Below are 72,089 nucleotides of genomic sequence, written 5' to 3'. Positions count from 1 at the left end.
GCCTGGACATGTCCCAAACTACAAGACTACTGGTTGCAGGTCCATCACATATTGGGTGACATTCTAGACTGCGTCCTGCGTTCCATACCTGAGATTGCACTGTTGGGATATGTTGTCGAATTTCCCCGCACCACGAGGAAACTTGCTGCCATTGGTTTTCTGCTCGCAAAAAGTAAAATTGCTATACTCTGGGGTTCTAGGCGCATTCCCACCTCAAAAACATGGCTCCGCAGTCTGGCCCAGTGTAATATAAACAATGTGGAATACTCCGCGCAGCTCCCTACTACCTCGCGCCCTGTCGACATCTGGGGCCCATACAGACAGTACATCAGCAGGGTAACGCAGGCCGTGCAGTCTCAGGCAGCGAGCTCTATTGTGCCAGAAGGGGTGGGATAGATGCTCTTCACCCGACAAGAGTGCATTGTCTGCTGTGTCGGGATTGTCTTGTTTTTTCCCGCGCTGCGGCCGGGATGTTGAAGGGTGCTGCAGCTACCACTGTTGAGGTTGCCTGGCGGAGGGCCGTGTGGTCCATTGTCTCTTCGCTCGCTGGTCCCCGTGTGCCGTACCTGTTCCGCTGACCTTCACTTCTGTGTTACACCGGTATCCCGTGGTCACCCATGCAACCGCTATTACCACCTTGTCATGATCGATGTGTTGTTGTCGCTCTCTCTCTCCTGTTGCATTTTTCTTTTTGATGTGTTTTTGCATTTTGTTTATCTCTTTGCATCATCCTTGCATATGTGCGTATCACTGACAGAACTAGAAAACGGAAAATGGAGTTTCTAGAATGTGTTGCACTGTTCATCATATCGTTGGTCACGCCTTGCTACTGTTTACTTTGTATCATTGTTAATGACATCTCTGATTTTCTCCACACGCTATGTGACTGTATGCTTATGTGTACCAATCTGATGCGAATAAAGAGATTTAAAAAAAAAAAAAGATATGCTACAGTCGGAGTCACTACTCTGGTGAACACCCTTGGTGAGGATCATAGGCCGAGCTGAACAGCTGTATTGTCAATGATGGCCTTGAACACAAAACCTCAGGAATGTCTAATGGACTCTCAGTAAGGGAACATGCAGGTATGCGTCCATTCGGTCCAATGTTGCTAAGGATAAATCCTTCTGCACCAATGGAATGATTCTCTGCAGAGTCTCCATTTTGAAAGAAATTTTCCAAACAAACCTTTCTTTCCTTAAATATTCTCTGACGCTTGTCTTTTAACTCCATCCCAAAAAGATGAGAGCCTTGGAAAAGCAATTTTAAGGCAGCAGCCACCACAGAGGCCCCACATCCAAATGCTGAAGCTCTGACTGCATCAAAAGAAATGTCTGACAGCATTTCAACTTGTTCTTCCATTTGCTGCAGCCAATCAGGACACTGAATTCCATCCTGTATGGCTTTGAATCTGGCCTTAGTTATTTGTAAGTTGTGGCTGGGTCGTATAACCCCCCTGAATTCCCAGAATGAAGGGCCAAATGGATACCAGAATGCGCTTTCTTTTTAATCTGCAACACCTTTTTCTCCTTCATATTCTCCAATGGAAATAACTTTGCCATGAATCTATGGAGATTAATCCTATTTGAATCCATCAATTCATTTAACACAACATCCAACACAAATTGATCTATTGGCACACCAACACTGTGCGATCTCTTTAAACGTGTCTTAGCACTGTCTTTAGAAGATTCTGCAGCATCCTCTGCTAGAAAGCCCACATTGCCTTCAATGTGAGCCAATAACTCAGGAAACTTTTTGTTCATGGCATGTCTAGCTGTAGATACACATGCTCTGCATACTCCTGCCATCCATTGTTGGGCTCAGACATGTACAACTTAATGTTCTTCAAAGAAGTCTTTCGAGTCAGGAGGTGTTGTGACTCCTCCAATGACTGCTATTTTAGGCATGCCCATCAGTTCTACTGTTAGATTGTTTTATTCTGCCATTGGGTTTGGCTGTGAGTCGCTGAAGCTTTGATTCAGCGCCACGTGGTTTTCGTCGCTGGGGCCTTCTGGTGCTTCCACTCCCGTTAGCATGAAATAGTCATATTTGCAGTTTTCCTTCTCTGTCCTGTCAGGTTTGTCCCGGGATATTTGTTGATTCTTCATTGGGGCTTTGGCCCATTTAGCCTTTCTCCTGAGTCACCTGCTTCGAGAATGTGCAGGCTGTGATGGAAAGGACCCCCTTTCAATATTGTTTACAGTGCCACTCCAAATACTCATGAAAAATTCACCACTCCATCTCAAACCTTTGCTCATCATCGGAGCACAACAAGATATCCTTTCCTTCCTGTCTTGCATATGTTTTTCCAGAAAAAAAACTTTGTACAAAATAATTGAAAGCCATTTTTGTATAATTATCTGTTGTTTTCCTGTGACACATTGTACTCCAGATTTGCTGAATATAACTTATGGTCATATATTTAAAAGTCTACATTTTCCAGAGTGCTGAGGTTCATGTTTGTCGTATTCTATTTCACAGTGATCTTTTAGGTCTCTCTGTGTTTCTGTACCTAAGGTAGTGGGTACAACTTACCCAGTGTGGCACAGCTAGATATTTTCTTAACGTGGGATACATTTGGATTGTTTTTCATACTTGGTAGCCCAGCTTACATGTATAATCATTGATGTGCGCCTCCTGTATACACTACTACAGCTCTTTGTACCAAGATATCCTTTTCCGCCTGCCTCGCGTACTGGTCCAAGATGGGCCTCTGGTACCAACGTGACCAGTGACTTGCTTGGAGCAAGATGGGGCAGGGCCAAGATAACGACACCCGCCATCTTCGGTACAGACATCGGAGAAGCAGATACTTCGGAGTCTGCAGTTTAACCAGTCTATTTTCAGCCCAGAGCCAAGCTCTCCTTCGGTCTCAGAGGATGACAAACAGCTGCCCCCACTAGGACAGTGCCAGAAGATGCCAACGTGAGTACTGTGTCCCATCACTCACATCAACTGGCCTACCAGCGGACGAGGTGTCGAGTTCACTACCAGCACAACAGCTTCCGGGCCACCACTGCAACCAAACCATGGCAGGCACGGAAATACCGCCTCTGAGCCGACTCTGATTTTGACACCAAGACAGCTACACAAGACTCAGCCTTTCGTCAGCGCCAGCAGCGCCCTCAATACCTTTCAGTTTTTCGTTGCAGGTGCAGACACGCCATTTAGAGCGGAAACTCCGTTCATCGGCGATACAGACTTTGGAGTCGAAACAGCTGTTGAAGTCGAGATCCGCTTCAGAGCCAAAACACCTACATGTGTTGACTTGCCCATCCAGTGGGCTCTTAGACCTCAAGGCTCCTGTATTAACCACCTCCAGGAGGTGTTGGACAGTAGTCAGAGAATACTAGTCCATTTACAGGGCAGGCCGTTTCAATAAGGTAGACTTGCATACCATCACTGAGTAGGATGACTTTTTTGTAGAGCGGCTTCCACAAACTGTGTTTAACCCAATACCTGCCCACGAGGTGTTTAAAGACCCAGTTAAGGCCAGAGTAGACTCATCTAGTGTTGATAAAAAGGGTAAGGCCTCCCTCAGATCCCCTTATGTTAGAGGGAAACTTCCCCAGGACTCTCTGGTTGTGTACACCTCCCATAAACAGGTGAATGCACAAGATACTGGGCATTGCGTGCTGCCAGATAAGGAAGTGGATGCGACTGAAAAGAGTGGCCAAACAATCAGCTACCTATTGGCGCATTGTCAACTCTCTGCTTCCTCTCGAGGTATAACAAAGCTTAGTGGAATGAGATGGGAGAACTAATACAACATCTACCAGAACAGTATAGGCAAAAAGCCGGTAGCTGAGGGCCAGACCACCTCCAATACCACCATCAGGTGTTCTCTGGATGAGAAAAAACACTGATGCAAGGGGTATTAACTGCTGTATCCTAATCTGCTGGTATGCCTGGCTCCATGTGTCTGGCTTTAAGCCAGAAGTCCAACAACATCTGATCAACATGCCCTTTGATGGGGAACACCACTTTGTGCCTCAAGTTGATCAGATGCTAGATAAAATAAAGACATGGACACTGCCAAGATGACGGGAGCCTTCCAGACCCCATCACCAGGTGGGTCCTTTCCCCACTAACAGTTTCGGGATGGCACCAAAACCACCTTTCCGAAGGCCTCTGCCTCCTACCATTAACAGCAGCAGGAGTAAACCTCAAAATGGCTATCCAGGGTTGCTTAAAGGGGGAACAACTCAAAAGGCACGGGTAGAGATGTTGCGACAAAGGGAACTGCTGCCAAGAAGCAGTAACTCCCTCTCCCATCCCCCTGATCACACCAGTCAGGATCCACATACTTGGGTTCCTCGCTCAATGGCAACAAATCATCTCTGATCAGCTGGTCCTGTCCATTGTGCAACCCTGCTATTGCCTAGAGCTCACTTCTCCACTGCTAATCACACCCAACAACGCATACACTCCCTCCTGAGCGACCACCAGGAGGCAGTAAACATGCCACTGATTAAAGGGGCTGTAGATCCTATTCACTGCCACCACCAAAATAAAAGGGTTTACTCCCTGTACTTTATACTAAAAAAAGATGGGTCCCTACTTGATCTTGGGCCCATCAATAAGTACATTCTGACTGACTACTTACACATGGTCACTCTCCAGGATGTCAACCCATTGCTGCAGCAACGTAACTTGATAACCACCCTCAACCTGAAGGACACCTATTTCCACATCCCAATCCACCCTGCCCATTGCCGCTCCTTGAGAATTGTGGTAATTGGACAACACTTGCAATTCAAAGTTCTGCCCTTCAGGGTAGCTACAGCACCCAGAGTCTTAACCAAATGCCTTGTAGTGGTAGTCGCTGAACTCCTGAGGAGCAGTGACCGTGTATTTCCATACATCGACGATTGGCTGATAAAGAGTGCATTCGGGGAACAGTGCCTCACAACATAATCATATCTCCTCCACAATTTTGTCTCCACTATCAAAGTAGGCAAATCCCACCTTTTAAGGTATGATTCTCAATCCAGTCACTGGGAAAGCTATCCCGGATACCACACAGTTATTGAAAAGAGAACAGTAACACAGGAGATCTTTTTTTATCAAAAAAGTTATTATATTCTTGTTGTGCAAAATTTATAAGGGTACATATTAATCATAACAATTGAACAAAAAATGCATTCAGATGAAAAAGGAATAAAACAATTTCTCCTATAATACATCAGAAATAGAAAGTCCAAACTGAAATATATAATTCAATGACTTCTAATTTTACTAAAAGTAAGTCACTTGTGTCATCAATCTTTAGTAGGAAAATTGGACTTAGAAGTCGACGTTTCGGTCTTTTTCGTTTACTCCACAAGACCTTCTTCAGGACAGTGTGAATATTGCATCTAACGATGACCCCTCGAGAATTGGATCCCTACAGAGATTCTACATGAAGCGCTTTTGTGACAGTCCTAGGTTACTGGACGTATGTCACAGACACTAGTCCGTATCCGAGTATATTTTCTTCCTCAGTGGCAGTGTTTCTTAGATACCTAGGTCTTTCGGTACAGGAATTTAAAAAGAATAACGAGTTAACATGCGATCCGAGCTTTTCGCCGCGGGCAGGCTCTTCAACGGCGTAGTCACGTGAGAGGCAGCTAGCGCAAAAAATCGAGGCATCATAGTTGATATCTCCCTCTCCTTGGGCCCCCAAATAAATAGAACAGTCTCTACTTGCTTCGGAATAATAATAATAATAATACAGAATTTTGTAAAGCGCGTACAGTTACCTCAACCAGAGGTATCCCGGCGCTGAGTGTGCAGTGCAAGAGAAAAACCGCGTGATGAGAAAGAAGGAGAAGGAAGCTCAATTTTTTAAAAAGCCACGTTTTCAGCAGCTTCCTAAAAATAGCTTCAGATGGTGCCCACTGTATAACCGGCGGTAGAGTGTTCAGAGCTTTGCCGTGCTGGCCGAGAAGGTCCTGCCCCCCATCCGAGCTCGCTTAACTCGTGGGACACGGAGTTGGAGCAGGGAGTTGGAACGAAGAAGTCTCGTCTGTACATATCTTGGGAGTCGAGCCTTCAAGTAGTAAGGACAAGTTCCATGTAAGGCTCTAAAAGCCAAGGTCAAGGCCTTAAATTTGATTCTACTAGCTACCGGTAGCCAGTGTAGTCTGTACAAATGCGGAGAGACACGCTGCTTAAATGGGATATGCTTTACCAGTCTCGCAGCCGCATTCTGGACGGTTTGTAACCGTTGGATTAGATATTTCGGAAGGCCTAAATAAAAACCGTTAGCATAATCCAACCTTGAGGTGACCATAGCATGGATTACCGTTTTACGGCATCCCTCTGGCAAGAGCCGGAGAAATTTTCGTAGGTTCCTCAATTTGCTTAAGCATCCTCCGACCACCTGTTGGATGTGGGACAAAAAAGATAAACTATCATCCCACTTTACCCCCAGGTTTTTAGCCTTAGTGCTGGGGATAGGCGCTGTGCCCAACTCTGTAGGCCACCAGAGCTCCGAAGAGGGGCGGGGGCCTTTCCCAAAGAAGATCACCTCTGTTTTTTCGGCGTTCAACTTCAGTTTGTTAGTATTCCTCCAACTTGCCACGTCGCAAAGACACCCCTTGAAGTTAGCAAATGCTGCCTCTGACACCTCCGAGTTAGGAAAAACTAACTGGGTGTCATAGACATATGAAATTGCCGTGACACCTCAGTTAGCAATTAAAGTAAAAAGTGGGGCTAAGTAAATGTTAAAAAGCAGCGGGCTGAGTGCCGAGCCTTGAGGTACCCCGCAGTCCAGCCGCCTAGGTTTGGACACAAAGGTGCCCAACGCTACCTTCTGGGACCTATTAGTCAGATAAGAATTAAGCCAACCGAGCGCCTGGTCCTGTAGGCCTGCCTCCGCCAATCGATGCAGAACCCTGCCATGGTCAGCCGTGTCAAAGGAATGTGAAGAACCCTCAGAAAGATATGTCAGTTTCTCTTCCTCTCTGCGCGGAATCATGCAGTGGTGGCCCTTATGTTGTCCAGATTGGACTACTGCAATCCCCTTTATGTAGGGATCAATAAGGGTCTCCTACACCAACTTGTGCAGAATGCTGCTGCAAGGCTGGTGATGGGCCTTCCTAAAGTCCACTCTGTTGCGGCTACCATCAGTAGCCTTCATTGGGTTCCTTTGGGTCAGAGAATTGTGTTTAAAGCCCTGTGTTTGGTGCACTAGGCCTTTTACAATATGGGATCCGAAGGAATTAAAAAACTGTTTCGGGGATATGTCCCTGGCAAGCAGTTAATATCTACCAGCAAGAATTTGGTGACTGTGCCTAGATTCAGGAAGTCTTGATGGGGGGGAAGGTCCTTCTCACTGGCTTCGGCCAATTTGTGGAATTCCCTTCCTCCATCAATTTCGATTCTGGAAATGCATTCCTTGTTCTGGAAGGCCTTGAAGACCTGGCTCTTCACCAATACGCATCTGTAAGCCCTCTATCTATGGACACCCCATATCAGGCCCGGTTCTAGCAGGTGGGCCGGGTGGGCCAGGCCCACCCAAACATGAGCCTGGCCCACCCAAACAGGATCCTTGGCCCTCGCACTGAGGGCCTGAAGGCAGGCGTCTTTGGGATCTGAGTGCTTCAACCCTCCCCCGTCGCGTGTGTCAGCCCGGGCCGAGGGGCACGCACACACAGACAGTTTTAGAGATGATCGCAGCAACGCCCGAGTACTTCACAAGTCTTTACAAGGCCATTTATATGTTAACAAGGCTTTGTTTATTTTGTCACCCGTCATCTCTGCATGGCGAAAGGCGACAAACCCTTTCATTGACAAGGGTAACCTTTGGTAACCTTTGCTTACTGTCCTGCTGCGTTGATATTTATTTTTATATGCAGCGCAGGAGAAAAGACGTTTTTTTATTCCTATTCACCTTTCCTGACCCCTGCAGTGGCTTATCACAAAAGACTGTGACACAAACTTTGACTAATGGAGTAGGTAAGAGAATGTGTTACTATATATTTTTCTTTTTAAAATCTGCACAGGCCCAGCAGGACACACACGTGTGTGCTTCATTTAAACAGTTTTCATCATTATCAAGGCCGATGCAGGACAACAGTAAGAATACAAAATGCCCAGATAACGCTGGTGATTAATAATCCTGCTGGAGAGCAATCGTTTGTCTCTTAGCAGTTTTCAAATGCATATAAACGGTATTTTATGTGGATAGCTCCAGGGCTTTGAGTGGGATGAAAAAACCGGGGGTCTCTCAAAGGGGCGTGGCCAATGTAATTGAGGACGTGGCTTAAAAACAGTACGTTAAAAATCTGTGTTTAACAGTGTGCGGCCCGACTTGTATTTTGCTGTTTCTGTCATTGCATCCAGGTATTTGATACAACAAGTAACATCGGGGCATATTATCAAGAGGGTTTAGCTCTGCTTTTTTGGCTTTAAAAGCCAAGAAAGCGGAGATAAATTTATCTCCCTATTACCTAGCTGTCGCTAACACCAGTTAGCGACAGCTAGTAGGAGATAGCAACCATCTTGGGCCCCACTTTGCATGTCAGTGATATTTATCACTAATGACATGCAAAGTGGGCGTGCCAAGATGTTAGCGACTGGAAATAGTCGCTAACATCGCTATCTCCTATTACCAACTTTTGGAGATATTTGCGCTAAGTGCGAATATCTCCAAAAGCTAACACCTGCCCTGAGCAGTTCTTAGCCATGTTATCCAATGGGAGGTGGATAACATGGCTAAGAGCATTAGCTCAGTAATGCATGAATATCGCGGACTTTTCAGCGATATTCATGCATTGCGGCCGATTTTTATCGCATTTGCGATAAACCTTGGTAATACCAAGGTTTATCTGCGATAAAAATCGTACATTTTTGTCTCTAACCAAGCAATAGCGATAATTATCGCTATTGCTTGGTAATATGCCCCATCATACCTACAAGTCAGGACTATTGGCTTTATCAATGGTTGTTAGTTTCATAAGATAAATAACAGCAACTATGGCTTGTATGTAATTGCAAAAGCTTCCACTTAAAGCACCAGTGATATCAAAACAATGTTGCTGCTCCTGAGTTTCATAAAGAGAAGGGAAATTCATAGAGGAAATGACTCTTTAAAGGATTTCCCTTCCCCCTACAACGCTCACCTGGCATGACGTCATGCCGTAACATTCCACTTGTGAGTAGTGTGAGCAGGGTACACCGATGTGCCTGCTGTCTCGAAACGGGTCTCTATCGGGCTCTGTTTTGTGCCCTGGCACTTTTTTCCGGACTGCAGTGACAGCAGACTGCTGTCACTGCAGTTCGGAAAAAAACGGACTACCTGTGACTAGCGCACAAAACAGAGCCAGAAAGAGACCCGTTTCGAGGCCCCTTTAAAAAAACTGCTGGTGCTCAGACCTAGTGAGACCCGGCCCATTTAAAGCCCTGGATAGCTCAGTGGGTTACAGCCTTTGTCACAGAGATCCTTGTGTTACTTGCAGTTCAGAAGTTACAATCCTAACATAGGACAGTAACCAATGAACTGTCATCAAAGAGCTGCATACAAACATGAATGATATAGTTAGAACTTCGCTTTTTTGGTTTTCTGATATAGTTAGAACTCCCCCAGTCTTTCATTATTCTAATGTTTTTAAAATGAGTATGTTTGGGCAGATATACATTTTTATCAGTAATGCTGACCCCCATGGAATACTCTTTAAATCCTAAGGTTGTGTTTCCCCAGACCAAACCCTCTTAAAATATCCCGCCCACCAGTATGGATGACATGTGATTCATACACCTTGTAATCCTCATTGGCTTATGTGACATTCCCAGTAGACTGATTTACATACTTGTATGATTCATTGTATCTGTATAATGTGTGCATTGTGTAAAGTACTGACACACACTACACTGATATGAGTAGCGCTATGCGACAAAAGAAATGCATATGAGAGAGGGTCTACGTAAAGATAGGGGCACTGTTAGAGGGTGGCAGTGAGGGAATCTGAGGAGGAGGTAGTGTGAGGGGCTATGGAGCGATGAGGGGCACGGGTGGAGGGTGGCAGTGAGGGAATCCGAGGAAGATGTCATGGGGTGGAGGGGGGAGTTAGGGAGAGATGAGAGGCACTGGTGGAGAGTGGCATTGAGGCAATCCGAGGAGGAGGTTAATTGGGGGAGGGGCTATGGGGAGATGAGGGGCACTTGTGGCATGTGGCATGGCTTTGAGGGAATCCAAGTAGGAGGTCAATAGAGGGGGGAATTGGGAGATGAGGGGCACTGTTGGAAGGTGGGAGTAAAGGTATTTACGGAGAAAGAGGTTATTGGTGCAGCGCCAAAAAAGACATCAGCGCTGAAGCCGGCCTTTCTGTTTTTGTTTATTTAATTAGCAGTCGGGTCATAAGGGCTACTGTGGAAAATACTTTAAAGTGCGTGCTAATTATTTTCACTGCTATATTCAATGTTTTAAGTTTGAAGGTGATTTTCCTAATATTTTTACCAGGAAAAATGAAAGTGTAGCCCGATGGTGCCTGATATGGGGCTGGGACTCAAGGTCATTTGTGAGATAAGGTGCACTGGAGAGGAGAAGTGGATAATCAAGCCTGTAAGGGAGTGCGTTGCAGAGTCCGTGGTCAGGTGGAGGTAGTAATAAAGAGGGATTCTCCCTGAAGGCGCGCACAGAGGGAGCCCGAAAAGTGTCACTTGCCTGGTACTCCCACCTCAGAAACCTCCTCTTCCCATCAAAGGGACATTACATGGAAAAAACACTTTTTGAGAGTGATTAAATTTAGAAAGAGATTTGGGAAAGAGTGTGTTTTACTTGGCCTTGTAAGACTAAGAAGAGATAAAGGAGCACCCTGAAGCAGGCCTGCCTAGACATATATGCAAAAAATCGAGCTCACAGTGGCACACCCAAATGCAACCTTGGCCCACCCAAATAAAAATTCCTGGAACCGGGCCTGCCCCATATCATGATCCCTATCCGCAGCGCCTTTATGCCCATGGGCTAAGTTCGCGTTTTATAAGTCCTATATTCATTCATTCTATAATGCGCCTGCGCATGCCTAGTTTTCACCGCAAACGAGATGAAGAGAGGAGGCCAGCCGGGGATGCCGCAGATAAGGTGCTTTAAACTTATTTTTTTAAACTTTAGCAATTGTTATTATACGGCGGGTGGGAGGCGGGGACAGGCCAACTCTGCTCCGCCGTGGAGTGTGCACGGTTTTGCCTTCTCCGCGAAATGCTGAGTAGGCAACACGGTTACCCAATACCACAGGTGACCATTACCACGGACGCTTCCCTCACGGGCTGGGGGCTGTATCTGCTGGATAGGACTGTCCAGGGTCAATGGAAGTCCATTTAGCAGTTCTTCCATATCAACCACCTGGAGTTGCTGGCAGTTCATTCCCTCTTCAAAGCTTTTTACTGCCATTTATATTGCAAAACAATCCTGATCAGAACAGACAACATGACTGCCATGTTTTAGCTTCTAAAACGGGGGCACACACTCCCAAGTTAGTGCATAGTATTTGGCACTGAGCGATCCACCACAGGGTTCACCTTCTAGCGGGGTACCTTCTGGGGGCAGACCACTAGTTTGGAGACCTGCTCAGCAGGATGCAGTAGCAAGTCCACAAGTGGAAATTCCACCCCTAAGTCATACTACTGTACTTCCAACATTTGGATTTCCCCGACATAGATCTCTTGACAACTGCAGAAAACGCCAAATACCCAGGCTTTGCCTCCAGGTCACCACACCTACAGTCCATAGGCTACACACTATGGATTAACTGGTCAGGGATATTTGCCTACGTTTTCCGCCTCTCACTTACGTACGTGGTCCGGAGGCTAAGAGAGACCCCTTAACATCATCCTGGTAGTTCCCACATGGACCAGGCAGTCGTGGTTCACAACCCTATTCAAGTTTTCAGTAGTCCCACACAAGAAGCTCTGCAACAGGCCAGACCTTTTAACTCCACACTAGGGCACAGTCGAGTAACCCAACCCCATGCAGCTCAACCTAGCAATCTAGCTGCGGAGGTCTTCAAGCCTGGGTATCTCAATTTGCCATATGAGTACTTGTCCATACTTGAAGAAGGTCTGCGTCCTTCCACCCGAGTCTGCAATGCGGCAAAGTGGAGATGTTCGTTCACTAATACCAACACAAGCACATTGGTCCTCTTAAGCCTGCAATGCAATTTTTGCACTACCTACCTGAAGACTGCCGCAAATCCGTAGTCCCTGCCACAGTGACATCTAGGCTGGACTACGCAAATGGCTTATATCTTGGCCTTCCTAAATATCTGATCAGACGCCTTCAGATGGTACAGAATGCGGCTGCAAGACTGATCCGACGCATACCTTTTTGACATCATGTCTCCGCATTTACTTGCGCTGCATTGGCCCCCAGTAGCCAAAAGAATTGAATTCAAGGCCATGACTCTGGCCTACCGGGCCCTGAAGAAAAAGTGCCCCGGTTACCTTAAACATAGGCTATACAGCTACAAGCAAAATCGATCTCTGAGGTCAAACTCACAAAATGTGCTCTGCAAACCCCGTTTTGTGAATGCCCATTTGGGGGCAGAGCATTTTCAGGTAGGACGGCCAAATTGTGGAACTCCCTGCCTAGGTATCTCCGCCAGGCTGATTCAGAGTCCTGCTTCAGAATAGCACTGAAGACTTGGCTCTTTAGGTCTGAATAGGCCCGGATTTTTAGTGTGTTTACCTCTATGTGTGTACTGCCTGCTGCTTGAGCGTCGGGACACCTCTGATTGAGTTAGCTGTTGCGCTTTATAAGCTTCTGTATTATTCTTATTATTGTCTGCTATCTTCTGCATTTACAACCCTCGGGTCTGGCTTACACCTTCAATCGCTTACATTTGACTGCACTGGTTGCATATCTGCAGAACAGGGGCCAGACTTCGCTATTTAGAATCCCCGTCATTGAAGCCTTTGTGGAGGGAATTAAAAGGGTTATACCTCCTAGGGTACCGCCAGCCCCATCCTGGAACCTCAGTGTAGCTCTCACGAGACTCATTGGGGTCTTCATTCGAGACACTTCACTCCTGCCCTCATCGGTTTCTATCCCAGCAGTTCTAGTCGCTATTTCTTCCCTTATGTCAGTCAATTAGATTCAAGCTCTCACCCTGGAAGAACTTTTTTAAACCTTATGCAGACCCTAAGTTTTTGCCCAAGGTGGATTACCCCTTTCACTTCAACGATACCATTGAACTGCTGGTGTTCTTTCATCAGCCAGATTCTGTAGGGGAGAGAGGTTTTCACACGCTAGATGTTGAGGGCCCTCATACCACATCTATAAGACAAACGTTTTTCGCACTACGCAGTAGCTGTCTGTCATCTACACTAAGCTGCACAAAGGTAGGGCTATTTCTAAAGCAGGAGTAGCGTGCTGTCTATTCAGGTGTAATCCAAACCTGCTGTGCCAAAACCAAATGTCAACTATCTGTTCCACCCAGGCCGCATTCTCCTTGCAAGAGAGTCGCTTTTAAGCTTTTCTGGGAAACATCCCATCAGCTGGCATCTGTAAGGGTGCTACCTGGTCCACAACACATCCGTCCACGAAACACTACTGTATGACTGTTCCAGCTCCTCAACAGCTACAAATGGGCTGTGCCATGTACAGTCTTTCAGTTTTCTGCAACATCCTCTGGCTAGCCACCGCTTTAGGGCGGGACAACTTCTTTATAGTCTATGCAGAGCATATGTATGTATAGCTACACATGTCATGAACTGAAAATGTTATGTAGCCTGCAAGCATCTGTTCGTGGCATGTAGTACTATAGATTTACAAGCGCCCACCCTCCTCTCCGAAAGCCTTGGTCTGTTGCAGATATGTGCATAAATGTTTATATGTTTAGATTGTATATCTTTCCTCTACTTTCCTTACCTTCCATGTCTTTCCTCTACTTTCCTTACCATCAATGTCTTTCCTCTACTTTCCTTACCATCAATGTCTTTCCTCTACTTTCCTTACCTTCCATGTCTTTCCTCTACTTTCCTTACCTTCCATGTCTTTCCTCTACTTTCCTTACCTTCCATGTCTTTCCTCTACTTTCCTTACCATCAATGTCTTTCCTCTACTTTCCTTACCATCAATGTCTTTCCTCTACTTTCCTTACCATCAATGTCTTTCCTCTACTTTCCTTACCTTCCATGTCTTTCCTCTACTTTCCTTACCTTCCATGTCTTTCCTCTACTTTCCTTACCTTCCATACACACTTTTGCATGGTTATCAGTATAACAGTGGAACTGATGATCATGCGCATTATTAGTCATCAAAGGAGTCACAACACCTTGGGACTTGAAAGACGTCTTCATAGAAAAAAGTTGTTGTTCATGTCGGAGCCCAGAACTAGATGGCAGGAGTATGCAGAGCATATGAATCTACAGCATTACATGCCAGTAACAGATGCTTACAGGGTAAATTAAATTTTTCTTTTTTTGTGTTCAGGGGGAGAAGTTGATTAATCATCTGATAAATCTGATCCGAGAGTTCAGAAGAAATGATTTCCTGCGTCCCGCCTTCAGAGGCATTGCAGTTTTCTTCTTCCAAGAGGCTCCAAAATTAACTTCCTCTAATATTCCTCGTCTGATGAATTCCTTCTTCTTTTTGGATGCAGGGGAGGAGTAGAACCTGATCTGCTACCTTAAGAAGTGGAGGATGGAGAACAATGCCTCTTCTTATGGGCGTGTTTACCCATTGTGTTCAACATTGCAATAAAGTAAAACAAATCCGGCTTCCCTTCAACACAAATGATACCAAAATTAGGATTAAGGCAAATCCAGTTACTGACCGTAGATTCCAATAATACTCCATTTCCACAACTCCACGCCACACCCCTGGTATGTGGCTAAAAATGTATTTCTCAAACAAATGAAGGCAGCATTTTAACGTGCTGCTACAAATAATCGCACACAATTTACTTGTATTTGACAGAGATCCCTTCCCAGTACTCCCCATGCACATTGCACCCTGCAGAGAGAGAAACCTTTCCTATGTGTAGGATGTCCATAGCCGTGTGATAACCTCATCATTCCTGCTTCTGATTCCGTGGCTAGGAAACACAATAGATGGTGCAGTTCATTTGTCTTCTCTGTCTGTCAGATTTTCTCTAACAGTGGTGTGTTTTCAACACTGGGGCTATAGCTTTATTCCATATTCATTGACATTTTTTCATGCAGCGTTTTGTTTTCTTACTGTTCTGTGACACTTTCACATGCGGAAGTTTGTTCATATGGTCAGTGCAGTGATGGCCCACAGATAGCGGTCAAAAGGATTTGCCGAAATCTCAGCAGGTTTCTTGATCAGTGGGTTTTCTCTTTTGATGGTCATTCAACATCTCAATGTCTAGCTCTCCTTGGAGGTCTGCTGTTCTTGTTAAGCAAGGCGAAGCTTGTCATTGTTGGTCGAATAATTGCTTTGATTGTGTACACCTTGCTCCGCATAATTATTGACTTAGTCCTCAGAAGCAGGTAGAGTGCAGCCAGTTTGGTTGATGCTTTCTGGCAAGTCTTCTCGATGTGATTTCTCCAACTGAGATTGGCGTCAATTGTCACCCTTAGGTAGGAGCTGCTGTTTTCCCACGTTATCTCCTCTCCGTTGTGGCTGATCTGTGGATGCTTTTTGATCTGCTTTCTGGTAAATAATGTTGCTGTGGTTTTGCTTGTGTTGAGGGTTATCTGCAATTTGCTGTACCATTCGGAGATACTGCTGAGTGATGTCTGGGTGCAGGGGCTAAGGGCAGTGCTGAGGCACCCTACCAGGGGCACATATTTAATTTTATTGAGATTTAATTGGTGTGCAGATGTGCATAATGATACTAAAGCATTTCTGGCATATTTTAACTATTCCTTTTGTCTTTATATGTACAAAAGGGTACCCTTACTATTAAAGTGGGCTTCTCATGATACAACACCGAAATCGCATATGGCTTGCACAAGCTTTTTTCCTTAACATTTTTGAAAATGTTTAACAATGGTTAACCCTCTTCTCTCATTGCCACCTAGGAGGCATCACATAGTCCCTCCTTGATGGCACATCATTGCCTCAAAGCTCCGTGCCTGCTGTAAAGTCTGATTCGTTCTTTCTGGAGGTGGGCAAGCTGCTGAAAGCTCAAGTCAAGATGCCTGGCTCTAACGCATTTCCAGGTCTTCTTGCACCCTCCAGCCCAAAATGAACTGAACTTTAATGTTTCATCTGCCTGCCAACTAAACTCTAATCACATGTGATAGAATAAAGACAAAATAGTGACCTTTGTTGTAATACAGGAGAGAAAGAAATATATTGCCATGTAGAGGCTGAATTGCACACTGTGAAAGCAGAAATTCTGGGATCAATCCCGGCTTCCCCATTTGACCAAATTGTGTGATCCTAGACATACTTTCTCACCAAACCTCCTTTTTCTTTTTTAGCCCATATGATAGTATATTCAAATGCACAATCTCAGGATGTGTGCTGTTAACTATAATGTTGCTTCATCATGAAAAGAAAATAGGCCATTTATAAAGTACACATGAAAAGTGATTTGTTGCCTAGTTCACTTATGGCATTACTCCTCAAAAACACCTCTCAATGCTGGGATATAAGCATATGCACCAAGGTTAAGTACGTCCGCATGTTAAAGAATACACTTTTATTTAAATGTTAAGGTTTTCAAGGGTCAACTTCTGCACAGGCTTTTAAGGCTTAGCCAGACTTCCTGGTTCGGTTCTGACTGGGTTCTCCTTGTTAATTTGTTGGTTCGGCCACCTCTACCCTCCCAGAGCCCCTCCATTAACCCAAGAGAAAAAGGCCTCTAAAAATCTAAATACAATGTTGTTGGAACACTACAGAAAAAGCAGTTTCGCACTGGAGAGTCGACAAGCATTTGCTATAAGCGAACCCTTTTACGTGCATGGACGTAAAAGGACAGAGTGTGGTAATGCAGGGCTTGTCGGGCTTGCAACTATATATCTGCCGTGCTGGACACTGCAGACAATGCTTACTCATGCAGGAACACGCACTGTGACATTGAATCACTCGTGCACGCAGACAGGGAATTCACGACATGAGTTTTAGAAATTCTTACATTCACTGATGTTCACATTATTAAATGTTGTGTCCTCTGTGCCCCCGTTCGCCCGTTATTTGACTCTGTTATCCCCACTGTTGTGTCCTCTGTGCCCCCGTTCGCCCATTATTTGACTCTGTTATCCCCACTGTTGTGTCCTCTGTGCCCCCGTTCGCCCGTTATTTGACTCTGTTATCCCCACTGTTGTGTCCTCTGTGCCCCCGTTCGCCCGTTATTTGATTCTGTTACCCCACTGTTGTGTCCTCTGTGCCCCCGTTCGCCCGTTTGCTTCTGTGTCCCTTCCCGCCGCTGCGTCCCTGCAGCCCCACCCCCCGCTGTCCCATTCGTCCGGCCCGCTCCCGCCTCCCAGCTGCTTCTCCCTCCCACAGCTCCTCATATGGAAGCTGCACAGCGTCCACGCCGCTGGCACGCCCGTCTGTGCCTGGACTGCGCCCAGCGCCAGAACCCCTGGCCCTCGCCGGAGCCAGGGCGCCCGACTGCTACCGAGCCACCCCGAAGCGAACCCACGGACCCTTCACCTGCCAATCCTGCAAATTCACCTGCCTCCCAACCTACACCCCGCCCATCGAACCCAGCAACAACAACAACCACCTCAAGTGCATCCTCCTCAACACCCGCTCCGTCCACAAGCACGCCATCGAACTCTGGGACCTCCTCTACACAACAGCACCGGACGTCGCCTTCCTCACAGAAACCTGGATGAACGCCTCCTCGGCCCCCGACATTGCCATAGCCATCCCGGACGGCTACAAGATCACCGGGAGGGACTGCGTCAACCAAACCGGAGGAGGAATCGCCATAGTCTACAGGAACACCATCAGCGTCACGACCAACGCCGAAGACATACTCTCTACCGCTGAACACCTACACTTCCAGATCCGCACCGACCCCAAAAACACACTCAGAGGAACCCTCGTCTACAGACCCCCGGGCCCGCGCACACAATTCAGCAAAACCATCGCCGACTTCATCAGCCCACACGCACTAACATCACCAGAATATATCCTCCTAGGGGACCTGAACTTCCACCTGGAGAACAACAACGACAGCAACACTACCAACCTCGGACTCGAGCAACTGGTGAACATCCCCACCCACTACGCCGGCCACACGCTGGACCCCATCTTCTCTGCCAGCAACCACGTCTCCTTCAGCCACTCCACCGGACTACACTGGACCGACCACAGCTGCATCCATTTTACCTACAAGAAGACTACAACACACCACCGCACGCTACAGATCCCCCCCGATGCTGGAGCAAAGTCACCACAGACCAGCTTACCACTTCACTGAGTCAGAACCCACCAGCCAACACCTCCAACACCAACAACGCAGCTCACAACCTCGCACAGTGGATCACCAACTGCGCCGACAACCTCGCTCCGCTGAAGAACCCCCCAGGCAAGACCAGCAACAGAAAAACTATATGGTTCACCGACGCCCTCAAAGACTCAAAGAAATCATGCGGCACGCTCGAAAAAATCTGGTGCCACGAACGGACGACGGAAAACAAGACCACCCTCAAGAACGCCACTCACGAATACCCCAAGTTCATCCGTACCACCAAAAGGACATTGTTCAAAGAGCGGCTGGAAAAGAACACCCACAACAGCAAGGAACTCTTCAGCATCGTAAAAGAGCTCTCCAACCCCAACGCCAGCAACAACGACAACACACCATCACAAGACCTCTGCAACTCACTCGCCACGTTCTTCTACCGCAAGATCGCAGATATACACAACAGCTTTGACGCCCAGACGCCACCTCCAGTCACCAAACCAACGACCCCCACCACCACCCTAAGCGACTGGACCCCCATCAGCACAGAGGACACCACCCACGTCATGAACACCATCCACTCCGGTTCTCCGTCTGACCCATGCCCCCACCACATCTACAACAAAGCAGACGCCATTTTCGCACCCCACAACCGGAACGTCTTAAACAACTCCTTCGCCTCAGCCACCTTCCCAGAGAGCTGGAAGCACGCAGAGATCAACACCCTTCTGAAAAAACCCACAGCTGACCCTAAAGACCTCAAAAACTTCCGCTCCATCTCTCTTCTTCCCTTCCCGGCTAAAGTTATTGAGAAGACCGTCAATAAACAGCTGACTGCATTCCTCAAGGCAAATAGCTCGCTCGACCCATCCCAATTCGGATTTCGAGCCAACCAAAGCATCGAGACAGCCCTCATTGCAGCCACTGACGACATCAGGACTCTGATGGACAACGGGGAGACAACCGCCCTCATACTCCTAGACCTCTCAGCGCCTTCGACACCGTCTGCCACCGCACCCTAATAACCCACCTCTACAACACTGGGATCTAAGGAAAAGCTCTGGACTGGATCACCTCGTTCCTCTCCAACAGAACCCAGAGAGTCCGCCTCCCGCCGTTCCGCTCCACGGCCACCAAGATCATCTGCGGGGTACCCCAAGGCTCCTCGCTCAGCCCAACCCTCTTCAATATCTACATGAGCCCCCTCGCCGCCATCGCACGCAAACACAACCTCAGCATCATCTCCTACGCCGACGACACCCAGCTGATACTCTTCCCTCACCAAAGACCCAACCACCGCCAAAACCAACCTCCAGGAAGGAATGAAGGACGTCGCGGAATGGATGAAGCTCAGTCGGCTGAAACTGAACTCAGACAAAACGGAGGCCCTCATCCTCCGTCAATCCTCATCCACCTGGGATGACTCCTGGTGGTCCACAGCGCTAGGCACTGCACCGTCACCCACGGACCACGCACGCAACCTGGGATTCATCCTGGACTCCTCCCTCACGATGACCAAACAAGTCAACGCCATCTCATCCTCATGCTTCAACACCCTGCGCATGCTCCGAAAGATCTTCTGGTGGATCCCCACAGAAACCAGAAAGACGGTCACCCATGCCCTCGACACCAGCCGACTGGACTACGGGAACGCCCTTTACGCAGGAACCACAGCGAAACTTCAGAAACGACTTCAGCACGACTCATCCTTGACATCCCTCGCCACAGCCACATATCTGCCCACCTGAGAAACCTGCACTCGCTCCCCGTCAGCAAGAGGATCACGTTCAGACTCCTCACCCACGCACACAAAGCGCTCCACGACATGGGCCCCGAATACCTCAACAACCGCCTCTCGTTCTACGCTCCTACCCGCAATCTCCGCTCCGCCAGCCTCGCCCTCGCAACAGTTCCACGGATCCACAGAGCCACCACCGGAGGAAGATCGTTTTCCTACCTGGCCGCCAAGACATGGAACTTCCTCCCTGCACACCTAGGACTGACCCAGGACCATCTCACCTTCAGGAAACTCCACAAGACCTGGCTATTGGAGCAGTTGCGCCCCCCCCTTCTCCCTTCAGTGCCTTGAGACCCCTGCGGGTGAGTAGCGCGCTCTATAAATGGACTGATTGATTGATTGATTAAACATTGATTCCCACCCGCTCCACCTTCCTCTTCAGTCGGGCTCCAAACAATTGCTGTCTGCTCTACTAAACCAGGAGACGTTCACTTAGATTGTGCACAAGTCACAAGAATTAGCTGTTGGAAGGGCCTGCTCACACACCTACAGTGCTATTGCCTCTACAGAGCCTGCATGGACACTGTCAATAATCACCAGTGTGACTCAGGTCCCTCCCAAACTCCCTGCCAGCTCTGAAATAATGCATACAGGCTGCAGCTCAATTAGCACATTCTAAGAATTGATAAGCACTCGATCATCTGAGTGATTCATGAAAATGGACGGACTCGTCGTTAGCTGTGTTGCGCTTCTTTCTGTACATACCCGTTTCACTGAGCTTGCCTTGTTTCCCTATGAGTACTGGTACTCTCTTTGGACAATGAGAAGTTCCAGTACTCAAGCGCAGAACATTTAGAAGTGCTGGTACTATATGCCCGTGAATACCGGCCTATTTAAAGGACTGGCTTTGAAAGGCCAGATAGCAGCCTTGAAGGGCGGTAGTTTGCAGGCTTTCTTAGTGGTTTCCCCACCCTAGGGAATACAATGACTCTTGCTTCTGTCCAGGCTTAAGGGAAGTACTGCTGCTGGATAAACGCATCGAAGATCTCAGCAGGACAATCCACTACTGCATTTGGGAACATATTGATGGCGTGGTTGGTTATTCCATCTTTTCCTGGAACCTTGCCCTTTTTTCAGTTTCTTTACCAGGCACTTCATCACTTGAGCGTTCCTCAATGGTCACAGCTTCTGTTTCTGGTGGATGCTTAGTGTCTTCTTTCTCTACTTCTGCTGTAAATTTGCTGGCCTGCTTAGGCATGAAGGATGCCTCTAGTGTGTCAGCAAGGACTCTGCCTTGTCTCTGTTGCAGCGTGCTAGGTGAGTCGTTCCTCTTATTGGTGGATTTGGTTCCTTTTTTCCAATCAAATGTCATTCCAGAGAGAGTTGTCTGAGTCCATCAAGTTGCTGTAGCTGCTTCCCATTTTTCACCTCTGAGCTGGCTTATTTGTGTATTCAGCAGTTTTGTCAGCATTTTGTACTTCTTCAGCAAGTCAGGGTGTGCTTTGTTCTTGTTGGCTACTGACTGCTCAATGCCGCTCAGGAGGTCGTAGATGGAACAGCATTGTGGTTTCTATTAAGGAATGCTGCATTCGATAGCAGTGTGGACTGCAGCTGTGAAGAAGTTAATCACTTGGTCAATGTCTTCGATTCAGTGGGGGGGGGGGAACAGTATTTCGACTAAGTTTCTCTTGTAGAGGTTTCAGTCTGCCTTCTTGAAATTGTACCTGGTGCCCTGTTGTTGGCTTTCGATTGTGTCTCTAGTGGTGATTAATATTGGGTTGTGGTCAGACGTCAGTGCTGTTAATGCCTCCAGGTTCATAGGCTGGGAAAGGTACTTCATGACGACGATATCCAGGACATCGGATTTATGCTGTGCAGCGCCTGGATAGTGTGTTGGATGAGTTGGACCAGCAACTACAAAGTGGGCTAGAAGACCATGTCCTTTGCTATTTACAGTCCGAGAGTTCCCGCACTGGTGCATTGCATTAAGGTTGCCTCCAATTAATGTTGGGATGCTGGAGTCCAATAAAGTGTCTTTGTCGCTTGGGCACAGTTGGCTTGGAAGTGAGTAGGCAGCAATCAAAAGAAGTGGACCTGCAGATGTCTGGATCTGTATTCTTGTTGCTTGTCTACTCCCCAGCGGTGGTAGTGCAATCTCATGATGCTTCGCTTTTGTACGGAGGATCACTGCTGTTCCTCCCCCTTGGTTCCAGTCGAGGAGTCTGTGCAGTATACTCTATAATTTGCAAGGCTGAGCTTCTGGCTTCTTTGGAGATAGGTGTCAGAGATGAGCGCTACACTCACGTCCTTCGATACCATCAGATGCAGGAGTTTGTTAGTTTTCTTTTGAATGCTGCTGGCATTCCACATCAAGAAGACAGGGTTTTTCTGAGTCTTGGTTGCAATGAACGTTGATTTCTTCACCATGGAAAAGTCTGGTGATGGGGCTCGCCACTGTGTTCACCACAGGGTGGATCTTCATATCTAAGACTACTTTTACGATTTTCACAAGAAGTTCCTGCCAGGGATGGAACTGCTTATTTTGAAAGATGAAACTGTGGTGGTTGGTGGATTGCCTTGCTTGGGTCTTGTTACATCCCCGTAAGTCCTTCCATCCACGTGCACATCGCTATGGTTGTTTGTTGAGGTGTGGCTTGGGAAACTGTGATGTTTGGCTTGGGATCCTGTGTGATGTTTGGCTTGGGATCCTGTGTGGTGTTCTGGGTTTATGGACATATAACTTCTGTTGGCACTGGTCTGTTGCAGGTGAGTGGCGAGATACCCTTTGTGGTTGAGGCAGTTGCTTCCATGCTTCGTCCTTCTTTGCTTTTGCAGTTAGAAACAGTCGAGATAGCTTGCAGGGTGATTTCCTGTGCAGTTTGCACATATCATTGGTTCTGTTTCTCCATTCCTGGTGCATTGATTGAAGGTATGTTCCCCTCTACAGCGTACACATCTTGGTTTCTGATGGCAAAATGCAGAGTTGCGTCCCAAGTGTTGACAATAGTAGCACATGACTGGGCCCCATCTTCCCCTAGGTGCTTCTGTGGTGATGATACAACTGCAGATTCGTGTGACTACAGAAAGATCAGCGGGTTTTCCCATCTTGGTTTTCAGACAGGGTTACAACGAACAGGGGAAACTTCTTGTTCTTGTCTAAAGGCGAGGCAATCTGTATTATGGTATTTACAGGAAGTCTAAGTTCTGATAAATTGCGAGTTATGCATCTATCAGAAGTCCCCTTATTACAAAGCGCTGGGCTTTTACTGTGGTCAGGGAGAAAGTATGGTGTTCCAGTTTCTGCTCCTTAAGCACGTTGGTCACACTCCTATAATCTTCAGGTGTTGCCAGCATGATGTTTGTGTGTCTTGCTCGTGAAAATGAAGGTGCAGTGTTACTCCAGTACTTTCAAAAGATCGTTGTGAGTGGACAAGTTCTTCATAATAATGGGTAGGATCTCGGGCTTCCCATTATTTTGAAGATCTGTGCCGCAACCCTTGGCGTTTTGTAGGGCTTGAAAGTGATTTGCAGTTTCAATGCTTCTGGGTGGTGCACAGGCGAGCCTCGGCACTTGTTCTGGTCAGGCTGGGCACGAGTAGCTTCCTCTTTGTTTTCGTGTGCCATTCTGTGTCCCCTGCAATGTCGGTAGAGTGCGCCCTGGCTTCTCCATTCATCTCCGTTATGTAGCAGTGGTGGGATAATCTGCTGAGATGCTTGGCGGGCTGAGCAATTGTTGTCAGTCTTCATTGGATCTGGATTGTGCTGAGAGCTCCTAACACAGCTCTTAAGACAGAGGCGCCAAAGGAAATACAGAACAGCCTTTAACTTCTCAGGTCGGCTGGACCGCAGCCGGCACAGACTTGACTGGTCCAGGCATGATCGCACTGAGCACTCAATGCGGGAGCATGAGCAATCCAGACATTGGCTTCGGCATGGTGGCGCTGGGGGGGTCTATTCTGTTATACGACTCAGCTGAGGGTGGGTGGGTTGGTTGGTGAAGCTTTTCCTGTTTTGTTTCCCATTTCGAGATTGGTAAACATTCCTCATAGGTAATGACGGGTCGAGGATGAAAGGAAACGTAGATGTAAGAATGTGATCTACACTGTACAAGGTGAAAGTTCTGCCTTAGGTATCGGTTTACACAACCCTCCGTTGCTCTTCCGTGGGATGCACTATTCTTAGCCTATAAGGAACTAAGTAAAAATGCAGACCAACTACCCTCACTGATGTGCAACCCTGGGCGAGTTCATCGCAGTCCAGATTAAATGATCCTGATCATCCCTGAATTGGACTCTGCTTGCAAAGGCTCGCCTGGCTCCGGAGATTGGGGAGTAGTTTAATGTTCCTTCCACTCCAGAGCTGCTCTACCTTCCTTCATCCTGGACTCCCGGGCAGTGCGATAAACAGGTTTGACATTCTGTTCTTGCACGTTTAAAAACTCAATAAAGGTTTATTTAAACATAAAAAAGTTGGACATCTTCGTTATTGTGCAACCCGTCTTCAGACCCAAAAAGCCTGTAAGCAGAGAAGATATGACAGCAAAACACAAGACACCAGACAGGCCCAGTGTGGGGGAGATACAGGGTTTTATTGGCGCCTCATGGGGGTGGAAGCATTTAATACAGTATGTTTTTCCCACACGGTCAAGCACTTTAAGCTTCATAATATAGTTTTTGGGAGAAGCAGAACATGCAAAATCTCTCATACATCAAACTTCTGTTTGTCTCTTGTTTTCTGGCTTCCTTTCATGGTGGAATCTTGCGGCTGATGTGGAAGGGCCGCTGTGAGATTTTTTTTCTTTCCAGATCGCACATGCAGTCGATTCCAACACATACACGTTTGGCATCATAGAAAGCTCCAATCGGTGCAGCTGAGTTTCTTATTGTTGACACCTAAACACAGAATGAGAACCAACCACATCAGCTAACAATGTTTCAATTAGAAAGCCAGAATTAGGATTAGTGTGTTGGTAGCTCAACGCTCATAGCCTCATATGCTTCATTTGTGTTAAGAATGTTTCAGTGTTCTTCTCTTGATACCAGGTCATGACCTTCCCACCCCACCTGACTCTTCCTGGCTGTGGTAGGAGGACCCTACCTTGCTTTTCTCCTGCAACCCTGGAGGCACATGAGCTGCAGAAGACCTCCCACCACCAGGCTCCCTACCCCTAAGTGACGGGGGGCAAGACAGTGGCGCCTAGTCCTCTTAGAAGCATTGGGGCAGTAGAGCGGAGCCACAGCGCTTGTACGCGTGGAAAGGTGTTTGTGTGGTGCAAGTTTCGCTGGAAAGTGATAGCTCACTTGCCATGTATACGGCAGCTTCGGGTGAAAAGCATGGTCATTGGAATATACTTGTTATATAGAGACCTATTTAACAGTACATCTTTTTTTTACGAATTGATGGTTATGACAGCTCCATTGCTCAAGATAGATATGAATTTGTAATTTGCGCCGAAGGAGTGTCAGAAAAATGGCGCTCTGGCGGCTCATCGGGCTCATAAATAAGCCTCTCCGTTCTTTTTCGAGCGGGCATGATCCTGGAGCTCTTGCCTTCTGCTCTTCTACCTTTCTTAACCATGCCTTTTAATTGTTTTTTATTTTGTTTTCTTTATTTGTTTCCCCATTACTGACTGTGTTCTTCATCTTTGTGAAGTGCCAATCCTGTGACACTTAAGGATAGTGACAAATGAAGAATTCCCTATTTGCCAGAAGATACCTAATGCTCACCCTGGAGAAATGCAGCAGGTTTTGACTCTGACACAAGAGGATGCAGAGAAGGAAGAGTTACTGAAGGAAGATTTTAAAGGACGGCCATGGGGAGATTCTCTCTTCACCGCAGCAAAATCTAACCTACCGCAGAACTTCTTGTGATGGAGTCGGAAAGCAGAGCAGAGACTGGTCTTCACGAACTCTCGCTTTGCCATCAATAATGAAACTTGAACATTTTACTGTCCATATGTTCGCCCTCAAGAACAACAATAATGTCAAAGATAGGTTTTGTGACGTTAAAGTGTCTTGAGAACACCCTAAGCCTCAAAACCTTTATCTCCATTGAAACTTTAGCCATCAAAGCCAGACTGTTCTTCAAAATCGAGTTTTTGGCTAAAATATCGCTCATCGGACCAGGGCAGGATTAGAGTCTGGGTTTAATATGTATCCCGCAACTTCACCTCCCTGGTTATTTTCAATGATATCTTCCAATAAGGATGTGAGACCTGTTCTGAAGATTAAGTATCCCTCTCTCAGATACATGGATTGAGTCAGCAATACACTTGAGATTTTGATAGCCCACACTCTGTTGAAACTACTGCTGGTTAGGGCTTCAAACCAAGATAGACTTTTTTTAAAACACCTACTGCTACACATCTGCTCCGTCCTGGCGGATCAAAAGTACATGGTACCAGACCTGGACCCGGTTCTAATGACCATAGGTGCTCCACCTCAGTCTGTCATACTTCTGGCTGTATGAAAAAGGCATGCGCTGTTCTCTCCCATGACCACTGGCCCTATCAAGTGAAGGCTTGATATGGAAGGGCAATGAAGTTAGGTGCTTGGCCTTATTAAACGGATTTGAGGGGAGTCTCTGGGAGCTGACCTACCCAAAGAGAACAGATGGGACTTCCAAGAAGTTACCAAGGAAGAATGCCTGATCAGAAATCAGGCTGTAAGGGCTGGCGCTGACCTACCTGACCACCATGACTCCTCGAAGGACTCCGAGTGGAACTGGCAAGAAGAGACCATCACTGATTTGGAAACGGGTTAATAAGCTGCTGGGGTTGAGATGCAGACGCCGGGTCTTCTGGGTCTTCTAGCTCAAATGGTAGACCACCAGCTAGATTAATGGAAGGCCTGTTGTCTGGCTAATATAAACATCTCAAAAGCTGAAGGCTTTAACAAGTTGCCTCACAATTACTAAGTTGTATTGTTCCCTTTCAGACTATTTGTTCCCTGCTTTCTCTCTTTTCCTCATGTTTCCCTACCTTTAGATTCATATTTCTAGAGATCTATTCCCACCTGGATCCGAATTCCTGCATAATTCGATGTAGGATTGGCTGTAGCGCTGGTGATGCCCTGTGCAACAATTTTATTGGTGTCTCCAACCCCCCAAAAACTTACTTCTACACGAATTTCCCTACTTATTTATTACCACAGAGGTTAAGGTTGGCTTCACTAATAAGAATGTATTTATACCCAAATAACCCCTTTTTAGCAACATAAGGCTAATGAAAGCCTGGGCAAAAACAGCATTCAAACCTATACTATACAGTTTGCTTGCAGCTCTTCGATGACAGTCAGAACTCACTGTGCTGTATTAGGGTTGCAACTTATGAACTGCAAGTAACAAAAGGATTTCTATGACGAAAGCAAAAACGCACTGAGCTATCCCGATAAGATGCATTTCGGTGATGGGCATGCTAAAAGTTCTTGAAGCAGGCATAATAACTTTATCATGAGTGGAAACTGCCACTAGACAAAAGATCTATCTCCAGCTAGAACATTCATCACCAGAGACATCTTGAAATTTTGTATTGTTGCCTGAAAACTGCTGGGCACAGAAGGAATTCTGAGAAGGTGCTTTTAAACTTATCATTTCAAAACATGCCCCTGCAAAATTCAGCGTCCAGCTGCACCAGTGGCATCGCCCTAGAGCGGGTCCTTATTAGGTGGGCCTGACATTCTTCAGCATCTCCTGGTGTTCCAGAACACAGGGAAGGTCTCTGGGTAGCTCCTGAATTCTTTACCCACCTTGTCTATGGAGCATCAGGAACAAAGAAGGGGATGGAGATTATATTCTGTTAAATATTACACCATTTCAAGAGTTTTACATCTGTCTCATTCATTCAGACCATTAGAAATTGTGGTGTGGTCCTGGTCCTGTTAATACACTGGTAGGGGAGAACCTTAGAACAGTTGTCTGTTCGACCCACTGAGACATGTACCATCGACCCGTTGAGACCTGTACCATCGACCTGTTGACAGATGTACCATCGACCCGCTGAGCGATGTACCATCGGCCGACTGAGAGATGTACCATCAACCCGCTGAGACATGTACCATCGACCCGCTGAGACATGTACCATCGACCCGCTGAGAGATGTACCATCGACCCGCTGAGACATGTACCATCGACCCGCTGAGAGATGTACCATTGAATCGTTGAGAGATTTACCATCTGCTCCAGGCTATTTCTCACTTCTCCTCCCTTTCCCCATTGTCCCCTATTACAAGCCAGTAGGCTCAAGATTTCCTATTCTTCCCTTGTAGTTATTATAGGGTGGAGTTTGATAGATTAGTGTCCGAGGCCTGCGCCTCCACACTGCTCTCTGCAGAGTCGTGATACTGACCTTTCAGCCTACAGTTATACGCAAAGAATCTCTCTTCATAGGACATCCCGGGTTTGATTGAACAGCATAAGTACAGATGCAAATATTTAAATTTGTATCCTGTGTCTTGCTGGGCTCCCTACTCTTTGGTACCTCTTAGACGATGAGCTGCATAAACACATGGCAGGTGTTAAAAGTTGTTGGACTAGAAAGGAAAAGAGAGTTCCCCGGGCACTACTTCAGAAAGAGAAACAAGGTACCATCAACAAAAGGTTCAATGTCCGTATCGGCAGCAATCTGGAAAGCTGCCGTCCTAATTACTATTACAATGTCAAAAAAGTTGTAATCACATGAGCCTTACTCAAGGATAGGATAATCCTGAGAGCCCAAATGTCTTTACCAGAATTGGTCTTTAATATCTATGCAATGCATATCATTTCCCTTGCATGTTTGCTTTTCATAACACTACACTAAAGCCGAAAGATCATTCCGTACACTCGTCATCTGCAGAGTGTGGCCTCACTCTCTGGAATATCCAAGTCATGTCAAATTTAAGATCTATCACAGCTGTCCTAGCCATTACCAAGCAGTCCATAAGAAGATAAATAGTTTTTATGTATAATATGCCATCAAAAGGCCAACTAACACCTTCTGACAGAGTTTAACCAGTATGGGGGAAGTGTCAAAGTAGAAACTGAGAAATGCTCTCACTTCCAATATATGTATGGCGGCCACCTGGAGATCTAGCTACATCTAGAGACTCTGCTGTCTAGAATGATACTCCAGGGCAGAGACCGCTGAGTCAGGTTTCTTTGTGACATCGCTGACTCAAATATCCGGTTTCCTTTTTTCAAATTATTTTAACATTGTTCCCGAACACTATTCAAGTGGAAGAGCTTCTGATTCTTTGAAGCGTTTATCGCTATCATTCAAGATCTCCCGATGGAATTAGTCCTAATCCTATGTCGCTGTCATGGCACTCTTCATTGCCTCCTCCGCAGCCAGCAGTGACTATGAGGTTCCACGTTCAAGAAGATCCAGGTTCCTGCTACCCAGTCAAAAGGGCGCTGAGAGGCCAGCTGTCAGTGCGGGGCATTATGGGACAGAGGAGGTACTACTTGCCTTAAAGGTGCAGTGTTGCATTTTCAGTTTAACAATACGACTATCAATTAGGCCCCGTTCACCTTCCTTTCTATTGTGCTCTCCATTTTGCTAAGTACCATCACTGTTTGGTTGCTTGGTGTTCTGATTCAATCACATTATGTTTTTGGGGCAATTGGCTTCTTAAAAGAAAGTCAAATTAAACATATTTAATCAACGCACTCTGGTAGTATGGGAGTGGATGGAAATGTGACATATAGAGTTGAAATCAGTGCTGAATATGGAAAGAAAATTCTGGGAACCGATAGATTGGATATGGGAGTGGTGGCAAATGGGGGTCGAGTCACAAGCGGCAGTCCCATAAGCGGCTGACTGAATGATAGTCTGCCCTTGCATTACTGGCACCAAGGAAATATGCATTATAAAGATATTCTAACTCGCATGGTCACAAACCGCCTGCGTGTTAAATGAGCTTAGAGGGTTAAGGCACCCGTTGCAAAGACTTACGGGAAAGTGTGTGCACTCTTTTGTGATAGAGACAGTTTATTTTCTGACTTTTATGAGGTTCTCCTTCAAGCAAAAAATAAATAAAGGCAAGTAGTTCCACAGTAAGTCTTGCGAGGGAGGGTCTTACAGACGGCTTCTAACGCTGCAGCCAGACTCATCCTCGACCTTTCCCGATGAACACATATCACACCCCACCTCATGAAACTCCACTGGCTCCCTGTACAGAAGAGATGCCGATTCAAGCTGCTGACCCATGCACACAAGGCTCTACACAACAAAGGACCCGCCCACATTAACCACTGCCTGAACTTCCACTAACCATTGAGAAGACTACGCTCCACCTCCCTTTCACTTGCCCATACTCCCCGCATCTACTGAAGCAATAGTGGAGGACGCTCCTTCTCCCACATTGCAGCAAAGACCTGGAACAGCCTCCGCAAGCACCTTCGGGCCATCACCTCACTTCCAGAATTCCGAATGGCCTACAAGACCTGGCTGTTCGAATGAGCCTCCGGGGCCTGCAAGGTGCTGGATGCCCCATCGGGTGATTAGTTGCACTTTAAAAATACTGATTCATTGATGGATGGATGGATGGATGCAGAGGCAGGCTCTTCTGAGTTTTTGAGATGTAGCTGTTTGGAAGATTGATCTGGTAGAGGAATCACGGATAAGTACTCTAGATTGTTTCTTATGTACTAGGGAATTGCTAAATGGCAGGAGTGTTCATGTAAATCTACATGGGATGCTTGAGTAAGTAAAGCCTACTCATTTTTTTGTCTACGGTACTCCTAGTTCAACATTTTTCATTGCACCCATTCCATCTTGGTGTGCTTGCGGAACCATAAGTATGTGAAGTTATTTTAATAATTTTCATTTTTATTATAACACTGTGCTAAAGATATACCCATAGAAACTTCAGGAGTGAACTACTGTTGGGATTCAGGTGATAACAGAATCACCTCGTGGGCGGTAGAAAAGGATATATAGATTAACAGGAGATGAAAAAATCAGAATAGGTATGCTTTCTACAGTGTCATGAAGGCGAGGTCAGCTTGTGTCCTGAACAAGGAAGGGAGTGACATAAAGTGGTTGCAGCACCAGTTAAGGCTTGTATCTGATAGAGACTACTAGCTGCAGATTCTTTACCATAGAATATTCCTCAGGTGTCAGACTGCATCTGGAAATTTACGCGCAGTATCTCCGTGCACCAGTTGGTGGCACTGTCCGACTCCATGTCATCTGTGTTGTCTGTGCCAGAAGTGACATGAGCGGTGCCTATATAGGCACCACCCCAGCGCACTGACGTCAATTCTTTATTTTCCACGCCATCAGCGCAGATCCAGAGAGCTTTTGTTGATATTTTGTCAACCTATTTTGAGACTTTGTCTTTCAGTGTGTGAGGAAGACACCCAAAAACCCTTTGGGGTTTAAACCTTGTGGTTCCTGTCACATGCAGTTATCTGTGACAGACCCCTTCTGGTTTGTCTCTGGTGCAGGGAGCCCCAAATAACTGTGGGATCGATCCCTAAACCTCCTGTTCACCCAGACACTTCAGGTCTCGATTGCAGGGAACCTCCCAGGCCTGTACGCAGAACTGTTCCAAGTGCTCATCATTTTGCTCGAAGTCATTGAGTAGGTGCCACAAAAAATTTAAGAAATCAAGAAGTTGAAGCGCTTTTCAACTTCACCAGTACAAGTCATCAGACGACAAGCGTGAACAACATCACCGCCCTATGCCCACACATCAACTGCAGAGCCTGCCTCTGGGTCCACTCTGCGCCTCCCTGAATTTCCCAGAGCCGAAGCAATCCCTTCCCAGCTGCTTGTGTTCTATGAGCCATGCATCTCATTTTTGGCCAGCCGACCCCTCTGGAGTGCCTTTGGGCCCGGTGGGTTCGACAGATGCCTCCAGTGGATTTCCGCCAGCAGGTATGCCCTCGGCCCAGTATGGCCCCCTGGATCCAGTGCTAAATCAGGACCAACTCCAGTCTCAAGACTTTGACCCTCCCCAAAGCCAACTCCACTGACGTTGTTCCATGAGCCGCTGATTCCTCACAGTAGTGCATGCCTCATCATCATACCAGTCTCTGATACGGGGCCCGATCGGCGTCACCCCACGTCAACTCTGGTACCAGCCAGAACAGTACCTTCTGAGTAAGAGCCAGGGCCTTCTTTTTTCGACACGCCCTTTGATGAGTATGACTGGGGACGATCTGAGGATCCTTATGGCTACTAGAACCCCTTAGAAGAGTCGGAGGACAACTAGTATGAGGAACTGGGAAATGCCGGTGGTTTGGACCCCTCCCCAGGCACTGACCTAGTCTCTCCTCCTAGTGTGGCTACGGAGGAAGGGGCTTCCTTTGCCATGGTGGTGAGGAGGGTGGCTGAGGTCCTGTGACTCACGCTGCCCTCAGGAAGTCAAGACAAATATCTTGACAGAAGTGCTTCAGCCGGGAATCGCCCATACAGAACTTTTTGTTCCTCTTAATAAAGCCCTCATAGATGTCCAGTTCAGGACATGGGCTGAGTCCTGCACATGGGTTTCAGTGCTCAGGACAATTGCCCCGCCATCACCCTGCTCCTGAGGACCCAGCTTTTTGGACCCAGCACCCCTCTCCAGGGATCTAGTTGTCCAGGCATCCACCTCCAGTAAAGCCTGGTGCGTTCCCTACTACACCACCGGACAGGGAATCTAAAAGTATGGATACCTTTGGCAAGAGGATGTTTTTTTCCGCTAGCCTTGCACTGCGGTCAGTGAACTCTGCGTGCCTTTTTGGTCGTTACATCCACACAGTTTGGAATTTGGTTGCACAACTGCTGCCCATGGTCTCGGAGGAGACCCAGGCTATTAGCGATGGCAGGGACGCAGCAGAGATCACCATTTGCTGCGGACTAGATACAACTGACTCGCTAGGCAGAGCGATTGCATTGTCAGTGGCCCTCTGACGCATGCCTCGCTTAGATCTGCTGGCTTTTCGTGGGATGTCCAGGCATCCCTTATGGATATGCCTATCAATGGCACCCACCTCTGTGGTGTAAGGCAGACTCAGCGCTGGAGATCTTTAAGGACACCGCCCAGTCCTTGGGTCTTTCATTGGCCCCACGTCAACCCCCTTCTGCGGCTACTGTAGGGGCTATCAGTGCCAATTGCTGCCCAGCCACTAAGACCCACATGCTCCTCTGCCCTTTCATGGCCGCTGATGCAGCTCCCACAAACCTCATGGGACACACAGCCAGAGGTGTACTCAGTCTGCCACACACCTGGCAGCTGCAACCTCAAAACACCTTTAGTTTGGGGGCGTGGCTCAGCAAGCCAACATGGCGGACGTGTGCTGAGTGAGCTCCGTCCAGGCCACACAATATCCTGCACTTATCCTGACACCCCAAGACCATCACAAAATCCTGGGACCGCGCTTGGAATGCTAACCTCTCTCGACAGCCCAAGGGAGTGAAATTGCAGCACCCGAGACGGTTGGGAGCCCAGGCCGCGCACGAGGAGCAGACTAGTGTCAGCAGGAGGAGCCGGGGAGTTGCGTGGGGTGCGCCTGAGGTGCGAGAAGTACCACGAGGGTCTCTGAGCCCTACCCGGGGGCGGTGTATGCTGCATGAGAGCCATCCAAGCGACTGCGGGCTGAGGTGGTGATCGAGGGGTGGATCGGCCCCTGGAGCTCTGGCAGCGCCTTTGGTGGGACGCGGCGGGGGAGAATTGTAGCAGCTGCCCCAGGCCGGACCAGTAAGAGGTAGAGCGCCGGAACGTGAGAGGCGGCTCGCGGTGGGGCCTCCGGGCGCCTGGGACGCTCCCTACCAGCGGTGGCAGTGTCGAGAGTGTGAGGGCATCCTGTAAAGCCTTCCCTCCCCAGATCTGGACATCGCCCTGGGCTCGGCGCCTGGGTCGGGCCGCAGGGGAAACGCCTGGAGGCCGTCATTTGTCCCTGCATCTGCGCTATTTCCTCCACCTCTCCTTCACTCTCCCCCCCACCCTCCCCCCCCAGATAAGGAAACCATGGGGGATGGTGGTGGAGTGGCGGCCTTGCCAGTGGATGCAGCTACGGGCCTGAGGCGGCCCAGCAGCGTGGAGTGCGGATCTCGCCGTTGGAGCGCCATAGCGGGGGAGAGGCAGTTACCTTGCGCCAAGTGTCCCGGAAAGTGGGGCGCTCCATACTAACGGAGGCAGCAGCGATTGGGTGCAGGTGTGGTGAATGCTCCGGGGGCCTCCGATGGATGCGGGCTTGAAGGAGGGGGCTGGGCGGCTGGTGCTGGGACACAGGGCTACGCACCATAGCACCAACTACCAGAGGCAAGTATCTCGAGAGCGGAGGGGCCTGGGTGGTGAGGATTGAGCGGCCTGTTGGACTGGAAAGGCAAACAACCCCCCCCTCAATACTCTGGGGCCAGACGGTGGGATCGGCGGCACAGCCGGGCCGCAGGGGGGTGTGCGGGACCGCACCGGTGTCCCTTGAGTCTCCGCCATTGGGGCATCCATGTCGCAGAGCGGTGGGACCGCTGGGCCCTGAAGATATCTCTTGCTTCCAAACTGCACAACTAGAGGCCTGCCCATAATATCACTGCAGTTGTTGGTCGGATCACGTGTGCGGCCACCCGGGGACTCTCACAGGCTGAGGGCATCTGGAGTGGCCCTGGCCCAGTGGTGAGACTCAGTCAGTACCAGTGCAGTCCGGTCTGTTTGGGTGCCAGGCCTACCCCGGTGTAACATCACAGGGTGCTTGCGGGCGGCGGAGATGAGGAGAGACAAGGGCAGTGGCGGCTCGACCAGGCATGGGCCCATTGATAAGTTCACCGGCCCGGGAGCGACGGCCGGGGCCACTGGGGGCCAACAAGATGCCGTCCCGGATAATGCAGCCCTGATGGCGACAATTACTCAATCTCTGGACATGTTGGATGCCAAAATTGGGGCGGTGAGTTCTGATGTTATGTTATTATGCCAGGATCTGCGGAATGCAGTGCCCTGCATCACGGAAGCGGAGACCCTCATATCTGGTGTGGAGGATGATGTTACAGCTCTGAAGCAAAAGTTGGTGAACATGGAGAAAATACAGAAGGGACTAGCTCTTCGGGCTGAGGATGTTGAAGGACGGGCCCGGAGAAATAATCAACGATTCGTGGGATTCCCGGAGGGATGCGAAAACGGCAACATGGAACGCTTCCTCACGCAATGGCTTGAAAGCTGGTTCATGTCCAGGTGCTTCGTTGTGTAACGGGCCCATAGGGCGCTTATTCAGAAGGCACCAGTGGGGGTCCGCCCACGGCCGGTGATAGTGAAACTGTTAACTATCTAGATCGGGATGCTATCCTGACACAGGCCCGAGCCAAAGAAGCCCTGCTCTATGAAAATGCACGTACATTGATATTTCCGGACTATACGCGGCAGGTACAGCAACAGCTCCAATCATTCATGGCCCGGCTCCGAGACCTTAAGCTTCAGTATGCACCTGCGGGTGGTGTACTGCTCCCGCACACACTTCTTTGATACTCCAGAGGTGTTCAAATAGACGGATGAATTGGTTCGCATAAGGGTGCATACGCCGCCAGGGAGAGAGTCCGATTCCTCGTCGTGCGAGGTGGTGCCGCAGGGACCCCGTTGCCAGCAATGAAGAGGTGATAGAAGATCTCGATCCCGGTGGCGCTTCATGTCCTGTGGAGCCTCTTCCCGTGAGGACCCTACTCCTGGGCAACAGACATTGAAATCTTAAACTTTTGCTGTCAAGTTCGAGTGGTGGTGTTCTTTCAGCGGATTTGTTGACTGTTGTGTCTTACATATGTACTGGGGGTGTCACGTTGTGGGCTGAATCCCCACCTGTTTGGCATCAGTGGGGGACATGCCCAGAAGATATGGGCTGTAAGTTGGGGATCCATTGGCTGGGGCGGCCCTCGTGCCCCCGTTGGGGACTGGGAGCCAACTCTGCTGCGACAGGTACTTCAGTGTTTATGAGGTATGGGGGGGGGGTTGTTTTGGGGTACGAGTTGCACATCCACAGGGGGTACACTACGCTACACGCACGCACCGCAGCGGCCCTTTGCCCCTGCTGTGGCTCTGACCGTTACCCTATGGCTGAGAGGTCTGAGTGGGATCAGTCGTGCCTGAGTTCTCTTCGTATAATCAGCTGGAATGTGCGTGGGGCTCTGGACAAAATTAAACGAGGGGCAATACTCCGATATGCAAAAAAGGCCAGGGCTGATGTCCTCTTGTTGCAGGAAGCCCACTTAATGGGTACGAAGGCCCTCTGTCTACAGCGGTATGGATTCCAACAGGTTTTTCATGCTGGTTTCACGCGGGGCTCTAGAGGGGTGGCAATTCTGGTCCACCACATGGGACCATACGTACATATTAAGCACTGAACAGATACACGGGCGTTACATGTTTATACATGGCACAGTGGGAGATGATCCTCTGATACTTGGCTGCGTGTATGCCCCCCCTCCTTTATAATGGTCTTTCGTGGAAAGGCTGCTTACCCTATGGGCCGATATGCCAGATGGGTTGTCCATGATAAGTGGGGATTGGAATGGCGTCATGGATGGGGCCAGGTACAGGAGCAGGGGGGGAGAAGGTCGGGGAGGTGGTCAGCCCACGAAATTCCAATCTCTGGTGACAAGCCTTGACTGGGCGGATACATGGAGGTATTTACATAGAGACGGGCGGGAATACACCTACCTCTCGGGGATGCAGAAGTCCTCCAGAATCGACTACATATTTGTTCCCCGAGTGATGTCTGGGAGGGTGGTGTCGGCTGAAATCGTTCCCCGTGGACTCTTGGACTATTCCCTGGTGTCCGTTGAGCTTCAAATAAGTAGGAGGTGACAGCCATTTCGGTGGCACCTCTCGGTGTGGCATCTACAGAATGATGAGTAGAGAAAGCATATGCGTGAAGCGATCGCCAACTATCTCCTTATCAATGATGGGTCTGTCGATAGTACTGGGATATTGTGGGAGGCACTGAAACCTACTCTGAGGAGGGTGGACATAGCCTGGTGCGTGGAGGCCCGTCAGAAGCGCAGAGAGGAATTGGTACGGGCAGAAGCCCGAGGTGGAGAGACTTGAGCGCTTGGGTCGGGAGGCAGGGGACGAGCAGGTGGTGCGGAGTCTGCTATTGACGCAACAATCGTGTGCTGCTCTTCTGCTAGATGAGGCCCGGCAGGTCTGGCTGGCGACGCGGAGCAGGATATGCCAATGGAGGGACAAGTCCAGAAGATGCTACATAGGCTCTGCCAGGGCGCCTTCCACTTCTAGGTCCTCCCGGGTGTGCTAGACGAGGCCGGGGTGCCGATAACAGACTCCAAGGTCATAGCGGAGAGTTTTGCATCATACTATGCGGGTCTTTATACCCCCCAGGAGTGCTTGCCGGAATCTACAGTAGATACATTTATAGAGGACTTGCCGCCAAAAGCAGTGTTGGCCGAGCTACGGGATCGCCTGATGCTCCCTCTGAGGAATGAGGAGCTTGGCGTGGCCCTGGGTGAGCTTAACTCTGGGAAGGCTCCTGGACCCAATGGGTTCCCTAGCGCATTTTTTAAACAGTATAATGTACAGCTAGCTCTGTACAACCTGGCGGCCCTCAGGGAGGCTAGGGAGGTGGGCTGTCTCCCCCCAGACTGGAGGCATGCGGAAGTGGTTGTGTTCCATAAGCCAGGGCGACGCCCGGAGCAACATGCATCCTACCGCCCTATTTTCCTCCTAAATGTGGAGGCCAAGGTTCTGGCCAAGGCATTGGCTAATCGCCTCCTGCCCCATATCTCGGCGCTTGTGCGTCCAGATCAGGCTGGGTTTATTCCCCGGAGGGCCACCAGGCATAACATAAGGCGGGCGCATGTGGCGATGGCGGCGATCCGACAAACTGGAGAGCCGGCGGCCCTCCTTTTGGCAGGCATGGACGTTTCATTCCCTGAGTTGGGTGTACCTCTTTGCGCTGTTACATAGACTTACCTTTGGCCCACGCTTCATGTCATACCTGTTGCTTCTGTACACGGATTTGAAGGCCTCTGTGCGGGTGGCGGGAGCGGTTTCTTCCAGCTTCCGCATTGAATGCGGCACCAGGCAGGGGTGCCCCCTGTCGCCGTATTTATTTGCCTTGGCTTTCGAGCCGCTGGCGGCGTGGGTGCGCATCGACCCACAGCTCCGGGGGTTTGATTGGGCACAGGGGCTGTCAGATAGGCTCACACTTTATGCGGATGATATCCTCTTCTTCCTCACGGCCCTCGACAGATCGGGACCGCAGCTTCTTGAGATAATGAAGATTTTTGGGGAAACGTCAGGGCTCTATATGAACCCACGCAAATCTATGCTGTGTAGGTTCTGGAAGACGGGGTAAGAGTGGGCGAGTGGGCATCTGCTATTCAGGTGGCAGTGGGGGGCCTTAAATATCTGGTAGTCTTCCTCTTGGAGGTGCTTGCCATCTCGTGGGAGCGGAACCTGGTGCCAGTTTGGGAGCTGGTCCGAGCGGATATTAAACTCTGGTCGCGCATGCCGCTGACAGTATACGGCAGATCGGCAATTTTTAAAATGGTAGCGCTTCCTCGGCTGCTGTACCAGCTGCAGAATCACCTGTACCCCATTTCACCCAGCACGGATTTCCTCTCCGGAGGGACTTCAGTGTGGCAGGGAGGAGGGCACGTTTTTACATATGGTCTGGCAGTGTTTATCCCTGGACCGATTTTGGAGGGGGGTGTTTTCCTGCCTGTCGGAGGTGTTTGGGAGGGAACTTCCGCGTACACTACAGGTGGCCTTGCTGCACGTGTTGGAGGGTATTGGGGGCAATGTGTACAAAAGACACCTTATGCAATTGGGTCTTACGCTGGCGAAACGAGACATAGCCAAGCATGGAAGGACCCACGGGCCCCTTCGGTGGCAGTGTGGAAGAATGGCCTGGACTTTTGTATGGGGCTGGAACAGCCACTTTTTGTTGCCAGGGGCTGTCCACGTAAACATTACAAAATTTGGAAACGATGGGCGGACTATAGGGGATTGTGGCTGGAGCCCCCCGCTGTACTGGAAGATCTTCCACTGGAATGATTACAGTCTCCCAGGGTCTTGTTTTGGTGCACTGCGGGGAGGGATCGGTGGGTGTGTGTGTCTATACCTATACCTCTTTGTTGTATATGTAAGAAGCGTGAGCTGAACCGAATGGACAATGTGCGACTCAGGGTGGGGGGAAGGGGTGAGAGTTGGGGAGGGGTCTATGCTCTGGATGTTATCCTTGAATGTATATCTTAGTAGCAATGTTGAAATGTGGATTACTTTCCTGCTTTGGTAATGTGACACTGCAGTTGTCTCTGGGGTACAGAGCCCTGCAATGTATGTGCAATCTGAAATTAAAACATGTTTAAAAAAAAATCACCTTTAGTTTGCCCTCTTACTATCACTATCAACAAGTTGGCTGCAATATCCGACATCACTTGCCCCGGTGAAAGCCAATAACATACCAAAAGTGGGTACTTCAAATTGTTCGGCGGGGCTACTCCATCCCTTTCTCAGAAACAACGCTGCCCATGCCACCATCCCAGAACTGGCTGACGGTGGTCCACCTCACCCTGCTCCGTCAGAAAGTGCAGTGTGGCCAAAGGAGTTATCAAGAGGGTGCCAGCATCAGCAGTAGGTCATGGTTAGGATTCCTGCTACTTTCAGGTGCCCTATTTGAGACCTTCACCCTCTCAACCTCTTCCTGAAGAAGGAGAAATTCAGGATGCTCACGTTGGCTCAGGACCCTGGTGATTGGATGGTAATGCCAATCTTGCAGGACGCTTAATTTCACATCTCTGTCCTGCATGCCAACAGGTGTTACCTGCAGTTCATGGTGGGCTGTGAGCATTTTCATTTTTCTGTCCTCCCTTTTGGCCTCAGTAGCGCTGCTTAGGTGTTCACCAAGGCGATAGCAGTATTTGTAGCACATCTGTGGAGGTCAGAGGTTCTCGTCTTTCCCTACCTCGACGACTGGCGGGCTCGTCCCAGGCAGTAATCACCCACTTCCAGAATATGGTGGACCTCCTACATTCGCTGGGGTTCACTATGAATGTAACAAAGTCATACCTGTCTCCCTCTCAGACACTCCCTTTCATCTGAGCCCTACTAAACACAAAGCAGTTTTGCGCTTACTCTCCGAAACGACGAGTCCAGGATATGGAGACTGTGATTCGGGAAGGACCTCAAGACCTGGCTCTTCGACTTATCCGGAGCTGCTCCCCCCCCTCCCTAGCACCTTGAGACCCACATGGGTGAGTAGCGAGCTTTATATACCCCTGATTGATTGATTGATTGATCATTCGGAAGTTTCAGCCTCTATCCTGGATTTCCGTGAGACTGATTCTTAGGCTGCTGAACCGCATGGCCTCCTGCTGGTAACACCTGCCCAATGGCATATAACATAACCTGTAATTGTAAAACACACATTCAGCCAGAAGGGTATCTTGGCACTGAATAACAGATGTTTATTGTTACCCAACTCAATGGTACTCATTTTATCAACCTCAGGAGGATGAAAGGCTGAAGTTCTCAAGAAGATCAGGAATGACTGGGCCCAAATCATTGTGGCTCCGTACTGGGCACCAAGGGTATTGTATCCTGAACTACTGAGCATGAGCAGTGGTCTTCCGATCAAGCTGCCCCTTGTAGAGGATCTACTGTCACAGCAACTGGGCAGGGCCCTGCATCCGAACCTGTGCATACTCCGTCTTCATGCATGGAAATTGAGTGCTGCCATTTGCCAATTGTTCACCTCCATGCAGAATTCTGCAGTATCATTCTGGCAGCCAGACATCCCTCAACCAAGGCAGTATATGCCAGCCGTCGGCACAGATTTGTGGCTTGGTGTGCCATAAAAAATATTGGTTGCCTGAGGGAGTCTATATTGGGAGAGTAGGGTTAGGAAGGAGTAGAGGTGGTGTAGGTAGGTTTGTGGGTGCGTTTTTCACACATTCATGTTCATGGGGATGCGATTATAGGCGTGGCTTGCTTTTGATGGGTCTTGAGCTGGGCGTCTGCTCAGATGAGCTATGTGGAGTGCTCTGATTAGGGGAGGTTCCTCTTGCATTTGTGGGAGTGAATATACGATTCGGTATCTCGGGCAATGGCGGTGATATAGAGGGGGATTGGTTGTTTTCGGTGGTATGTATAAAGCACTGGAGTAGCACTGCCCATTCTGTGGAGATGAGTCGCTTGCTCATTGAGTGAATGAGTGATACAGCCATAAGTTTGCGTAGGGCTTAGTATATCTATGTAATTATGTGTTGCCCGGGGCCAATTTGTAGTATGGTGTGGAGGACAGGGTGTGTCGCTGGCTCACTCTCTGATATGTTTCATATTCGGTGGCAATCTGACACTAGCTGCCGGTGGAGAAGGAATTGACTTCGAGGGAGTCCAGTCTCCTCTATTAGACCATCAAATGTAAGAAGCTGACTGTCTGCAAAGAGGGACTCCACTTCAAGTATCGACTGGTCTGTCAAAGTCTGCAGGATTCGCTCTGTGTAATACGTGTTACCCCGGGGCAGGCCCTCAAGGGGCAGCTGGGGGGTGTATAGCTGGGTTTCTCGAGATCAACGGTGGATCCGTGGCATACAAGACCGTGCCACTGTCACTTGTATTTGGGAGGCCGAGATACATCGGGTGCCTAGTAGGAGAAGGCGTCAGATTGCTTTTAGCGATTAGGGGCCCCACGTCTGTGCTGGTCCCTCCCAGATTACGCCCAGCTGTCCAGTGCGATAGCCACTGGAGTTGAGCCGCCAGATAATATGCTTCGAATGATGGGGCTCCCAGTCCATCTTGGTCTATTGCTAATTGCAATTTAGTCAGGGCAACCCATCGGTGCCCGCTACTTGGTATGATGGTGCAGAAAAATGTGTCTAGCTTTTGAAAGAAGGAGCAGGAAATAATTGGAAGGTTTGCAAAATGGTAAATAAGGCGTGGGACAAGGATCATTTTTACTAGGGTGATTTTTCCCAGGGGGGCAAATGGAAGAGTCTTCCAGAAACTAACTGAGGCGCAAATGCCCACCAGCACTTTGCGATGATTGTCGTCATGCAAATCTTGTGGGGTGTGCTAAAGTCATACACCCAGGTAACGGGGGCTTGAGCACTCCAGGGAAGGCCCCAATACACACCTCTTGCAGGGGGAGGTCGGAGCTGAGTGGGTATATAGAGGGTTTGGTCCCGTTAACTCGCAGGCTGGCTTCCGTAGCGAAGTCTACTAGAGTGGTCAAGATGGGTTCGAGATCCATTTAAATATCGCGCACATAAAGTATCAGTTTGTCTGCATAGAGAGATACACTGTGGGTGACACCTGCTATTGGGATACCCCATTCACCACCTTCCTCCTGTAAAGTAACCGCCAAGGGCTCCATCGCCAGGGCGAAGAGCAAGGGAGAGAACGGACAGCCTTGACTTGTAGCCCTAGATACCATGAAGTGGGGGCGAGATGTGGCAGCCCAGCCGGACTCTGGACGTAGGGTTTGTGTAGATTAGTCTTGTGTAGGCTTGATGTGTTGGACCCACCCCCATGCGCTGAAATACTGCAAACAGATATGGCCAGGACAGGTATCAAAGGCTTTTTCTAGGTCCAGGATCCTGGATGTGGAATAATCAATTGATATTCTGTGAGGTGCACCTGCTTGGGACAAACCCATATTGGTCTTGATGTACCTGTGCCGGGAGGACTTGAGCATAACAATCTGCCAGAGTCTTACCAATGATCGTACAATCCGCTGATAACAGTGCGATCGGTCTGTAGGACGCCAGCTGTCGCGGGTCACGATCTGGCTTTAGAAAGAACACCATCAGTGATTCACAAAATGATCCCGAGAGTTCCCCACCCTCCAGTACCGTACCATACATGTTCACTAGCCATAGCGACAGGAGGGCGGAGACGGTGTGATAGTATTCTAGTGATCGCCCATCCAGACCCTGAGCCTTATTTCTGGCCAAGGCCTGGATCGTCTGTGTCACATCTGTGAATGTGATCACTGCATCGAGAGTGGTCCTATCAGGTGGGGCGATGCAGGATAGTGGGAGGGTGGCAAAAAATTGGTCCACTATCAGTGGCTCTGTCTGTCTTGTGGCTCTGTACACTTCAATGTAATAGTCAAAAAAGGCTTGGTTGATTTCTGCTTGAGCGTGGACTGTTGCATGAAACTATGGCGTGCAGAGCATGAATATTGGAAAAGAGGTCTAAAAACTTTAGGCTTGAATGAAGTTTGGAACCTTCACGTAAGCCACAATGAATTTAAAAGGCTAGCAAAAATAAGTGTAAAAAAAACTCTCCTCACTGGAAGACAAGGCACGTCTAGCAAAAAGAAGCCACGGCTGGATGACCCTGCTATCATACGTCCAGCTGACGCCTCAGAGGTATCTAACCCTACCATTTACCGCACGCACCAAATTAAGTTTTTTAAAATTGAGAATGGGAGTCACCTGCCTAAATGGAAAAGAGATCACGGCCAGGAATACTGTCGACTTTGTGGAAACCATAAGGAAGACATAATACATATCCCATGCCTTTGTCCAAAACTGTTGAAGGAAAGACGGTCCCTCTTAAGGAAACGCTGGAACACCAACGAGGTCAGATCATGCAGAGCCGCAGTTCTGGCCTGCTTTGACCCACAGAACACCAAATTAAACTGTGCCTTAGTAAGGTTTATGGATCGAGCTGTAAAGAAACTAGGGGAGGGGACCCAAGAATGTGATCCTTCATCAGAATAATAATCTGGCAAGTCCTCCCTGCAGTTACCCAGAAAAGGCCAACCAGTTAGAGTCTAAAGGGGCTGGACACCCAGGCTAGTCTACTCGAGGACAAAAAAAGGGGGGTGGGGGGGGGGTACTTTTTACTACAAGGACTTGAACTTACACTTTCTTTTAACACGTACATTTTAATATTTTGTAACTTGCAAAGGTTTTTTTAATCGCGCAATAAAGTTTCTTATACAAATACCCTCCGTGAATCAAGAGCAGCTTCTCACAGAGGAGTCAGACTCCCATCAGTGGCGGGGACGTGAGACCCACCCCAGGGGTGCCAGCCCGAGCTGCTGTGAGGACACACGGCGGGCTGTGAGGACTCACGGCGGGCTGTGAGGACACACGGCGGGCTGTGAGACACGCGGCGGGCTGTGAGGACACGCGGCAGGCTGTGGGGACACACGGCGGCCGTGAGACAAGCGGCAGGCTGTGAGACACGTGGCGGGCTGTGAGGACACACGGCGGGCTGTAAGGACACACGGCGGCTGTGAGACACGTGGCGGGCTGTGAGACACGCGGCGGGCTGTGAGGACACACGGCAGGCTGTGAGGACACACGGCGGGCTGTAAGGACACACGGCGGCTGTGAGACACGCGGCGGGCTGTGAGGACACACGGCGGCCGTGAGACCCACCCCAGGGGTGCCAGTCCGAGCTGCTGTGAGGACGCACGGCGGGCTGTGAGGACACACGGCGGGCTGTGAGGACACACGGCGGGCTGTGAGACACGCGGCGGGCTGTGAGGACACGCGGCAGGCTGTGAGGACACACGGCGGCCGTGAGACACGCGGCAGGCTGTGAGACACGCGGCGGGCTGTGAGGACACACGGCGGGCTGTAAGGACACACGGCGGCTGTGAGACACGCGGCGGGCTGTCAGACACGCGGCGGGCTGTGGGACACGCGGCAGGCTGTGAGGACACACGGCGGGCTGTAAGGACACACGGCGGCTGTGAGACACGCGGCGGGCTGTGAGGACACACGGCGGCTGTGAGACCCACCCCAGGGGTGCCAGCCCGAGCTGCTGTGAGGACACACGGCGGGCTGTGAGGTCACACGGCGGGCTGTGAGACACGCGGCGGGCTGTGAGGACACGCGGCAGGCTGTGAGGACACACGGCGGCCGTGAGACACGCGGCAGGCTGTGAGACACGCGGCGGGCTGTGAGGACACACGGCGGGCTGTAAGGACACACGGCGGCTGTGAGACACGCGGCGGGCTGTGAGACACGCGGCGGGCTGTGAGACACGCGGCGGGCTGTGAGGACACACGGCAGGCTGTGAGGACACACGGCGGGCTGTAAGGACACAAGGCGGCTGTGAGACACGCGGCGGGCTGTGAGTAGACACTGCGGCCGTGAGACCCACCCCAGGGGTGCCAGCCCGAGCTGCTGTGAGGACACAAGGCGGGCTGTGAGGACACAAGGCGGGCTGTGAGGACACACGGCGGGCTGTGAGGACACACGGCGGCTGTGAGGACACACGGCGGGCTGTGAGGACACACGGCGGGCTGTGAGACACACGGCAGGCTGTGAGGACACACGGCGGGCTGTGAGACACGCGGCGGGCTGTGAGACACGCGGCGGGCTGTGAGGCACACGGCGGGCTGTGAGACACACGGCGGGCTGTGAGACACGGGGCAGGCTGTGAGGACACACGGCGGGCTGTGAGACACAAGGCGGGCTGTGAGGACACACGGCGGGCTGTGAGACACACGGCGGGCTGTGAGGACACACGGCGGGCTGTGAGACACACGGCGGGCTGTGAGGACACAAGGCAGGCTGTGAGGACACACGGCGGGCTGTGAGACACACGGCGGCTGTGAGGACACGCGGCGGGCTGTGAGGACACACGGCGGGCTGTGAGACACACGGTGGGCTGTGAGACACATGGCGGGCTGTGAGGACACACGGCGGGCTGTGAGACACGGGGCAGGCTGTGAGGACACACGGCGGGCTGTGAGACACACGGCGGGCTGTGAGGACACACGGCGGGCTGTGAGACACACCGTGGGCTGTGAGACACACGGCGGGCTGTGAGGACACACGGCGGGCTGTGAGGACACACGGCGGGCTGTGAGACACGGGGCAGGCTGTGAGACACACGGCGGGCTGTGAGGACACGCGGCGGGCTGTGAGGACACGCGGCGGGCTGTGAGACACACGGCGGCTGTGAGGACACGCGGCGGGCTGTGAGACACATGGCGGGCTGTGAGGACACACGGCGGGCTGTGAGACACACGGCGGGCTGTGAGACACACTGTGGGCTGTGAGACACACGGCGGGCTGTGAGGACACACGGCGGGCTGTGAGGACACACAGCGGGCTGTGAGGATACACGGCGGGCTGTGAGACACGGGGCAGGCTGTGAGACACACGGCGGCTGTGAGGACACGCGGCGGGCTGTGAGGACACGCGGCGGGCTGTGAGGACACACGGCGGGCTGTGAGACACGGGGCAGGCTGTGAGACACACGGCGGGCTGTGAGGACACGCGGCGGGCTGTGAGGACACGCGGCGGGCTGTGAGACACACGGCGGGCTGTGAGGACACACGGCGGGCTGTGAGACACACGGTGGGCTGTGAGACACACGGCGGGCTGTGAGGACACACGGCGGGCTGTGAGGACACACGGCGGGCTGTGAGACACGGGGCAGGCTGTGAGACACACGGCGGGCTGTGAGGACACGCGGCGGGCTGTGAGGACACGCGGCGGGCTGTGAGACACACGGCGGGCTGTGAGGACACACGGCGGGCTGTGAGACACACGGTGGGCTGTGAGACACACGGCGGGCTGTGAGGACACACGGCGGGCTGTGAGGATACACGGCGGGCTGTGAGACACGGGGCAGGCTGTGAGACACACGGCGGCTGTGAGGACACGCGGCGGGCTGTGAGGACACGCGGCGGGCTGTGAGGACACGCGGCGGGCTGTGAGGACACACGGCGGGCTGTGCGCCCATCAAGCAGCGGGGAATGAAAGGCCAGAGGGGACCTGCCCGTGGAAGCTGAACTACCAGTGTTTACTGCTGGCGCCACATGGGCCACAGGGACAGGCCCACTCTCCAGACCCCTTCAACCTAGGCTTCACCAGGAGAGGGGAGGGACAGGGCCTGACACCTCTCTATCTCTCTGACTATCAACCCGTGCCAGCAGTGTTCCCCCTCACATCGTTTACTTGTGCGACCCTCTTCTCCATCGAACCGCTCTTTCCTCCTCTTCTTCTCTGTCTGCCGGTCTTACCTCCGCCCACCCCTCTATTTCTCTTCTCTTCGCTTGCCTGTCTCATTTTCCACCTTCTATGATCCGCGGTCTCCCCCTTTGCCTCTCACCCCCCCCTCCTCCTCTTTCACTTCACTTGCCTGTCTCTTTTCGCTCTCCTCCACAGAACCGCTGTCTTCCTCCTCTCCCCTATTCCTCTATTTCGCTTCTCTTTCCTTGCCTCTCATTTTCGCTTTTCTCCTGCGAACTGCTGTCTCCCCCTCTCCTGTCTGCCTGTCTTACCCTCGCCTACTCGTCTGTTTCTCCTATTTTGCTTGTCTGTCTCATTTATCCTTTTCTCCTGCGAACTTCTATCTTCTCGGCTTGTCTGTCTTGCCCTCTCCTACTTCTGTTTCTCTCCTCCTCTTACCGGCCTGGTTCTTTTCTCCTAAAATCCGCGGGCTCCCCATCTGCTCTGTTTCCTGCCCGTTTCTTCCCCTCTTCTCCCCTGACCCCGGTCTCCCCTCCTTATCTTACTCTCTCCTGTCTTTCTCTCTCCTCCTCCTCTGTTTCCTGCCTGTTCTCCCCGGACCCCCTTTCTTCGCTCTCGGTCTTACTCTTTCCTACTCCTCTGTTTCTTTCCCCTCTTCTTCCCTGACCCCTGTCTTACCATCTCTGTTTTACTCTTTCCTACCCCTCTGTTTCTGCATGTTTCTTTCCCCTGACTCCTGTCTCCTGTCTGTCTTACTCTTCCTTCCCCTCTGTTTCTTTCCCCTCTTCTCCCCTGCCCCTGTCTTCCCTCCCTGTCTTATTCTTTCCTGTCTGTTTCTTTCCTCTCTTCTCCCCTGACCCCTGGCTTCCCTGTCCGTCTTACTCTTTCCTACTCCTCTGTTTCCTGCCTGTTTCTTTCCCCTGACCCCTGGCTTCCCTCCCTGTCTCTCTTCCTCTCTCCTCCTCTGTTTCTTCCTCCCTTCTCCCTGATCCCTGTCTTCCTCTCTCCTCCTCAGTTTCTTCCTCTCTTCTCCCTGACCCCTGTCTTCCCTCCCTGTCTGTCTTCCTCTCTCCTCCTCAGTTTCTTCCTCTCTCCTCCTCTGTCTCCACTTGCCTGCCTCGGCCTCACAGCTCCAGCGCCTCCTCGTCCTTCTCTTGGGCCAGCATCCATCTCTCCAGGGCCTCGCAGAGGGCGCGCCAGGGCAGCAGGTAGGCCGCCTTGTACAGGATCTCCAGCGCTAGGACGAGCAGGAAGAGCGCCAAGAAGCCGAGGAAGGCGCGGTCCGCCAGGTAGACGAGCCTCATCCTGGCGCTGCGCTGCCCCCAGGGCACCGCCCCCGGGCTCTGGGTGCACCGGGACAGACGGACGAAGCTGTCCTCGTCCTCCGCGCCCTCCTCGTCGCCAGGGTGGTTGTCCTCGACGCCAGGGTCGTTATCCTCGACGCCAGGGTCGTTATCCTCGACGCCAGGGTCGTTATCCTCGTCGCCAGGGTCGTTATCCTCGTCGCCAGGGTGGTTGTCCTCGGAGGAGTCCTCGTCCTGCAGCAGCCCCTCGCGGGGGTCTTCCAGGTCACTGGCGCCGTCCATGGGGAGGCTCGTCCGGCCGGGGGAGCTGGAGGTGTGCAGGGGGCCCTGTCTCCGGGGGTGCTGGAGGTGTGCAGGGAGCAGCGGCTGTGGGGCAGAGGGCCCTGTCTCCGGGGGTGCTGGAGGTGTGCAGGGGGCAGCGGCTGTGGGGCAGCAGCTGTCCGGGCAGAGGGCCCGGCCTGATCCATGCTGAGAGGATCAGGCAGGTTTAGGGATGTCAGCAGGGCACAGATTAGGCCTCGGCACGGCCTAATCCTTCCCGACACCCCATGTGAAATGCTGTCAGTGGGATCCCTAGAAGTGAATTTTACTTGGGGCACACATTGCGCCTCAGATAACACTGTCAGGGCCACCTACATAGGTGTTGTATATGTGTGTGTATATGTACTAAACAAAACAAATCCAGAGGAGTAGAGTCATGGAGCTCATCAGACAACTTAATATATATATATATATGTATGTATGTACATATGTATGTATGTATGTATGTATGTATATATATACATATATATATGTACTAGCAGCCCGCCCCAGCGTTGCCTTGGGCAGAAGGGGGCAGCATTTCAGGCTTGCGTGCACTCCCGCCCCGGCCCCTGCCCGCCATGACATTGTCTGTGTCCCGGACAATGTCGTGGCGGGCGGGGGCCGGGGCGCGAGTGCACACAAGCCTGAAATGCTGCCTCCAGACCCTGAGCCTTACCGCAGTTGTTCCGGGCCAACCTCCCGCACCGGCTCCCTCCCGTCCAGTGTCCCAGAGCCTTACCTGAGCCGCCGCTCCTCCCCAAGATCCTCACTTCACCGCCTCTCCTCCTCGTCATCACGTACGTTGCGGCCAGCGCTACGTCGTGGCCGTCAGCGTCGCGGCCGGCGCTACTTTCAGGGCACTACTTTTTTTTTAAAGTTATATTTTTAAATTTACGTTTTTGTTTTTATTTTCTATAGCCTATGTCCATCTGCACACCCTGAGGGTTACAACAATGTATTGGGTATGTGGATTGGCGCTGTGGTTCCCGAGTTTACCTTGCCAAAAGGTTTGTGTTCTCTCTTTATAATAGTAGTATAGATGTAAGTATATATATATATATATATATATATATATATATATATATATATATATATATATATATGTATATATATATATATATGTATATATATATATATATATATATATATATTCATATACACACACACACACACACATATTTGCTTAAAATATTTGAATCAACTTTGTATGGGTTTGTATATATATCTCTAGATGTATATTCCCCAGTGTAGAGAAGGAACTACCTTTCCATAGTAAATAGGTTTTTTGAACATTTTTCTAAGAATTTTCACATATATCTGGACAGTTGGGTTCGCGGAGCTCTCGTGAGACTCCTTCAATCACACAACTTAAAAAAATAGAGCCGTCTGATTGGCTGAGGGGGCTTTTTTTTCCCCCTTTGGCCACCTTGCTTCCATGGGAGTTAGGGTGCCGCGAGAGCGAGCTTTGTGATTGGATGATGCAACATGATAAGAAATGTTGTGGCAGCCAATACAAGACTCGGAAACTTAGTTCCCTGTCCTGAAAAACGTAAAAAAAATATATATAAGGTGGCATCATACAAATCCATGGCTCCTAGCCCTTGTGGGGAAAGAGGGGGCAAAAGTTAAATAAACAAGCATTTGCAATGCAATAGGTCTCGCATTAGGAAAGTTTGAGCTATTGGTATTGTAAATGATAATTTTTTTATTTATGTGTTGGTTTTGAAAATAGCAAAATTAATAGCTTTGTCATTTACAATGCCAATAGCTATGAATTTCGCAAATGTGACACCTATAGCATTTGTAATGCAATAGGTGTTGTATTTACGTGACTTAGATGTATTGATATTACAAATAACAATGGCTTTTATTTAAAAAAAATAAGTAATACTTAAATAAAAGTTATTGTAATTTATAATGGCAATAGCTTAAACTTTTGTAAATAACTTTTGTGAAGATTATGTTCAGTGTATTTTATTGTGACGAAAATCCAAGAACAGAAGTGAAATATTAACATTTTTTTGCGCCATTTGTAATAAAGCTTGAAACATTGAAAGAACATATTTGAACCAGTTGTTGAATGGTTGCACAGATTGGTGGCGACGAGTGATGCTGTGGTAGCGCATAGTGATGTTTTGGTGCCCCTGAGTGATGCTGTGGTGGTGCTGAGTGATGCTGTGGTGATGCAATAGATAGATAGAGTGAGTGCGATAGATAGAGTGAGTGCGATAGATAGAGTGAGGCGATAGATAGAGTGAGGGAGATAGATAGAGGGAGGGCGATCGATAGATAGAATGATGGCGATAGAGTGAGGGCGATAGACAGATAGAGAGAGTGAGGGCGATAGAGTGAGGGCGATAGATACATAGACAGAGTGAGGGCGATAGATAGAGTGAGGGCAATAGATAGAGTGAGGGCGATAGAGTGAGGGTGATAGACAGAGTGAGGGTGATAGATAGAGTGAGGGCGATAGACAGATAGAGTGAGGGCGATAGAGTAATTATGTGGCGTGTAATTATGTGGCACTGAGTGGTATTTGGAGTGTATGTTGCGTTGAGCGCAGTGTAAAGATGTAGCATATAATTATGTGGCACTGAGTGGTATTTGCAGTGTATGTTGCATTGAGTGCAGTGTAATTATGTGGCGTGTAATTATGTGGCACTGAGTGGTATTTAGAGTGTATGTTGCGTTGAGCGCAGTGTAATTATGTAGCATATAATAATGTGGCACTGACTGGAATTGTGTGAGTGTATGTTGTATTCAGTAGAGTGTAATTGTGTGGCGTGTAATTATGTGGCACTGAGTGGTATTGTTTGGCGTGTATGTTGCATTGAGTGCAGTGTAATTATGTGGCATGTAACTATGTGGCACTGAGTGGTATTGTGTGGAGTGTGTGTTGCATTCAGTAGAGTGTAATTATGTGGCATGTAATTATGTGGCACTGAGTGGTATTTGGAGTGTATGTTACATTGAGTGCAATGTAATTATGTGGCACTGAGTGGTATTTGGAGTGTATGTTGCATTGAGTGCAGTGTAATTATGTAGCATATAATTATGTGGCACTGAGTGGTATTGTGTGGAGTGTGTGTTGCATTCAGTAGAGTGTAATTATGTGGCATGTAATTATGTGGCACTGAGTGGTATTTGGAGTGTATGTTACATTGAGTGCAATGTAATTATGTGGCACTGAGTGGTATTTGGAGTGTATGTTGCATTGAGTGCAGTGTAATATTGTGGCGTGTAACTATGTGGAACTGAGTGGTATTTGGAGTGTTTGTTGCATTGAGTAGAGTGTAATTATGTTGCGTGTAATTTTGTGGCACTGAGTGGTATTATGAGGAGTGTATGTTGTATTCAGTAGAGTATAATTGTGTGGCATGTAATTATGTGGCACTGAGTGGTATTTTGTGGAGTGTGTTGCATTCAGTCAAGTGTAATTATGTGGTGTGTAATTATGTGGCACTGAGTTGTATTTGGAGTGTATATTGCATTGAGTGCAGTGTAATAATGTGGCGTGTAACTATGTGGAACTGAGTGGTATTTGGAGTGTATGTTGCATTGAGTAGAGTGTAATTATGTTGCGTTTAATTATGTGGCACTGAGTGGTATTATGAGGAGTGTATGTTGTATTCAGTAGAGTTTAATTGTGTGGCTTGTAATTATGTGGCACTGAGTGGTATTGTGTGGAGTGTGTTGCATTCAGTCGAGTGTAATTATGTGGTGTGTAATTATGTAGCACTGAGTGGTATTTGGAGTGTATGTTGCATTGAGTGCAGTGTAATTATGTGGCATATAACTATGTGGCACTGAGTGGTATTTGGAGTGTATGTTGCATGGAGTGCAGTGTAATTACGTGGCGTGTAATTATGTGGCACTGAGTGGTATTTGGAGTGTATGTTGCATTGAGTGCAGTGTAATTATGTGGCGTGTAATTATGTGGCACTGAGTGGTATTTGGATTGCATGTTGCATTGAGTGCACTGTAATTATGTGGCGTGTAATTATGTGGCATTGAGTGGTATTTGGAGTGTATGTTGCGTTGAGTGCAGTGTAATTATGTAGCATATAATTATGTGGCACTGAGTGATTGTGTGGAGTGTATGTTGCATTGAGTGCAGTGTCATTATGTGGCGTGTAACTATGTGGCACTGAGTGGTATTTGGAGTGTATGTTGCATTGAGTAGAGTGTAATTATGTTGCATGTAATTATGCGGCACTGAGTGGTATTATGAGGAGTATGTTGTATTCAGTAGAGTGTAATTGTGTGGCTTGTGTGGCACTGAGTGGTATTGTGTGGAGTGTGTTGTATTCAGTAGAGTGTAATTATGTGGTGTGTAATTATGTGGCACTGAGTGGTATTGTGTGGATTCCTCGGGGCACCTCCAGCAGGAACCAAGTAGGTTTTTCCGCCTGATGATCAGAAGCTGCAAGAGACGGACTCTTGCCGTCTTGGAAACGCTGGTGCCCATGAAGCGGTAGTGCCGCAACAACGCGTTTTTCTCAAAAAGAAAATCGCATTATTTTACACGAGTTCGCAATTTGTGTACTCTAACTTGGACTAGGGTAGGACGCGCCTTAGCGTGTGTGGACCACCCAGTTCAATAACACGGTCCTGACGAAAACCAATGAATATATACAATGGTTGAAACATGTAGACCTTTTTAATCAATAGCATTGTAAATATCACACCTCACATAGCACACTTAGCTATTTTTAAAACACTACTTTTGACACCAAAGTCTACCTAATTAGGCATAGGTGCCACACAGTTTTTAATAAGGGTTCAAGCACTCAAGAATAAATACTTGTAGTGAGTAGTTTTGGCCCTTTTTTAACTCACTGTTTTGATCCTTATGCACACATAAAAGAAAATACTAACCAGCTCCACTGTAGTCAGGTGTCGTAGCACACCCTATGGGCACTCGGCCTATGGGGTGGGACCCCGATGATGAAGCATGTCACCAACTAGGTTGGTGAGTGAGGGGTCTTCTACAAGGATATGCATTATCCGAGAACAGGTTGGGGCATATTGTGATGACTAGAGCACTTCAGCCTAGGTCCTGAGAATTTCTTCTCTGCCTTCGTGGGGATACTCCTCTATTGTTTTTTGTAATTTATCTGGGGGACCAGGAGTTCCCATCTCACATAAATACTTGTTAACTTCCCTCACTCTCTCTTTTTGTTATTGAAAAATTGTGTGGAGTGGGTCTTGCATTCAGTAGAGTGTAATTATGTGGCACTGAGTGGTATTTGGAGTGTATGTTGCATTCAGTGCAGTGTAATTATGTAGCACTGAGTGGTATTGTGTGGAGTGTGTTGCATTCAGTAGAGTGTAATTATGTGGTGTGTAATTATGTGGCACTGAGTGGTATTTGGAGAGTATGTTGCATTGAGTGCAGTGTAATTATGTAGCATATAATTATGTGGCACTGAGTGGTATTGTGTTTTGCTATGCTATGCTTTGTTATGCTATGCTATGTTTTGTTATGCTATGCAATGTTTTGTTGTGTTTTATTATGCTATGCTTTGTTTTGCTATGCTATGTTTTGTTATGCTATGTTTTGTTATGCTATGCTATGTTATGCTATGTTTTGTTATGCTATTCTAAGCTTTGTTTTGTTATGCTATGCTATGTTGTGTTTTGTTAAGCTATGCTATGTTTTGTTGTGTTTGGCTATGTTTTGTTATGCTATGTGTTGTTGTGTTTTGTTATGCTATGTTTTGTTATGTTATGTTATGCTATGCTATGGTTTGTTTTGCTATCTTATGCTTTGTTTTTAATGCTATGCTATGTTTAGTTTTGCTATCCTATGCTTTGTTTTGTTATGCTATGCTATGTTATGTTATGCTAAGTTTTGTTGTGTTTTGCTATGCTATGCTTTGTTATGCTATACTGTTTTGTTATGCTATGCAATGTTTTGTTGTGTTTTATTATGCTATGCTTTGTTTTGCTATGCTATGCTTTGTTATGCTATGTTATGCTATGTTGTGTTTTGTTATGCTATGCTATGTTTTGTTGTGTTTTGTTATGCTAAGTTATGTTATGTTTTGATATGCTTTGTTATGCTATGTTTTGTTATGTATGCTGTGTTTTGTTATACTATGCTTTGTGTTTTGCTATGTTTTGTTATGCAATGCTTTGTTTTGTTATGCTATGTTTTATCTTATATGTTTTGTTGTGTATTGTTATGCTATGTTTTGTTTTGCTATGCTTTGTTATGTTTTTATGCTATGTTTTATTGTGTTTTGTTATGCTATGCTATGCTTTGTTGTGTTTTGCTATGCTATTTCTTGTTTTTTTGTGCTAGGTTTTGTTTTGCTATCCTATGCTCTGTTTTGTTTTGTTATGCTATGCTATGTTTTGCTCTGCTATGCTAGGTTTTGTTATGCTATGCTGGTGAGGGTGTGTGAGGGTGAGTGAGGGTGTGTGAGGGTTAGGGGGTGTGAGGGTGAGGGTGTGTGAGGGTGAGAGGGTCGTGAGGGTGAGTGAGGGTAAGTGAGGGTGTGAGGGTGAGGGTGAGGAGTGTGAGGGGTGTGAAGGTGAGGGGTGTGAGGGTGAGGGTGAGTGGGTGTGTAAGGGGGTGTGAAGGTGTGTGAGGGGGTGTGAAGGTATGTGAGGGTGAGTGAGGGTGTGTGAGGGTGAGTGAGAGGGGGTGAGGGTGAGGGGGGTGAGGGTGAGGGGGTGTGAGGGTGAGGGTGACTGAGGGTGAGGGTAAGGGTGTGTGAGGGTGAGGGGGTGTGAGGGTTAGGGTGGGTGAGGGTGAGAGGGTTGTGAGGGGGGTGAGGGTGTGAGGGTGAGTGAGGGTGTGTGAGGGTGAGGGGGTGTGAGGGTGGGTGAGGGTGAGTGAGGGTGTGTGAGGGTGAGAGGATGTGAGGGTATGTGATGGTGAGGAGGTGTGAGGGTGGGTGAGGGTGAGGGGTTGTGAGGGGTGTGAGGGTAAGGGGTGTGAGGGTGAGGGTGTGTGTCAGGGTGAGGGGGTGAGGGTAAGGGTGTGTGAGGGTGAGGGGGTGAGAGGGGTGTGAGGGTGAGTGGATGAGGGGGTGAGGGTGAGTGGGGTGTGAGGGTGGGTGAGGGTGTGAAGGTGGGTGAGGGTGAGGGTGTGAGGGTGAGTGGATGTGAGGGTGTGTGGATGTGAGGGTGTGTGATGGTGAGGAGGGGTGACCAGAGACAGTAGAGGCCACTGGAGACAGTCAGAGAGCAGCCTAGACAGACAGAGGGCGGCTGAGAGAGGGGCGAGCAGTGACAGAGAGAGGTCACTGAAGACAGTCAGAGAGCAGCCTAAGTGTGGCAGAGAGAGAGACCGGGTCACGTTACTGGAGACAGCCAGAGAGCAGGCGAGATGCAGAGAAAGGGAAACAGCAGCAGGGGCAGCGAGAGGGATGGAGGATTGCAAGGACAGAGGGCAGCAGAGAGAGAGCGGGAGATGCAGAGACAGAGGACAGACGACAGGGAGGCGAACAGGGGGAGGAGAGCAGAGACAGAGGTAGACCAGAAAGATAGAGTGAGAATTTTGCAGAAAGAGAACAATTTCAACGTAACAGGATGCTTTAGCACAGAGAAATATTTATGCATTTTTTCAATTTGTAGATTTAACATCATTCTATATACCGATATATTTAGTATATGAAAAGCAGAATAGAATCTGGTGTAGTCACTGACATGGTCTGCATAATTAATCCGGAGCTGAAGGGAAATAGAAGACTACACGAAGGAAGAGCGCAATGGCACTATAAGTGTGATTATGTCAGCTATGCCAGCAACATGCACATTCCTCAAAGTTGTGAAAAAGTGGCAGTCTTGATTCATTCTGTTTAGGGCTCTGGGAAACGTTCGCTATAATCTTGAAGGATGTGTATGGAATCCGTGAAAGAACGAGACACGGCCTGTAAGTGTGATTATGTCAGCTATGCCAGCAACATTAGCACATTCCTCAAAGTTGTGAAAAAGTGGCAGTCAGGATTCGTTCTGTTTAGGGCACTGGGAAACGTTCGCTGTAATCTTGAACGATGTGTATGGAATCCGTGAAAGAACGAGACACGGCCTGGCGGCCGTAAAAAGTGAAAGTACGACCGGCCGGCTGTGAATAATTAGGGGAGGAGAAATGCCTGAGGGCAGAGCGCATGCTGGGGGAAGCTGTGGGAGGAAAGCAGATGGCTTTGATGTGCACGCGCTTTTTACGGGCACTGCATGAAATCGCCCGATAGTTAAGCTCTGGTTAAGCCCCAATATCTCTCGCCAGCAATGCGCAAGCGCATTAGCAGGCGAGCCCTAAAAATGTTGCACTATACTGTGGTTCTCCCTTCGATCGCAGTAAAAATTTAAAATTACCCCTGTATCTTTTTTTTATCAATAAATGACCCCCAGGTGGACCACAGCTCGGAGGCAAACCATATGTATTTATTTTTAAATATTGGGTGGTGGGCACATCCCCACCATGCACAGTGTTTTTAATGTTGTCATAATTTAGGTAATTTAAAATGTACAGTAATGTTATCAATGATGTGATAGCACATGTCATGTGTGATGTAATATGTTAGGTCATGAGCAGTGCAGGGTGTGGCCTGAAAAATTTAAAAAGAAAGACTCAGACATGTTGATGTCTTTCAAATAAGGTTTAAGAAACATCAAACACATATTAAACATTAGAATGTGTAAATAGATGTAATATACATTTAATTATAATTTCTGGAGACTTGTATTTATACAGGTAATAGGTTTGCTTTATATATACATATTCTTATTTAGATCCCTTCATAAAACCAACAGGCCCACCTTTTACATTTTGGTGTTTTGGCCCTTTAACAAAGTCAATAGGTCTGCCTTACTTAAAATGACACTCTTTATATTGTAACATCACATAGTTAACCGTAACCCCATGTAAGTGGCACACTGCTGAAGTCTGTGCGAGGCGTGGGGTTGTGGCCAAGCCTTGTGCCCAACCCACGTGCGCACAGCCATTTTGCTGGCAGGCCCTTTTCTTAACCTCACGCATGCTGTGTTGGTTTGTCTGCTTGTGGTGGTGGTGGGGGGGGGGGGGTGGCATTACATAATTTACGTAAACAAAACTAGAAATTCACTGAAACAGTCAAAGGTCAAGATGACCTTATAGGTAGGTATGGCAAGACTATCTAACTTTGCATCACAAATCCTTAGCAATTCATTGAAAAAAACTAAGGTTAAAGTAACTTCATAGTTAGGTGATAATGTCAGTTAAAACAGCCTCCACCGATCTATACACTCGACCAACTTAAAATTACAATTATTCAAAACTATATGTCAACTATATTATACACCAGATAGGATTCTCAGATGGGCAAACAATAATAACTTTAATGAGCGCACAAAATGCCCAAAATGCAATATGAGTGCAGCGGACATAATTCACATGTTTTTCTCCTGCCCACAATTAGGTGAATATTGGAATGATGTGACTGAAGTTATATCTACGAAATTAACTTGCTCTCTTGATCTAACACCGGTAGATGTGCTTGTCGGCTATTCCGGGGGAAATAAAACCAACATTGATTTACTTAATATCTTACTCGCATGTGCGAGATTAGTAATAGCAAGGGCTTGGATACAACACAACCCGCCGACAGTTATGGAATGGTGGAGCCTAGCTAAGGAAATTTATCATATGGAATCTGCTTTGGCTACAACAAGGGGTATTCAGGCTAAGCTGAAAATGGAAAGGATTTGGGGATTGATAATGTCATGATACTTTCCTTTTTTCTTTGTTTTTCTTTGTCTTTTGTAATTGTTATGCACTCTTCTTGGAGAAGCGTTTTATTTTTTGGAAAAATTGATTATGGTTGCTTTGCTTTCTCCTTTGATGGAATAAGTGAATTTATTATGTTTTTTCTGAGTTAATGATTATGTACTTGTCCCACGAGATGCAAATAAAAATCTTAAAAAAAAAAAAAAAAACAGATGTGATACACAACAAGGCAAATGGCAGTGCAAACCCTGCCAGAATACAGCATAGATCAAGATTCAGAGATAATCGAGTCCAGCATATAAACAATAGCCGTACAATGCTGATATCTCTCCCAAATGTAGTTAGGGAGGATGAAGGGAAAAAGGCAGAGAAAATTGTGATGGGTAGCAACCCATCAGGTTTCGAGCGGTTGGAGATCCTGTAGTAGTGGCTGAACCCGATCTCTCAAGGGGACATGGCCAAGGCGCCATTCTCAGCAACCCAAAGCCTCTTCAGCGGGGGTTACCCAAGGTACCAGACATAGCAACAGTTACTCCCAGCTCGCAAAGTCAAGAGCAGAGTCTACCAGTCTCTCCTCATCTCGTCCATGCAAGTATAACTCCAGGGGGGACCAGATATCTTTAGGGCGTGACCTCACTGGCATACATTCCCAGTAGGCGGGCAGGTGATCTTGGCAACCCGTTGCATCCTTGAGCCAATCCGCCACCTGCAGAACCAGGTGGTGACCCCAGTGCATCGCCACCTACCATTTAGCGAGCAAGTGCGGTCAACTTCTTCATCTATGGTGTCAAAAACAGTGTGCCGGAATGGACCCACCCCCAGGCAGTCCCAGGCCAAGTGTAGGAAGTCCAGGCATGGCGTCGAGCATCAAGTGCAGCGTGTGTCTTCCTGAAGATCCGGCCTATGCAGGAGCTCCGGGGTGCAGTAGAGCCTGTGGAGATATTTCAAGTGGACCACGCCTAGCCAATAGTTGGGCAAGAGTGCTTGGCCCTGAGCATAACAGAAACGCCACTGAGCCTCTGGGATGGAAGTTGCTCGGGCATCAGCCCACACCTGTCTAGCTACAGGGACGCAAACTGGCACCCTTCCCTGCATTTAGTCTGGTGATGAGCCTGCGTGGGAGGGGGGTCCGAGAGGGTAGCTTCAACAACCTGGAATGTGGGGGGTGCTGCAGGGAATGTAGTGAGAAGCGCACGGACCGCAGCTCGTAGCTGATAGTATGAGAGCATGTCCAGCGTGGTAGTGTCGGACATGTTGGGCCTGCTGTGAGGTGATAAAGGAGCCCTCGGTGTAGATGGCACCCATGGTGGTGAGTTGCAGGCTGCACACTCTACTGTGCATGCCAGCGTCCAGTGTGATGGGCGGGGTGGCCAATTAGTGGGATGGAAGGGGCAAAAAGTTTGTCCAGCCGAGCCAGTTTCCGCGCTTCATTCCTGGTCCATATTGTGCAGCCCTCTGTGTCTAGCTCTACTCTAGGGTGTCTGGTACAGTGCCAGCTGAAGGGGGCACAGGGCGGTTGGGTCATGCTCACTTGCTGTATGGGTCTGAAATTGTGTAGAATATAGCCAGTAATATGCACACTGTGTCAGTGCGCTATAGTAGTAGAGATCCATGTCTGGCACACCCAGCCCACCCTGCTCAAAGGGGAGGGCAAGTACCTCCTTCGCATCTCTGGTTGTGCCCGCCTGCGCAAGGACCACCAAGCGCGACCGGGGTTATCCCCTAAAGCACATGGGTAGTGGGAGGTTAATGAGCAGATTTGGGAACTTGGGTAAGACAGTCATCTTTGCTAGGGCCAGTCTACTAGCAATAGAATGTGGAAGTTTCATCCAAACTTCTACCCGCCCCTCCAGCCAATCCACCAAACGGCCATAGTTTAACTTCCAGATTTTATTGGGAAATGAAATCATTGTTCACAACACTGTGCTTGGCAAGGGCGCGAGCTATAGTTACTTTAGGGCACGAGTTATAGTTACTGAGTTTTCAGGTGCTTCTGCATTGTCTCTCGTGTATCCTGTCCACCCAAATGCATCCTTCTCATGTGTTGCTTACTCCCCCAGTCAGCTCTCCTATTAAAACATTAGTGCTGGCTGCGTCATAGTGCTTTAATAAACATTTTTAACCATGCTGCACAGCAGCCACACTCTTGTCAGGCATGGTTAAAAAACATTGTTAAAGTCAGTAGCTTAAAGGCGAAACCGATTGACTTTGCCAGTGTTTGTTTCATTCTGCAGTGGAAACGTTTGGAAAGGCAACCCCCCTGATTCGCACAAGGTGATGCCATGGCGTTGTGAGACTGAGGGGCATATTTACGAGATTTGTAGCGCTGTGCCGCAAGTTACCTGCGGTGCTGCGTCCCAGTGAAAGGGCAGGGATGGGCCCTATTGATCCACTAGGGGCATTCCTGCCCATTCTCCTTGCGCTGTTTTGACAGCCTGTCGCCAACGCAGAGAGCCTTGCGCCACGGTGCCAGGGGGCCTGTGTTGTAGATAGGATTGTGGAATGCAGGAAGAGGCACCTTCCTGCACCAAATCAATCTTGAGGCTTTTTCCTCTTTCTGAATGCGGCGCACAATGAAAAAGGAACTAACGAGGAGACATAAACCTGGGGGGGGGTATCTTTTTGGCGCATTCCCATGTTTGGTAAATCGGGCGATGTGTCAAGAACCAGGGCCGTTGGGTGGGAATGCCGTCCTTGTGCAGGGCGATGCAGAGCAGCAATGTGCGCGGTGTTGCGTCACTCCATATTTTTGAAGCCTTCCAAAGCCACACAAAGAGGCTTCACATGGGTTCATGAATATGACTCAGAGGTTTCAGTCACGCATGTACCACGTTGTGTGGTGCAAGAATGACGCAAAAGTCGCATAAATACGCCCCTTGAGTGCTGCTATCCAAGCGATAATTAATAATACCCACTGAACCATCCCAGGGTGGTCTGAGGGCTACAGACTGGTGCATACAGCCTCTGCTAACAGAAGGTGCTCACTCCAAGGCCTGGCGAGAAGGGTGCGGTGTGAAGGCAGCCATTAGTAATGTGAGGATTTCCTTCACTAGGTGCTCATTCTTAGAACCATCCACCACCTACTGGTCGCCAGGGATAAAGCACCTCAATGGCAGCTGCAGCTTAGTCATTGTTCTACCTCCAGTCAGATCTGCGCCACGTGCCAGCAGCCTGTGGGCAGGGCCGGCACTAGGCATGGGCAGCTGCCCAGGGCCTCGCGCTCATCCCACCAGCATGGGGCCACGCACTGGTGATGTATCCTGTCGGTTCCCTGGCGATCCATTTCTAAGAAAGGTGGCACCTTTCTTTGAAATGGAGGTGCCCCCCTCCCCGGGCCTCTCAGGAATGGTATCTGGATACATAAATGAGGGAGACGTGCCCTTCAATTGAAAGGAGACCCATTCACAGACACCGTGGGAGGCCCATTGTCCATCATTTTGGCGCCCCCTTAGTTTTAACTTTTAGTCCACAAGCAATTCTCACACCTATCGGACTAAAGGTGTGAGAAATGCTTGTGGGCTCAATGTTAAAACTGTGGAGGGGGGCGACAAAATGCTGGACAATGGGCCTCCCACAGTGTCTGTGAATGGTCTCCTTGCAAGGGGCCACTTATCGACATTAGAGGGGCCTCGCACATTCACTTTTAGCCCAGGGCCTCGCAAATCCTAGAACCGGCCCTGCCTGTGGGGACTCTAGGAGTGATTTTTGGGGGGCACACACTGGGCCACAATTTTGTGGGGCTACCAACAGGTATTGGTCGAAGTGGGGGGAAAAAAGTAGGGGAACTGTGGGCGGAGAATCAGAGGGCGGGAATAACCCATGGATTGGGTCAGTGGGTGGAGTCAGAGGTGTGGCAGAAAGAGCAAAACATCCCAATTTTTAGTATTTGTTTCCCATTTCACTAACCGGTTACAGCTTTTTACGTAATTCAATTTAACCAATGAACACACATGTTTATTTAAGGTTTAATATGAGTTATTGACATTAAAATACATTCACAAAGTGGGATATATTTCCAATCACAGAATGTCCCAAATATCCATAAAAGTGGAATCGAAAGCCATTTGTCTCCCAGCCATGGAGTTTCTGTCATTAGCACTTCTCTCTTTTTTCCACAAGACCAGTTCAAACATTAATGGCAAAGTAACCTAGTTTGCAAGTGTTTTCCACGTTCCACTGGTGCTAATAAGGAAAAATCGTTGCAGAGACTGTTAGCATGTGTAAAAATGTCAAAATAATAAAGTATCAGAACATTTACAGCACCACCAATACCAGAGTAGGGTGTCAGAGCACTTTACATCGCACATATTAAACAGAGACAATCATACGTGTGTAAATCACTATTGGAAATGTTACATAAGACAAAGGACTGCAAGGTGTACGAGTCACATGACAACCATACTAGTAGGCAGCATAGTTTAATAGCTATTGTAATGGAGAAACACAAACTCAGAATTTAAAACATAATACCATGGTTGGGAGTTCTCTTTAATAATCAGAATTGATTTCTACCCAGATGAACCCTTTTTCGCAACATTAGGATAATCAAAGACTGGGGAAAACCATAACACTCGTACCTTGCAGTTTGCATGTAGCTTTTACATGACAGTTAATAGATCACTGTTCTATGTTAGGAGTTTAACTTATTAACTGCAACTAACAATAGTGTCTCTCTGACAAAACCAGTAACCCACTGACTTATTTACATTGTGTTCACTTTCTGATCCGCATGGTACATGTTCTAAGCAGCAGGCACATTAACCCTCTGCGCTTCCTTTCCATGAGTCAAAACGTCCACTAACCAAAACGCCATCTCTCTCTACTAAGAACATTAATCACTGGAGTTATATAATTTTTATTGTTGTCGAAAATTGTTGGAGGCCAGGAAGGTAGCAGCAAGTGCTTTTAAAACCATATTATACTTGCAAACACGACGCCCCCACCTGGGGCCTTCTAAGGTCTAGCATGGGAATGTGCTCCCTCAGGGGGAGTGGTCTGTGGACTGGTCATAGCTCTGACCATAGTACCACATCCCCTCCCCCACTGGGCACCATACTGTCCCACTGAGAGAAGCTTGCACTGCACTGACCCGCTATAAATACCTGGATGTGACTCAATTCAAATTACGCACTAGACGAGCAATATGCGGCCTAAAAAATAATTAATAACATGCTAGAAATAGCAAACACTCATAGGGAATTTTAGATTAAGTAAAGCATGTCAAATGTAAGCAGGAACAACAAGGTTACCTTTTTCTTTTACACTCATTATTCAGAAATTAGTGAGTGCTTTTGCCTGAAAAGTTAATGTTGTTCAAAGAGGGACAAGAACACAAAAGTTGCGCTTCACTGGCAAACACTGTAATGTGGCTCTAATGTGTTTAGGTGTGAATAAATCAATCTGGCCACCTTGCAACCACTCTGTCTTACTTTAGTTAGTTAGTAATTTTTCATATGTTGAATGTTTTATTTCTCTCCCTCCCAAGGTTGCACTTAGAAATTGGAAAATGTCAGAAAAAATGACGTTTCCAACAAAAGTGTTTTTCTTTTTTGGATCCATTTCACAGGGAAGCAAATAAGGACTGCTGAGACAGAAAGCGAGGGAGAGGGGGACACAGAGAGAGGGGGGTGGGGCAGCTGCCAGCGGCAGGAGAACTGGACACTGTCCTTGTCTTCTCTGGGCACGAAGAAAGAGACAGAGTGCATTTCCTTCTCTGCTGGTTCTGCCCGTCCCCAAAAGCAGAGCCTTAACTATAGGCCTTGGCGATTTATGCTGTTTGGGAGGCATGTTAAGAAGTGTGGCTCAGGGGTTAGAGGCGGCAGACCTGGAGCTTGAGTTCGGCCCTGGACCAGGGTTCAATTCCCCGCCTCGGCGGGTCTTGGGCTAAAAAATTCCACGGACTCGTTAATTCTCGCTCCGGTGTCTTCTCGACTCACGGGTTCACACTCTGCGACTCTGGGCAATAGCTTGCTTAATCTCCACAACGGCCCCTCGCGGTGGGATGCCTGGCTTTCACTTTTTGGATACCCTGCCAGGGTTATCTCACAGGGGAATACCAGGACGGGTTCCCTAAGCAAGCGCGGAGATGCCCCAGGGTAAGTCGTGCGCTATATAAGTTTCATTCATTTCATTTCATTTCATGTTTAAAATAAGAAAGTAGGGGACCAGACTCTATGAAATAAAAGAGTAGGGGCACCCAGTGCCCTGCCGATCCCGACCACTGCAACAAGCATTTTATATACATAATCATTTTACTGGCAAGCTCCTCCAGCACCACGCTCCTCTCCTAGTAGGTAGAGTCATCAATCTCTCAGTTGAGACCGCGACCTTCCCAGAGAGCTGGAAACACTCCAAGATCAACGCCCTACTAAATAAAAACCAAGGCAGACCCAAGAGACCTCAAGAACTTCCGACCCATCTCTCTGCTCCCCTTCCCGGCCAAGGTCATCGAGGAAATCGTTAACAGACAGCTAATCTGATACCTCAAAGAGAACAGAATCCTGGACCCTTCCCAGTCAGGGTTCCGCAGCAACCACAGCACCGAGACCGCCCTCATTGCCGCCACCAACGACATCAGGACCCTGCTAGACAACGGGGAGACTGCAGCACTCATCCTCCTAGACCTCTCCGCCGCCTTCGACACGGTCTGCCACCGCACACTACACGCACGCCTCAGGGATCCGACACAAGGCTCTGGAATGGACCACCTCGTTCCTCTCCGGCAGAACCCAGAGCGTCCGCCTCCCCCCGTTCCGTACCGACGCCTCCGAGATCATCTGCGGCATACCCCAAGGATCCTCCCTCAGCCCGACACTGTTCAACATTTACGTGGCCCCGCTTGCACACGTCGCCCGACACCACGACCTTAACATAATCTCCTATGCAGACGACACTCAACTGATCCTCTCCCTCACCAAGGACCCCATCACTGCCAAAGCTAACCTCCATGAAGGAATGAAGGCCGTCGCCGACTGGATGAAGATCAGCCGCCTGAAGCTGAACTCAGACAAGACGGAGGTCCTCATCCTCGGCTCCAACCCGTCAGCCTGGGACGACTCCTGGTGGCCAACGGCACTGGGGGCAGCCCCGACCCTATGACCACGCACACAACCTGGGAATCATCCTCGACTCAACGCTCTCAATGACCAAGCAAGTCAACGCCGTCTCTTTCTCCTGCTTCAACACCCTCCGCAAGATCTACAGATGGATCCCAACAGATACAAGAAAGACAGTCACCCAGGCCCTCGTCAGCAGCAGACTCTACTACGGAAACGCCCTCTACGCGGGAGCCGTGACCAAGCTCATCAATCGGCTACAACGCATCCAAAACGCCTCGGCACGATTGATCCTCAATGTACAACGACACGGCCACATCAGCCCCCACCTGAGAAACCTGCACTGGCTCCCCGTCAACAAGAGGATAGCCTTCAAGCTCCTCATCCACGCACACAAGGCACTCCACAAGACCGGCCCAGCCTACCTCAACAGACGGCTCCCCTTCTACACCCCCAACTACGCTTCGCCGACCGCTCACTGGCCACTGTCCCGCCCATCCGAAGAACAACCACTGGCGGGAGATTTGTCTCCCACCTCGCTGCCAGGGCATGGAACATCCTCCCACTGAGCCTACGACAGACCCAAGACCTGCTGACCTTCAGAAGGACACTGGCTGTTCGATCAGTAGCGCCCCCCCCAGCGCCTTGAGACCCTCGCGGGTATGTAGTGCGCTTAACAAATGACTGATTGATTGTGTTTCGGGAGTGGAATGTATAGTAGATAGATAGATAGATATTTGCTTATTTTTTAAATCTGTCTGTATGTCTTCATATATCTCTAGATGTATATTTAGATAGATAGATAGATATACACATACAAAGTCACATTTAAGCATTTTAAACTAACAACTCTGCTTTGCAATGAAAAGTGATTATGACAAGGTGCAGTGTGTATTTTTCTGCATTGCCTCCGGGTACATTCAGCTGCTGAGGCAGTGGGGCATTAGGGGAGGGAAAGGACAAATAGAATTGGGGCATGTGCTCTGCCTGCCCCCTCTAGAGATACCACCTCCAGGCTCCCACCGCATTCCTGAATAATTGGACCCACCTTCTTCAGACCCCGCCATTAAGGGCTCACAGCTGTTTTTGTAAGTAAAATGCATGTTTTATTGAGCTGTAAAGAGGGGTCTTTGAAAATGCCTTACAGGTTTCAGTATTCGGAACATGTCTGCATCATCACACGCACCAGCATGGCTATTTACATGCTCAAAGCAATATTATAAAAAAATCCTTTACATGTGTAAACATTGTGGTAAAAGATACACTGCGGTGGCCTCGGACTATTGCGCCCAAGAGATGGTCTACAAACCTGGCCCTCTTCAGTGTATGGTGCACAACAGACACGTTATTCATCTCTGACAGCAGGAAGCAGGATGAAATGTGGTCTGGTAGCTTGGCTTGAAGATTTCAAAATCCAGAATCCAGCATCCGAATACGAGCTTGACCAGAAAGTGACCACTTGACCAGAATGTGTGATCTTCGGCAAATTGTTATAGTTATGAACATTTATAAAGCGCGTGGCTACTCAGAAGAGTGCCCCGGCGCTTGCAGAGGGGGAAAAGAGAAGCATGCGGGTAACTAGTTGTTAAAGAGGTGGGTTTTAGGCTTCTTTTTAAACTGGCCGAGTCTGCCTGTCCACCTCAGGTCAAGTGATAGTCTGTTCCAAGAGAGGGGTCCCAGATAGGAGAAGGACCTTCCACCCATTCTGATTCGGGGCACCTTTGCAGAGAGTGCGGGCGGGGTGTAAGAGCTGATTCTCTCTGAGATATAATGGCCCAGTCCCATTCAAAACCTTGTGCATGAGAACCAAAGTTTTGAATGCCAGCCTCTGTTCTAATGGGAGCCAGGGGAGGGCTCTTAGGATTAGGAGTCATGTGGGAACTAGGAGGAAGTCTGAGCAGCAGTCTTGCTGCCGTTACCAACTCAAAAGGACACCCCTGCACCCGAATCCCCCGGGCCTTTGGGAGCCTGACAAATGGTGTCCCTGCGTCCCATAGCATCAGAACTTACGTAGGCTTCTGTGGGTTTTCTTGGTACAGCGCCCTGGCCAGAGCCTGCAGCCTTTCTCCAAAACCAATCTTCCCCATTGATTTGCATTGGGCGCCAGACACTATGTTGGCACCCTGCCCTCCCTGTACTGCCGAGGGTGTATGTTTGGTGCTGACTTGGGGCACCACCTGTGCTTACCTTCACCTCCTCCAGAGATTGACTACTGACACTGCTTAATTACCTGTGAACAGCGCATCTTCGATCACCCCTGTCTCAATTGGTCAGCATTGGGCGCCCGACTCTGAATTGAACCTCTGCACCCGGCCGTCTCTGTACTGCTGGTGGAGCGGTCTTCATGTCAACTTGAACCTTTCCTGGTATTGATCACAGAGCCCAAAGTCTGGATCTGTAAGTAGTGTACTTACCTGCAAAACTGCATTCTTGTTTCCTCCCATAGGTTACGTAGTCACCTTTTAACGTACATCTTGGTCTTAAATTAAAATCTAGAAAGAGCGTTATTTTTCTAAAATTGGTGTGAATCTCCATTTTAAGTCGTGTGTCATTTAGTAGTCACTGTGTGTATAACAAATGTTGTTCATTCCTCTGTATTAGGCTTAAGGCTACTCACCCGCCTACCACAAATAGAGCACTTTGGGTTCCCATTGATTCCTGTACACTTCTGGGGAATCTCTGGATTCTTTCCACAATAAAACCACGTAGTGGAATATCACATAAAGAGCCAGCTTCCTAGAAGCGGGAACTCACTGAGCTCTTTATTATTGAGCTTAAAAGTATCATCACCGGAAGGATAGGGATGACTACTCGTATTCAAGTCAAAATCATTATAAGCTGCCTCAACCTTTTTTTTAAGTAAACTAGCCAAGCGGGCACATAACAGCCGGCTGGGTGAAACAGTAAAGGATGAAATGGGGCTAGAAAGCTTTGACAGTTTTGAACAGTTCTTTTGTTGAGTTTTTAGCTAGATTAATCTTATTAGTAAAATACTTGGTTTTATCTTAAATAATCAGTTGTTCGTAATCTTGTAATAATTCTTTGTATTTAGTCTTCCATGGGTATAGCCATTTCACGGTTTATGGCATTTTCGTTTTAATTCTCCAAGGTCAGAACCGAACCAGGGTGCCTTTAGTTTAGTTCTCACTTTTTACTTGTCTCAGAGGGGCCAGTTCAGATACAGCCAAGCTAATCCAGTTCACGTACTTAGTCGTGTCAACATTGGGTTCATTAGTCAAGTGAGGTTGGGCGGTAGCCAAAGTACTCCTAGGTTCATTTGTGTCCACTTTATTCCGTGCTTGCATATTGATGAGCGTAGTGTTATTCGAAGTGAGTTTTTAAACTAAAACTAATAGCATTATGATCTGACTAAATTAAAGGTACTGCTGATTTAAATTTCAATTCAGGATGACTTGGGAAACCGCCATAAAGAGTATGACCTGCCACATCTCTCAAGATCTTCCAGGTGAAAATTGAAGTCTGTAATTACGGTAGTGTGCACTAGATAGCATAAGCTCATTGAAAGTGGTCAGAAAAGTAGTTTCAGGACCTGGCGGCCTGTATGTCAAAAGTGGCATTTCATTGCCCAATTTGCCTTTGAAAGTAAGAGCCTCAGAGTCTCTTAACCTTGTAGACTCAAAGGTGATATCAAGTTGTACCCGATAGACAACTGCAATGCCCCCACCACGTTTACCAACACGGTCCACTGAAAAAAGCAACAACAAAAAAGCAGAGCTAGTAAGAATTACAGCAATTGGGCCCAGATTTTAAGCTTCGTCTGCCCAGGTTTCAGTAAGAAACACTAAGCCTGGAGTGTGCAAGCCGAAGTGATTGTGTAATTCATATTTGTACCTTATGACTGGTCATGTGTTAATCAGAACACAGTTAAATGTTAAAATGACATTGTCGTTCATTACTATTCCTGTTAACAGTTACCGGCTCAAGCATTGTTCGACACTTGAAATGGCAGCGCTTACAAGAAAAATCACCAGGATCTAAAGCGGGACCATATGGATTGCGCGCTGCATGCCTACCCCGCTCATTAAATTGGGAAAGCTGGTCCCTGGAATATCTCACAGACAAAAATTGGGCAGGGGTTCTGACACATGGCGCAGTCCAGGCATGGGCGGGCGCAGATGGGCTTGCCCTTGGCACCCACGCATTGGGATGTTTTTTACAGTCAGTTGGGCACAAGGCACAGTCAGCACAAGAAATCGGACCTGCACTTTGCAGCGTCAAAATCAAAATGGTCGAAGGGCCAGAAAGAGTCTGCTCACCTCAACTAAGTGACGGTGCCAACGCTGATAGGAGGATGTGAGGTGTAACAAAATAACCAGCCTCCTGACTCTACAACTATGTTCAACCTAGAGCCTAGGCCAACCAGCTAACAAATCTGCACAAGTTCTCCATAGTATGGAGTTTTTTAATGTCAGTATGCGTTTGTGATTCCATGGTTACGGTTCCAGAGAGTGTGCAATAAATGTCTTAATGCTGTGACCCCTGCAGTCTCCAAATGTTCAGAGATGACCGCCATGGAAGGGGTCGCCTAATGTTTGAACGCCAGCTGCCGGTCAGTGTCTTAGGTCCAGAGAAAGATCTATTAATCGTCGTTTCTTGGGATGCCAATGAGGGGGATGGCTGGTGCGTATGGAGTGGTCTCAACTGTTATGTACTTCTTTGTCAGTACCGATATACTATTCTTAGTAGGAGGGGATGTGGTCAGTAGAGCCAAAGTATCTCAAACAAGAGTCACTGGGCCACAGACGTCTCTCTTCCATCCTGATGATTTCCAGCCAACCAGCGATATACCAGTAAAATTATTGCTCGAGTTAGTAGTACTCAAAATGCAGAACGCCTGAGCCCCTGTAATCTAGTGGAAGCCGTAGCTGTCAGTGCTACTCTGCAGTGCTCACTGCGCTAGATGAGCTCTACCAGTAAAGTATCTCGGGTATAGAAAAACTTCACCGGGAGGTACAATAATCCAGGGAGCATGAACGTTTTAGAGAGGGCAATGCAACCCATCACCTCTAGTGGTGATGTTGTCCAAAAGGTTATTTGGAGGTGTAGATCAGTTGCTGCTCTAGTGATATCATTGAACAGGTCCTTCTTGCAATGGTTGAGGTTGATCCCAAAATATCTAATCCGGCTGCCTTGGCACAGTCATGTTTAATTATCAACACTCCAGTGCATTTCCGGATAAGTAAGACGCAGGGTGAATTCTACATGGCCTATTGTTAAATAGCATATACCCTACCTTGCGGACAAGGCCACATACTGGTGACCTTTCAATATTTAAAAGATTCTCTGGGTGGGCATGAAGAGGTTAACACTGGTAAAAAGGTCATAAATGTCTGATCCGTTGGTGTCAAGATATGCTCTGACTGACCAAAGTAAATGGGCGGATCCGGATTAGCTAGCCAAAACATCCAGAATGTGTTGTGGCAGCCATTACAGGACTAGAAGAAGATTTAAGTTGTGGTTCGCACTGTGAACCACAACTATTGGATTTTATTTGTTTTATACTTTTGAGTCAATCCTATAACTTAGTTTTTAACTGTTTTTTTCAGGTTACATTCCTCCTTTTCCCTTCTGAACTGAAAATAAATAAAGCAAAAAAAATGATCTGAAAAGGAGGCAGGATGGTGACATCATGACTTACCCACTCCCCCCCCAACCCAGGCCATGTGTGGGGGAGTGGGGGCAAAGAAAAAGGCAATCCCTGCCGAAACGCATCAGGTAAGCTGTAATGTGGATTACAATAAAATGATGATTGACTAGCTACCTGAAGTGAGCATGTTTCTTTGCTGTTCGATGATGGAGTTTGGGATTTTATAAAATATACATATACATTTCACACAATTGCCACTCTGTAGTTATGATTTAGCGTTTTCCATTGAAAAGGCTTTTTTAGGGCTCGCCTATTATATCCAGCAGGGATTAATAGGCGAGACTATAGGGGCTAAACTAAGAGCTAAACTAAGCTCTCAAAAAAGCGGATTTCCAGAAGTGCATGTGGTCTCGTGAACGCGCTTCTATCCGCCTGCCTGCCTCGCATCACCACATCAAAGCCAGCCATCTGTTGCTTCACTTCAAAGGGATCCGGTCCGCTCCCTGCTGCATCAAAGGCTTTCATTTCGCGGCCGCGTTCTTCACACTCCGTGTCTCGCATTTCTCCTCCCCCTCCCACCCCTGCTGTTGCTGCCCACGGCCTCCCCATGTCGCACTTTCATTTTAATGGCAGCTTTGCTTTTCTTTATATCGGCTTTCCTTTCCATCTATCACTGCTGCCTTACTTTGAACGTTTCACAGCTTGTTTAAAATGTTTACATCAACAGGTCTCTCTCGCTTGTGTGCTGCTTCCTCTGTCGAGCAACCCCTCTCCTGTGCTCTGTGTTGTTCCCTCATCTCCCCTTTTCCAAGCTCTAATTTGCTTTTCCCGTCCCTCCCAGCTGGTTTGTATATATTTGCCTCCTAGTGGCTTATATGTTATGTTATATGCTGTTTTGTAACGCGCACAACTACTACCGGAGTATCCTGGCACGGTATACCGCTGGAGAACCCGTCCTGGCTTTCCCTGTGGGATGGTCCCTACTGGGAGTCCCCAAGGTGGAGCCAGGCATCCCCGGCGTTGATGGGGCCGTTGTGGAGATTAGGCAAGCTAATGCCCAGAGTTGCCGAGTGGGACCTCTGGTTAGAGTAGGCACCGAGGCGAGAATGATCAAGTCCGCTGACCCTGGTCCACGACCCTGCCGCGTCGGGAATTGAACCCTGGTCCCGGGCCGACTCCTGCTTCCGGGTCTGCCGCC

The 72,089-nt window shown here is 48.6% G+C and overlaps 1 protein-coding gene across 1 annotated transcript; it reads right to left on the bottom strand.

Annotated features, from left to right (window-relative positions):
- Positions 1-48,021: 48,021 nt before the first annotated feature.
- SMIM40 (small integral membrane protein 40) lies at positions 48,022-48,489 on the bottom strand. The gene is made up of 2 exons (XM_086919906.1): positions 48,401-48,489; positions 48,022-48,307 (listed from the first exon to the last, which is right to left on the bottom strand). Exons 1-2 carry the CDS (start codon positions 48,487-48,489, stop codon positions 48,028-48,030), a joined length of 369 nt encoding a protein of 122 aa, XP_086776032.1. The 3' UTR covers positions 48,022-48,027.
- Positions 48,490-72,089: the final 23,600 nt, after the last annotated feature.

This window comes from Lissotriton vulgaris, chromosome 5 (genome assembly GCF_964263255.1).
Source record: "Lissotriton vulgaris chromosome 5, aLisVul1.2, whole genome shotgun sequence".
NCBI classification, from domain to species: Eukaryota; Metazoa; Chordata; class Amphibia; order Caudata; family Salamandridae; genus Lissotriton; species Lissotriton vulgaris.
The sequence above is the reverse complement of the archived record's forward strand: the minus strand, read 5'-3'. Positions and strand labels throughout refer to the sequence as shown.

What these genes read in the sequence shown, in the direction of transcription:
- SMIM40 (XM_086919906.1), bottom strand. Translation starts at nt 48,489, where the DNA reads ATGGACGGCGCCAGTGACCTGGAAGACCCCCGCGAGGGGCTGCTGCAG. An exon ending in AACCACCCTGGCGACGAGGA is followed by an intron (nt 48,308 to 48,400) that starts TAACGACCCTGG and finishes GGACAACCACCC; the next exon opens with TGGCGACGAGGAGGGCGCGG.